This window comes from Nicotiana sylvestris, chromosome 8 (genome assembly GCF_000393655.2).
Source record: "Nicotiana sylvestris chromosome 8, ASM39365v2, whole genome shotgun sequence".
Classification (NCBI taxonomy): domain Eukaryota; kingdom Viridiplantae; phylum Streptophyta; class Magnoliopsida; order Solanales; family Solanaceae; genus Nicotiana; species Nicotiana sylvestris.
This window is the reverse complement of record NC_091064.1, coordinates 77,579,267-77,651,355: the sequence shown is the minus strand read 5'-3', so window position 1 is coordinate 77,651,355 and position 72,089 is coordinate 77,579,267. Positions and strand designations below refer to the sequence as shown.

Sequence of the window (72,089 nt, the reverse complement as noted above, 5' to 3'; positions counted from 1 at the left end):
AAAGGGGAATCTTGTCATTTTTTTCACACATGATATCACATACAACATTCAATACAAGAACATTCTCTGCTCTCTAACTTAAACATATTCTCCCTTAATTCTATTACTTTTATTGCTTATATTTAATGTGCTTCATTAATTGTTCTTCATTTATTGCTCATTATTGATCATAAAGAGCCTTCATCAAAGCTCTCAAAATTGTTAGTCCTTCATCGATTGTCCATAGCTTTGTACCTAGCTCGACCTCGAGGCCCCGTATAACCAGGCTCGAGGCCCCGATTCTCAACCACTTGGTTTGCCTAAACATACTACTTTCAAATTCTTATCTCATTTTCTAGTCTCATACTTAGCATCTGCTGCCTAACAACTAGCATAAAAATAAATCACGTATTTTTAGAACCACAAAATCAAATTTAATTGTAATTACCATTTTCAAGGTAAATAATCTCCCAGAGTTCGGCTTATGTAATAAACACGGAATTGTGTACCTTGCTCTTCTCGAACTAGTACCCCACTTACCTGTATCTCGAACACTACCAAGTATAGATAAAGTTTTTCATCTACCTTCGGGGTGTGAAGCAAAGATGGGCTCGACAGATATCAGTTTAATTCTTCTAAGGCTTGTTACATTCCGGGGTCCATGCGAAATCCTTTTTCTTTTTGAGGAAGGAAAAGAAACAGTAACTCCGATCCGATGACCTCGAAATGAATCGACTTAGAGCAGCTATTCGACCTGTTAACCTTTGTACGACCTTCACACTATCCACGACCGTGATGTCCTCGATGGCCTTGATCTTATCGGGGTTAATTTCAATGCCCATATTCGACACCATGAAGCCGAGAAACTTACCCGAGCCGACTCCGAAGGCACATTTTTCTGGGTTGAGCTTCATGTTGTATTTTCTCAAGAATTTGAACGTTTCCTGCAAATGAGTCAAATGGTCCTTTGCGCGCAGGGACTTAACCAACATATCATCAATGTAAATTTCCATAGTTTTACCTATTTGTTCTTCAAACATTTTGTTAACTAGGCGTTGGTATGTAGCTCCTGCATTTTTTAGCCAGAAGGGCATTACATTATAACAATAAGTCCCAAATTTTGTAATAAACGAAGTCTTTTCCTGGTCCCCCAGGTTCATCTGAATCTGATTGTAACCAGAGTAGGCGTCGAGAAAAGTTAGGATCTCGTGGCCGGCCGTGGCATCGATCATACTATCCATGTTGGGCAGTGGGAAAGAATATTTCGGACATGCTTTGTTCAAGTCCTTATAATCTACGCACATTCTAAGTTTGTTTCCATTTTTAGGGACTACAACTACATTGGCTAATCAATCGGGGTACTTTACCTCCCGTATAGATCCTATTTTGAGAAGTTTGGTTACCTCGTCCTTTATGAAAGCATGCTTTACCTCGGACTGAGGTCTCCTTTTCTACTTCACCGGTTTGCACCTAGGATCGGTGCTTAGCCAATGCGTGGTGATTTCCGGTGGAATCCCTGTCATATCTAAATTGGACCAAGCAAAGCAATCCATATTATAAATAAGAAATTGAATGAGTTTTTTCTTGAGTTCGGGGGTCAATCCTGTTCCCAGGTATACCTTTTTCTCAGGCATGTATTCGATCAAAATGACCTGCTCCATCTCCTCGATAATTGATTTGGTTGCATCGGATTTTTCGGGAACGATGAAGGTTCGGGGAGTAAGGAAATCCTCATCCTCATCTTCGATTACCTGTTGATCTGATTCCATCGAGGCTGGAGGCGGTGATTGCTATTTGGCCGCCTGTTTACCTCCGATGCTCGATTTCTCCGAGGTCAAAGGCTCTAGTATCGGCACCACTTCCTCGATCGCAAACATCTCTTTTGTAGCATGTTACTCTCCGTAGACTATTTTCACTCCTTCCTCTGTTGGGAACTTCATCATCTGGTGAAGAGTTGAAGGCACTTCCCTCATGTTATGTATCCATGGTCTCCCGAGGAGCGCGTTATACCTCATGTCACGTTCGATGACATGGAATTTCATATCTTGTATGGTCCCGACTATATTTACTAGCAAGATAATTTCTCCCTTTGTTGTTTTGCTTGCCATGTTAAAGCCATTCAAGACCCGAGATGCAGGTATAATTTGATCTTGTAGGCTGAATTGTTCCACGACCCTCGATCTGATTATGTTTGCTGAGCTACCTGGATCCACTAAAACATGTTTAACTTGAATTTTATTCAAAAGGATAGAGATTACCAGGGCGTCATTGTGAGGCTGAGATATGCCTTCTACTTCCTCATCATAGAATGATAAGACGTCCTCGGGCACATAGCTCCGAGTCCGTTTTTCTCTGGTGATTGATACTTTGGTGCGCTTGAACACAGGTCGTTGAGGGACATCGACTCCATTAATGATCATGTGGATTACATGTTGTGGTTCCTCTTGCTCATATTTCCTTGCATCTCTTTCCCTGAAGTGATTCTTAGCTCGATCACTTAGGAATTCTCAAAGGTGGCTCTCGTTGAACAACCGAGCCACTTCTTCCCTTAGCTGTCTGCAATCTTCTATTCTATGACCATGTGTGCGATGATATTTGCACATCAAGTTTGGGTTCCTTTGAGAAGGATCGGTCTGTATTGGCCTGGGCCACATGGTGTCTTTGATTCTCCCAATAGCTGAGACAATCCCTGATGCATCTATGCTGAAGTTGTACTCCGATAATCGAGGGGCCTCGGTGGGGTCGGTATGCTTATCAAATCCATTTTTACTCATGAGTCCCCGAGAACTTTGACTTCGATCGTTTCGCTGATCGCTCCGAGGAGTGTTGCGGCTCGGGTTGTTGTTCCTTCGATCGGCATATGGCTGATACCATTCTTTGTTGAATCTTGATTCCCGATCTGTGTCCCTCGGGGGCTTGGCTTCGAATCTATTAGGATGAACTGAACCTGAGGGGGTTCCCAACTGGTCGTCCTCGACTCTGATTTTTGACTGGCAACGATTGTACACATCCGACCATGTCACAGCTGGATATTCGATCAAGTTCTACTTCGACTGTCGAGACGCGATCGAGCTCCTTTCATTCAGACCCTGCATAAAGGCATGTACTACCCAGTCATCGGAAACCGGGGGTAATTCCATTCATTCCATCTCAAATTGGGACACAAACTCCCTTAGAATCTCATCGTTCCTTTGCTTTATTTTGAAGACGTCCGATTTCCTCATGGCCACCTTAATGGCCCCGACGTGTGCTTTTACAAAGGCATCTGCTAACATAGCAAACGAATCAATAGAGTCAGTAGCTAGGTTGTGATACCAACTCATGGCTCCCTTTGATAGTGTTTCCCCGAATTTTTTCAACAAAACTGACTTGATTTCATTGTCATTCAAATCATTTCCTTTAATCCCACAAGTGTATGAAGTTATGTGCTCGTTAGGGTCGGTTGTCCCGTTATATTTGGGTATATCTAGCATGCGAAACTTCATGGGAATGGGCATCGGAACCGCACTCGGGGGGAACGGTTTTTGTATGAACTTCTTGGCGTCTAGAACTTTCAAAACTGGAGGTGCCCCCGGTATCTCGTCTACCCGGGAGTTATAAGTTTCCACCTTCTTATCATTGCCTTCAATTTTCTTTTCTCCAGACTCGATCCTCTTATTTAGTTCCTCGAGCATTCTTATAATTGTGGGGATCAGTCCCAAAGCCGCTTTCATTGGGCCTTTCTAGTGATGGTTCAGCACGCCGAGTATTCACTGGTTCGGCTGTGTTTGGAATTCTATTCTAACTTTGAAGTTGAGCGATGGCGATTTGCTGAGTTTGCAGCATCTTAAATATTACTTGGAGGCTGACTCCCCCATCTCCCATTCCTTGTGTTCTTTGGTCACCGGATCGGGCTTCCCTGTGAATATTTCCTTCGGGGTCCGCGCCTAGATCTGTATTCAAAGCGATGTGCTAACTAACATCAACAGATTCCACATTTGGCACTTCCCCTGGGTTTATCGGTGGTACACCGACTCCGACGTTGTTGTTTCCCCCAAGACCTTCGTTGTCATGAACAGGTGCGTTCTACATGCTAGACATGTTTAAGCCTAAGAATCAAAGAATCTTGACAAGAAAAAGCGTAAAGATAACGTGTGTAACGAGAATCAGTAAAGAAATAATCATTATTATCTTTAGCCCCACGGTGGATGCCAAATTGTTTACCTCGAAAATACGAGTAACAATTAAACTTGATTAGTGGTTTTAAAGATATGTGATTTAATTCAATACCAATTAATAATCAAGAAATATGAAGTAGAAATGAAAGCTAGAAGTGAATCAAACCAATGTTACTTAACAACATGACATCGAGCTTAATGACCTCAAGATGGCTTAGAGTAGTAAGAACAATTAAATAGGAAAATTAAAGTAAGAACAATAGAGCTAAAGGACAATGCTGATAAATAGTAGGCGAAAAGTAGAGAGTATATTCTTTTCTCAGTGATGATAAGATGATCTTACAAATGATTGGGGTCCCCTTTATATAATAGGGGAGCCCTAAATAAGGAATATTTCTATTTACAGTAAGGAATATTCTTGGTACAACTGTCTAACCGCCTAATACGGAATAGTACAATCATATTCCGGGATTTGCGCCATTACTTAGGGGATGTGGCGGGAATCTAACTCGTTCTGGTACAAATCCACAACGATACTGTGAGCACGTGATTTTTGCCTCACACGAATTACTTCAAAAGAATTCTCAAAATTAGGTCTTTTCTTTAATTATGTGTTATTTTTAGGAATTATTATGTTATTTTCCTGATTGTTTGCATATGGTTGTGTATATGTTTAATTTTATTAACGCATTAAAAAATACAAAAATATAGTATCTACATTTAGGATTTGATTTTACATTTTTTTTTTGAATTAATAATTAGGCGTTTTACAAAAATGAAAAATCAAAAAATAATAACATTTTTTTTGTCAAATTGTGTGATTTTCTTTTAATTTAGTATTTTAATTATGCGTGATAATTATCATTTGGAGTTAATTAGTATTTTTAGATTAATTTTGGTTTTATAACTTAATTTAGGATTTTAATTTTTTAAAAATTAATAAAACAAGAAAAGGAGGGAAATAATTTGAAAAGAAAGAGGAAAGAAATGAGAAATCAAAAGTTTGGGCTATTCTTCAAACCCAAATCTACAGGCCCAAAATATTCTTCAAAACCCAACTAAAACCGGTCCAAACCCGCCCCAATACCTAGCCCATCACCATACTAAACCAAACGACGTCGTTTGGATATGCTTCAATCTGAGCCGTTAAAAATTGTTCATCCAACGGTCTAGAACGCACCCCATCACCCGTATCCGACCCGTTTCATCTGAGACCGATCCGGTCTCTAACTCACTCAAACAACATCGTTCCTATTAAGTAATTGATCCAAGCCGTTGATCTCATTTGATCAAACGGCCTGGATCCAATTCCACCCCAGTATATATATCCAAACAAACCCCTCCCCTCTCTCAGAACCCCCCTCCCCCATCTCGTCTATCGGCTGCCTCACATACCCTAGAGACACCCCGTCTCCCACCGCCATCCGCCCACCGAAAATCGCCTCACGGCGGTTCCGGTGGCCCAAACAACCCCAAATTAACATCATCGATTCTCCTTCATCTTCCCATTTTGAATCCACAACCCGTTACCTTCGAATCGTCTCAGAACTCGTCGAATATTCGATAGAAGTTCGGACCCCTGAACCCTTGCCGACCCAACCGGCCCCAAATTCACATCGTAGAACCACCACAACTCCCTCTTCCTTAATCCATAACCAGTTTCCTTCGAATGGGGCTCGATCTGCTCGAATCTTAAATCCAAGGGTCCGAGCTTTAAAGTCAAACCTAACTCGAGAATTGATGATAATTTTAGAGCCGGTTTCATCACGAAATGATATTAATCACTTGTTTTAACAAAGAACAAGTGACTAACATCATTTGGCGATGAAATCAAAAAGAAGAAAATTTGATACCAAGTTGTCCAGTTGAGCCGCTAAGTTTTCTTGATTATTGTTTCTTTTTTTTTTAATATTTGTTTTACTTCTCTGGTTGTTGGTCCACTAACTCAGTCAGTTTAATTAAATCTTTTTATTAAATTTGTTTGAATTTGTTATTTAATAAGACTAGTTAATTTGGTGTTGATTGTTTTAAAGGTCGAATCACAAATGAGTTCATTCGTTGGTTACTTCTTGCTTGTTTCAATTCTAATCACTCATGTATGGGGTATTTTCTGATTTCTTTTTAATATTAAACCCTTATATAATCAGAAATTGATGTTGTTTAGTTTTGGCTGCTTGATGATTTTGTTTTATAGAATTGTTTGTGCAAGTTTGCAAATAATCAGAATTTTCAGTAGTTCTGATCAAATAAGTAGGATTTCAGAGTATAGCTTGAGTATTGTTTAATAAAAAGGGGTGTTCACCTAACTTAAGAAGATTCTAATAGTGGTAGGGTTAGAAGTGCATTAATTGAGTAAGTGGAATCATTTTAAAATGTTAAAAGGTCATTTTGTGAATCAAAGGGGCATTTCCAGTTGCCTATTTAAGAGATCTTAAGACTGAAAAGGAAAAAACACAAAAATAGATACAGAAAGAGAGCTTGAGAGATCCAAAAAAAACAGAGGAAATTTTAATAGTTAGAAGTCCTGAAAAGTCCTAAACGACTGAAAACTCTAGAAAAACATTGTTTCATGAGTTCTTCTGGTGACTTCTGAAGCTTTCCTAAGTGCTAAAACGATTTCTGGCTGGCTGACAGTTGAAATGAATTAAAATCGAGTCTGGTTGAGGTTTTTTGGTTCATTACTTGGACTGAAATTGTGTTTCTGGACTGTTTTACTCCACTTTCTGGGTTCGGAATTGGGTTTAAATTGCTGTTGATTGCTGGTCTGTGGTTGTTATTGTCGCTTCATTTCCATCTTCCTTTTTCCATTTCCAGGTACTTTCCTGCACCTCATGGATATATGAGATTAGAAGAATTTGAAATCATGTTGCTGGGCCACAGCTGGTGTCATGTCGATTTGCCTTTTACGTATTATATTCTAGCTATAGTTCCCTTATCGATTCCTAGCATATATAACCATTTGTCATATAATTCTTAGGTGTTGCAATTTTTTCCTTAAAGTTCATTTGTAAATAAGCAGAACATTCTTATTAGTCAAGCTGATATGAGTGGTTTAAGGTTTCGTCTGTATGTATGGATGGTAGGGATTTAGTATAGTGCCAGTAGAATAAGCATGCTCAATATCAGTTTTATTTCGAGAAATAAATGTTTTTTGTTGAGTATTCTGTTTGAACACATTGAGCTTCACTCTTCCATTTCGGAATTCATTTGGCTAAGTTCAAGTTGTATTATTGCTATCAAGGCATTTCGCTTACTTACTTATTAGGAATCTCTAAAGTGTATAGATTTTCATACGGATAGGATTTGTTTTGGCCCTGAATCGTACTTTGTGAATCCTATTGCCCAAATTGGTTTGAGTATCTTAAATATGAAATATTGTTTAATTCGTACTGTTTAAGGATCCTATTGTTCTTGTTATTTGTTTACTTAAGAGATTTGTTTGGATAGGTTCGATCAATTCAATTCTAGAAGGAATAATCTCCTCTTATCATTCTTAATGTGGTATTTTTATTTGGTTGATTTATAAAAATCTTTTTGCTGACAGCTATATGAGTTGAGGCTCTTCAAAAACTGTATATGATTGGGTGTTAGTTTAAATTATCTGTGACATTGTGTTTAATTTCTTTCTTTTGCAAATTACATAGATTGGTTATTTTATATCCCTCTACCGTTAATAAGTTAAGATAATTATTAAACCAAAAAGAATGAAATAGCCTTGAGATGGAAAAGTATTTATTACACTGTAAGATTGCTTATTGTACAGATAAATATTTTATAAGTGATTTGGCATCTCTTGATAATATTAGGGAAAGAGTAAGGGGAAGGATGTACATCTAAGGATTGACTACTTATATTTGCCTTAGTTTTGTAGTGTAACGGACAAATGCTCTTTAATTAATCAACGTGCACAAGTCATTAGGCTATTTTTCTAATTCTGCAAAAAATCCAAATGAACTTGGCTTTGTAACGAAGATATTTGAACCTCTACTGTCTAATTCCATAAGCTTTTGACTTTATGCAAAATCCAATTGCATTGGAATAAATAACTCATCATACATCGTAATTTCTTTAGGCGCACTTAATAATAAACCATTGTAATTATGTATACGTTCGCGTAATATAATTGCGAATTTAACAAAAAAAAGGGACTCGAGGGATGCGTTCGCGCAACCTCAATCAAATTTTCTTAAATAAACAAACGAAGCGTTATTAATTGTGGACACGTTCGCGTGACATGATTTTTGACGCGCCAAAGGAAAAGAGTATACGTACGCGTAACTTAATTCTTTAATTACGAATAAATCAAGTGATTTAAATGCGGAAAAAAGATAATTGCACATAGGTTCTAAAATAGGTAATTGGACATTTTAAGTCAAGTATAAATTGCTAAGCGACCGTGCTAGAACCACGGAACCCGGGAATGCCTAACATCTTCTCCCGGGTTAACAGAATTCCTTACTTAGAATTTCTGGTTCGCAGACTTCAAAAAGAAAGTCGAAATTTCCTCGATTCGGGATTTAAAATTAACCGGTGACTTGGGATACCATAATTTATTCCAAGTGGCGACGCTGATAAAAATAAATAAATAATCCCATTTCGAATAATGTCACTTTAATTGGAAAAAATTCCCTTATATTATCTTTCGGGGTGGTAAAATGGAGGTGTGACAGCTTTGGCGACTCAGCTGGGGACAAGAACCCAGAATTTCTGGTTCAGGGTTCAAGAATTCGAGCTTACAGTAACTGTTATATTTGGCTTTATTATTTTTTCATGTTTGTGCTTAATGTGCGAAATATTGCTTTTTACCGCTTTGATATTATCTGAACTATATATAAACTATTACGAAACCCTTCTTCTTTCTGAGTCTTCTGAATTTATGGTGCACACGTGCGCGTGGCCCACCTTTCTATTAGAGGTCATACCAAATAGAACGAAGTTGGTCCAAGTAACTAGGCCAGGTAGACTCTCGTGCTCCCGGTACGTTACCCCCACTTCGGCTCGAGCTGTCCGCTTGGGAAAGCCAAGTCTAGAACAGTATACCCCAGGTTTTACACTTAGAATAACTCAGTTTCATGCGGGATCCCTAGTAGGAATGTTTGTTTGCATCATGTGCATTTGACTTCGGAGACTCAACATAGGGGTTGGGTCTGTCTAGGGCAGGTGTACCCTGAAATGAAAAGACCATCCTGATGCATCTTACTTGTGCATTCATTTGTTTCGGATTTGCATGTTGACCAGCTTATAGGAAAAGTTAGAAAAGGAAAATTAAGGTGAGGACCGAGAAAGAAAATTGGTTGTTTTTCGAAAAAAAACAATTTCCAAAATATTTTGAAATTCTTTCAAAATTTTGGAAAAACAATAAAAGGAAATTTTGTGTTTCTTTTAAAAATAGTTTTATTATTACGAACTACGTAAGTTTGATTCTCGCCGGATGTGAGATACGTAGGCAACCCACATCGGCCCCAGCGATTTTAAAAAAAAAAAAAGAGAAATAGAAAATAAATAAATAAAACTGTGGGTACATAAATGTCGTTGTGTTGTCATAAGTAAGGCGATGCCATTCTTGTCCAAAATATGCCGAATGTCCCCAAAAGGGCGTCGGAAGGATGTTTTTGCAAGAACAGCCGCCTTTGGTCGTTTTTTTTTAAAAATAATATAAATAAATAAATAAAAAAATTGTTGGTTAGCAAACACAGCCTTTAAATCTTCTTCATCGAAGTGTTTTTTTTATGATTTGTTTTTTCAAAATGAGTCTTGATTTTTGTTTTTAAAATTAAAATCACTAGCAGGTACAAAATGAGCACCATCCAAAACCCACCGTTCACAGATGTGGATGAGTTTCTATTTCGGCTTTAAATGTGGTGGTATGAATTAGGAGGAGATGGTCAGAATTGGGTCATTAAGTATTTGGGAGCTCTCACAGATATTATGAAAGTTAAACCACACGATGATTTGATTACGACACTAGTGACTTTTTGGGACCCTGTTCACAATGTCTTTCGCTTCTCTGATTTCAAGCTTACTCCCACATTAGAAGAAATAGCTGGATATTCCGGTTTTGACGGAGATTTGAGAAACCAGAATCTTATATTCCCAAAGGCTCCCTCAGTACACCGATTCTTTGGTCTTCTGAATATCAGTAATCAAATCAGAAAAAGCAACGTTGTCAAAGGGTGTTGTTCTTTCAACTTCCTATATTCAAGGTTCGGAAAGCCGGATGGATTTGAAATTCATGAAAAGGGCCTTACTAACAAACAAAACAAAGACACCTGACAGATTCACCGTCGCTTCGCTTTCATGGTGGCTTTTCTGGGAATCATGGTCTTCCCAAACAAAGAGCGGATGATTGATATTCGCATAGCCAGAGTCGTACAAGTCCTCACTACCAAAGAACATCACACTCTTGCCCCGATCATTTTCTCAGACATTTATCGGGCGTTGACTTTGTGTAAATCCGGGGCAAAATTCTTCGAAGGGTGCAATATTTTGTTGCAAATGTGGTTGACTGAACATCTCCGACATCACCCCAAGTTCATGCAGTATGGTCCGAGCAAGGACAATTTTATTGATAGTTATGAAGAAAGAATAAAAGATTATAAATCTCCAAAAGGGGTGGAAGCCTGGATATCCCATTTAAGATCTTTAATGGCAAGTCAAATTGAGTGGACTTTGGGATGGCTCCCGGTAAGAGAGGTGATACACATGTCAACCTTAAAGAGTTATTTGCTGATGTTGGGTTTAAGAAGTGTCCAGCCGTATGCGCCACAGAGAGTTCTAAGACAGCTAAGGAGATACCAAGTGGTGCCTGATGATGAAGATTTGAGTGTGCAAGTGATTGAGCTACACCCCGAAGCCACTCTCCCTGAGGCTTTAATCCAGCGGATTTGGAATAGTTCTCGATACTTGAAAGATGATACCCAAGTTCCAGATCCTGCGAAAGGTGAGATAAATCCGGGTTATGCTAGGTGGTTTGAGAAAAGATCCCGTGTGGATGATGCACCAGAACCTGATCCTAGAAGGCCCATAAAAAGACCGCATGTTCAAGCCTTTGATGACAAAATCCAAGAACGGTTGGCTTGGGGTGAAAAGGAAAAGGGGTACAAAGCAACTATTCATGCCTTAGAAGAAAGCCTGAGGAACCTCAATTTGGAGAAAGACTTACAAGCACAAGAAGCAGAAGGTGAAAAGAAGAGTCTGATTAGCGAGAATAAAACTCTCCGCGCTCAGTTTCAACAGATGAAGAAAGCCTCTGAAGCGCCAGTGAGAAGTTGGAAAGATCAGAAAATCATTGCCAATCTGATGGAAAAAATGCAAGATTATGACTCCATCTTGACAAAGACTGAAAAGGCGTTAGACAAAGCTAAGGAAAAAATCATACAATTAAATGAGGAGGCCAAATCTAGTAAGGAACGCCAAGTAATGAGATGTGAAGAAGAAATGGCTCAATTCAAGAGAGAGAAGGACCATTGGATACATTCAGAAGCTCAACTCCATGCACAGTTGGAAGAAATGAGAAGGTACAATAGAGAACATCAGCACACAGATATTGATAGGGAGAGAGCACAGGCAAGACTCGATCAAGCCAGACTTCGGGCTCAATTGGAGTCGGCTTTAGATCGCGAAGGCCACATAAGATATATAGCCACCACTCTCCAACAGCAGTTACAAAACCAAGACAAGAATCTCCAGGACTTCATAGCACAAATCCATGATTTGGCTGTTTACACCTCTCAAAGTTATGTGAACCGCCAAGGGATGGATTATGAGAGGTTTCTAGAGCATAACCTACTTTTGCTCGTCATCTTGCAATGGAGTTAGAGAGGATGTACCGTACACTAGGAGGTCAGCCGGGTCAAGCCCCACTGTGAGCAGATGTTCCAGTGATTAAAAGCAAAAGATTGTGGAGTGAAGCGTGGTCATAGTTGTTGGAACTTTTCATATAATAGTTATGTTTTAGTTTAAGTCCATTTTGAGTCTTTTAAACCATTTTTTTTTAAAGTATTGTCCAAATGTAATATCATTTCTGTCTTTGTACTATTTTGTTTGTTAAAATAAATAAAAGTAATAATAATTGTTTCCGCCAGAACTACGCTCGGTCTGATTCATGCGAGGTCATGATACGTAGGCAATCTCCATAGGATTCGACCACAACCAAAAGAAAATAATAAAATGAATAAAGGGGGGGGGGAAATAAAAGATAGGCGTGAGTAACAATAAAAGGGAAAGGTCAGGAAAAGCTGGGATGACACAAGCAATCGAGCAAATGCATGGTAGAAATGACTAATTACCTTGGTGCATTGCATCCCTATGTGTGGTTGTTTATTTGTTAAAACTCTAATCACTAACAAGTTTGGTTGTTGTTAATCAGAATTCAAGCAGTTAGTACACCTAAGCATACTGGCAACCCACCCCTACCAAACCAGATCCAAAGGAGAAATAATCATGTCTATCCCAGATGTAGACACCAGTGTCATTGAAGGAAAAGAGTTGGACGTTAACGCCATAAAAGAAGAGATGTACAAATTAAAACAACAAATGGCCGAAATGTATCAAGCCAGGGCTAAAGGACAACCGCCATCCGCCTACCCGGCTAACCCTACCTTCACTCCACCACCGTCTCAAACTCAGGATCATCCTGCTACCGATCTATCCCCGAGCTTTCCCATTTACCAACACTACCGGGGCACCACTTCTCATACACCACAATCTCCACCCCCTAAACCGATTCCATACCCCCCTCCACCAGTAACTTCTGTCTTCGTAGCATATCCACTAGCTACACTCCACAAATCTCCTAGCGAGCCTATGTTCCAGGCCCAGGACAACCAATACTACCCCTCGGAGCCACTTTCAAAGCTCCAAAAACCATTTCCTATACTCCTCACTTTGACCTCCCGATAGAAGCTGATAAACCAGTCAAAAATACCGAACAGGAGGAGATGTTCAGGAAAGTTAAAAGCTTAGAACAATCATTCAGAGACATGCAGGGGTTGGGAGGGCAAGTCAGCATGGCCTATAAGGACCTATGTCTGTTCCCGAATGTGCAATTACCGGCAGGTTTCAAGATGCCCAAGTTCGATCTATACAACGGGCACGGCGATCCAGTAGCCCACTTGAGGGGTTTTTGTAGCAAGATGAGGGGAGTTGGAGGAAAAGATGAATTGTTAATGGCTTACTTCAGTCAGAGTTTGAGTGGATCAGCATTGGAATGGTATACCCGCCAAGACCATGGGAGATGATACACATGGGATGATCTGGCGCAAGCATTTGCTTGTCACTTCCAATACAATCTTGAGATCAATCCAGATCGACTGTCCTTGACTAAACTTGAGAATAAGCACAGTGAAAGCTTCAGAGAATATGGTTTCAGATGGAGGGAGCAAGCAGCAAGAGTAGATCCCCGAATGAAGGAAAGTGAGATGGTAGATTACTTCCTACAGGCTTTGGAACCTACTTACTATGGCCATTTGGTCTCAACTGTGGGAAAGTCATTCAACGAAGTAGTAAAGATGGGGGCAAGGTAGAAGAAGGCCTCAAGTTGAATAAAATCATGAGCTATTCGGCTATCAAAGCGACTACTCAAGCTATTCAGGGCGGCATAGGAGGGATTGGGAAGAAGAAAAGAGAGGAAGCAGCAATGGTTGATTCAGGAACTTGGTCCGGATCCAGAGGTTCACCTTACCACTAAAATCAACCTCGACCCCACCAACAAACTTATCACCACAATCCACCCCAACACTACTATCCCCCACCAGAACCTTATTTTTCCGTCCACCATGCACAAGCATACAACCAACCTCCTGCCCACACTCAATGGCGTTCTCCTGTCCTACCAAATACTTATCCACATCCACGAGCCTACCAAAACACTCCCGGACCAAGTTTCAGGCCTAGTCAAGCATTTAAGGGTGAAAGGTTGCAGAAAAAGAAAACATTTACTCCGTTGGGAGAATCATACACTAGTCTATTCCACAGGCTAAAACAGCTAGATATGCTAAGGCCGATACAGTCCAAACTGCCAAATCCTCCTCCAAAGAATCTTGACTATACTGTCAGCTGTGAGTATTGTTCTGGTACTCCGGGTCATGATACAGAAAAGTGCTGGCACTTGAAAAGTGTTGGCACTTGAAAAGTGCGATACAGGAGCTTATTGATACCAATAGAATTGAAGTTCAAGCTCCTGAAGCACCCAATATCAACAGGAATCTGATGTCATCCCATCAGGAGGCAAATATGATCAAAATAGTGCATGCGGAGGGAGAACCCAAGAAGCCATCACAGACCGTCATGATGATTCGGTCTAGTGGAGTCAAGACAGATGAACAATCAGCAGATGAGAAGTTGGTGCTCAAGCAGAGCAAAAAGAGTGTTGAGCCATCTGTGGCAATTGAGAAGGGGTCTTTAAGCAAAGTTGCAACGAAACAGGAAGGGGTGAAGGTGATTGTACCGGGAGCGGCCAGCAAACCCATCATAATCGTGGAAGCCCGCACAGATTGGGTTATTATCAAGCCAGTAACCCAGTTACCAATAATCAACAGCAAGGCTATTCCATGGAATTACGAACGGGTAACGGTGATGTACAAAGGGAAGGAAGTCAAAGAAGAAATCTGTGAAGTACAGGGTTTGACTCGCTCGGGAAGGTGTTTTACTCCCGAGGAGTTAAAAAGAGCTAAAGATAATCCAGCGCTAGTAAAAAAACCGTAACTGAAGAAGAAGCAGAAGAATTCTTGAGAAAGATGAAGTTACAAGACTACTCTATCGTGGAACAATTAAGAAAGACGCCTGCTCAAATCTCCCTATTGTCATTATTAATCCATTAGGATGAGCACCGTCAAGCTTTAATGAAGATCTTGAATGAGACGCACGTTCCCGATAAGATCTCCGTGAATCACTTGGAAAAATAGCCAACAAAATCTTCGAAGCAAACAGAGTCACGTTTTCTGATGATGAAATGCCTGTACAAGGTACTGAGCACAACAGAGCTCTTTACCTCACATTAAAATGTGAGAACTCTGTGGTGTCCCGGGCATTGGTTGACAGCGGGTCAAGCGCAAACATTTGTCCTCTCTCCACTCTAAGCAAGTTGAAAATAGAAGATGAGAGGATCCATAAGAACAGTATTTGCGTGCGGGGATTTGACGGCGGAGGAAAAGATTCAGTTGGGGACATAGTGCTGGAACTGACGATAGGGCCAGTTGAGTTCACAATGGAGTTTCAGGTGCTGGATATAGTTGTTTCCTATAATTTACTATTGGGTCGACCATGGATCCACGCCGCAAAAGCAGTCCCATCAATACTACACCAGGTAGTCAAATTTGAATGGGATAGACAAGAAATAGTTGTGCATGGGGAAGACAGTTTATGTGCTCGCAGCAATGCCATTGTACCAGTCATTGAAGTGGAAGATGACCAGGGACCATGGATCTACCAGGTTTCTGACACGATGTTGGTAGAGAAAGTTTCGGAGGGGAAATACATTCCAAATCCAAAGATAACCGCTGCATCAGTCATGGTAGCCTATGAGATGTTGAAGAATGGTTTTGTACTCGGTAAAGATTTGGGCTCATCTTTGCAAGGCATCATACAGCCGGTGTCTCTTCCCGAAAACTTGGGAATATTTGGTTTGGGATTCAAGCCCACTGCCGCAGACATAAGAAAGGCCAGAAAGCTAAAACAGAAGGCATGGGTCCTTTCAAAGTCAGTCCCACATCTTTCCAAATCATTTGTCAATTCCGGTACCAGAAGTCGCCCAATAACAGCAATTCCCAGTTCTGTGACTGATCCTGACAAGGAGTTAATTGAAAGATTTGAGAAGTTGTTCGACAGTGTGAACATGGTGGAAATTAGAGAGGGTTCTAGCAACATGGAAGTGCAATTTGTCGGGCCAAAAAAAAAAGCTTAACAATTGGAAGGCTACTCATCTCCCCACTCGGAAGGAGTCTTGGTAGTTTATTTTGAGTTTTCTTCAGTTTGTCTGGGTTATTCCAGGGTTGTAATCCAGATTTTTTAATCTTTCAGTCTGTTTGAAGTGTGCAAACCTTGTTATCTTTCATCATTTAATGAAATACGATTTCCCTTCTTTATCATTCCTGATAGGTTTTCTTTTGTTTTTCTTTTCTTTTATGTACAGTTCTTTTTACTCTGGATCTAATGACATGACATGCATGAGGAATCCTCAACCCAGTCTTAAAAATCAATCTGATTCCGAAATAATAGTTCAAGAAGTAGATTGTGACTACGAATCAGAATATGATTAAGATGAAGCCTTCGAAGAGATCAGTAAGGAGTTAATTCACTTCGAAGAAAAACCCAAACCCAACCTAAATGAAACAGAAACCGTCAATTTAGGGGACACAGATAATGTCAGAGAGACTAAAATAAGTGTCCATCTCGAGCCAAAGATCCGGGAAGAGTTAATCAAAGCACTCATAGAATACAAAGATGTTTTTGCATGGTCGTATGCCGACATACCGGGTTTGAGCACTGATTTAGTGGTCCACAAATTGCCCACTGATCCAGCGTTTCCTCCCGTCAAGCAAAAGTTGAGGAAATTCAAAACTGATATGAGTGTAAAGATTAAAGAAGAAATCACCAAGCAGTTGGATGCAAAGGTTATTCGGGTCACTCGATATCCTGTTTGGTTGGCTAATGTCGTACTTGTGCCAAAGAAGGACAGCAAGATCAGAGTATGCGTCGATTACCCCAATCTCAACAAAGCAAGTCCGAAGGATAACTTCCCACTACCCAATATCCACATTTTGATCGATAATTGTGCCAAGCATGAGATTGGATCTTTTGTGGATTGTTATGCAGGGTATCATCAGATTCTAATGGATGAAGAAGATGCAGAAAAGACGGCATTCATCACACTATGGGGAACTTACTGCTACCGGGTAATGCCATTTGGTTTGAAGAACGTTGGGGAAACTTACATGAGAGCGATGACTATTGTGTTTCATGATATGATACACAAGGAGATTGAGGTATACGTGGATGATGTGATCATAAAATCAAAGCATCAGACCGACCACGTTGGGGATTTGAGGAAATTCTTCCTAAGACTTCGTAGGTACAACCTCAAGCTTAACCCTGCCAAGTGCGCATTTGGTGTTCCATCTGGAAAGCTGTTGGGATTCATAGTCAGTCGGCGAGGCATCGAGTTAGACCCATCAAAGATCAAAGCCATCCAAGAATTGCCACCTCCGAGGAACAAGACCGAAGTGATGAGTCTGTTAGGGAGGTTGAGCTACATCAGTAGGTTTATTGCTCAGCTCACAACAACTTGTGAGCCTATTTTCAAATTGCTGAAGAAGGATGTTGCGGTCAAATGGACTAATGAGTGTCGAGAAGCATTTGATAAGATAAAAGTATATTTGTCAAACCCACCCGTGTTGGTTCCTCCAGAACCAGGGAGACCTTTGATTCTTTACTTGACAGTCTTGGAAAATTCATTTGGCCGTGTACTAGGGCAGCATGACATTACCGGCAGAAAGGAACAGTCTATCTACTATCTTAGCAAGAAGTTCACGGCTTATGAGGTTAAGTACACTCATCTGGAAAGGACATGTTGCGCCCTAACTTGGGTGGCTCAGAAATTGAAACATTATTTGTCATCCTACACTACTTACCTCATTTCGCGCTTGGATCCGTTGAAGTATATCTTTCAAAAGCCTATGCCGACAGGGAGACTTGCGAAGTGGCAGATATTGCTCACAGAGTTTGACATCATCTATGTGACTCGGACTGCGATGAAAGCCCAAGCATTGGCCAATCATTTAGCCGAAAACCTAGTCGATGAAGATTACGAGCCATTGAGAACTTATTTTCCCGATGAAGAAGTGATGCATATTGATGAACTGGAGCAAATTGAAAAACCAGGCTGGAAACTTTTCTTTGATGGGGCTGCCAACATGAAAGAAGTCGGAATAGGAGCTGTGCTTATTTCTGAAACAAGGCATCACTATCCTGTTACGGCTCAGCTTCGGTTTTATTGCACCAATAATATGGTTGAGTATGAAGCCTGTATTTTGGGTTTAAGGCTAGCTGCAGACATGGATATCCAGGAAGTCTTGGTCTTGGGAGACTCAGATCTTCTGGTACATCAAATTCAAGGAGAATGGGAAACGCGAGATTTGAAGCTCATACCGTACCGACAATGTTTGCATGATCTTTGTCAACGGTTTCGATCAGTGGAGTTCAAGCATATTCCAAGGGTCCATAATGAGGTCGCCGATGCTTTGGCTACCCTGGAATCAATGTTGCACCATCCGGACAAAGCTTACGTCGATCCTCTGCATATTCAAGTCCGAGATCAGCATGCTTACTGTAACATGATTGAAGAAGAACTTGATGGCAAACCATGGTTCCACGATATTAAGGAGTACATCAGAATGGGGATATATCCAGTGCAAGCTACAGGGGATCAAAAGAGAACAATTCGACGGTTGGCAAATGGATTCTTCTTAAGTGGAGGAGTTTTGTATAAGAGAACACCAGACCTTGGATTATTAAGATGCATAGATACTAGACAAGATACGGCTGTCATGTCCGAAGTACATTCGGGAGTCTGCGGACCACATATGAGCGGATATGTGTTGGCAAAGAAAATTCTCCGAGCAGGCTATTATTGGCTTACCATGGAGCGAGATTGTATCAATTTTGTGCGCAAATGTCATCAGTGCCAGATACACGGAGATTTGATTCATTCTCCACCATCGGAATTGCACACAATGTCGGCACCATGGCCCTTCGTTGCTTGGGGCATGGATGTCATTGGACCAATTGAGCCAGCAGCATCCAACGGGCACAGGTTCATTCTGGTAGCCATTGATTATTTCACCAAGTGGGTTGAGGCCAAAACTTTCAAATCGGTGACCAAGAAAGCAGTGGTCGATTTTGTTCACTCAAATATCATCTGTCGATTCGAAATCCCAAAGGTGATCATCACATATAATGGTGCTAATCTTAACAGTAACTTGATGGAAGAGGTATGTCAACAGTTTAAGATTACACATCGCAATTCTACCCTATATCGTCCCAAGGCGAATGGAGCAGTCGAGGCAGCCAACAAAAACATAAAGAAGATACTTCGGAAAATGGTATAAGGTTCGAGGCAATGGCACTATTTCGAAGATTGAAATGATGAAGGCAATTCGTTCTTCTATCTAAACATTTTACCCTTTGTTCCCCCTTTTTTTATCTTTATTTATTTCTTTCATACCCCTCTTTTGGAATCAATAACGAAAAAGAGAGAGTAGAAAAGAAAAAGAGAAAAGAAAAAAGTATAACAACAAGGAAATTCATGGTGTGAACTACGTTTGACCTGATTCCTATTAAGGATACATAGGCAGCCTCACGGCTCGGTCATAGTAAAATAAAATATCAAAAGATCCCCAAGCAAGAAACTGGGGCAGAAGTTGTACTTGTAATAAGAAATGTGATTCCAAAAGTTGTAATTTTAACCCATTTTGAAGTTGTTTTGGGCCCGTTTTATACCCTTTTCCTTCCAAACATATCCAAGAACCCACATTGTTGCCCAAAGAAAGACCTCCCGATCAGTCTTCGAGAGATGCCAAGTCGAGCAATGTAAAGAGAATTCATATCAAGGGCAACACTCTGGTTTAAGCAAGAAAAATCAAAAAATGAGAGAGTCTTATTGGTGAAAACCCTCATGGGCACCATAAGGCGACGAAAGCCGAGAGAAAATAAAATGAGAGAGTCTTATTGGTGAAAACCTTCGTGGGCACCATAAGGCGACAAGGAATTGAGGAACAAACAAATGAGAGAGGTTTGTCGGTGAAAACCCTTCAGGGCACTGCAAGTTGAACAAGGTCCGTAAGTTGGCGGAAAGTAAAATTGGGTTGTGGAAATCTTGGAGCACAAAATAAAACAATTGGAAAGGAGATTGGTTAAATAGACTGGGTTGATTAATCCAAAATGCATACCATGATCATTGGTGCCAGTGAATCCACTCAGATAAGTTTCTTTTCCTACCTCCAACAGTCGTCCAAATTTGGATTCTCTTCTTTATTCTTAATTCTCAAAATCATTGCATTTCATTGTTGTTAATTTTACTCCTCTAAAGCTCTTCCAAGCTTAGACCATGTTCAAGGCAGTCAGAATGAAGCAAAGCCTCGCAAAGGAAAACCACCTTCAGCAAGAATGCCACAACTAACCACCACGCTTTAAACTGACAAGATTTTCTTTGATTTGAAACAGGGGCAAAGATGGCATTTGTTTTAGAAAATCATCCGTAAGGAGAACAAGTACCAGAAATTTTTTCTTTTTGTTATGTCTATTTTGTTGAAGTCAGGTGCCCATCTGAAGAACAGGGAAGAACAACACAGATTTTAAGGAACAACAGTTGAAGATTCAGTAATCAGGCGTCCACCTGGAGAACAAGAAACAACAGTTAAAGTATCAGCAATCAGGCGTCCACCTGGAGAACAAGGAACAACAGATAAAGTACTAGCAATCAGGCGTCCACCTGGAGAACAAGGAACAACAGTTGAAGTTTCAGCAATCAGGCGCCCACCTGGAGAGCAAGGGAATACATTTCAGGTTCAGCAATCAGGAGCCCACCTAGATAACAAGGGAATACATTTCGAGTCTCAGTAATCAGGAGCCCTCCCCCGCAGACACAGCGTTACCCTGCCATCATTCACAAGATCCACTATACTCCAAGATAAAATAAACAAGTACTACCACAAAACCAACGACAAACTAAATGCAAGGAATATAGTCTAAACTAAACGACACACAAGCAAGTAAAACTACTAAAGTCTATAATAGAAAAGATAATAGAAGGAAACAGATTGTACTAAGATGAGAACGACGGAACCTGAATTGTAGATGGAATGCCAAATCGACTAAAACCTGGTAGAAGGTCTCTCCAACTGCCGTGGCAACCACTCCCTCGGACCCCATTGATTCCCATAAATGTTGCAGTTCTCTTTGTCATCATGTATTCGCAAGAGCAATTTCCGAAAGTAAAGAATTTTTTGTTTTAGATATCTAGTTTTGGAGGATGTGTGGATGGAAAGGATAAGCGTGAACAGCACCAAAACTTATAAACTCTGTCGGGTCACACTTCTGGGAGACACATGAGGTCTTCCAATGGAATGACTATCTGGTGGGAGTATCTCCAAGAGGAACAAGAGATTTCATGGTGTTCCAGATGGTTACTGCAGCCTAGTGTTTGAAAAAGTGATCGCTTCGTCGCTTTAAGCGCGAAGCGACTAGGCATCGCTTTTCCCAGCCTGAGGCGACTCGACCATGTGAAGCGTGTGCTTCAGTTGAAGAAGCGACGAAGTGACAGAAGCGACGCAGTGATCGCTTAGTTTGGGTCTGTTTTTTTATTATACAAAACAGACCCCTAAGACCAAAATTGACCATTTCTTCTTCTCTCTTCTTCGATCGACAAAACCTAGGGTTCTGCTATTTTTTTCTTCTTCTCCTTTCTTCAGTTGAAGAAGACTCGACCACTGCTGACCAGTGACCATTGAAGAAGACTCGACCATGTAATTTTCTTCTTCTCCTTTCTTCTTCTCATTTTTTTCTTTCTTCTTGTTCCCGTCCAGATTCTGCTATTTTTTTCTTTCTTTTTTCTTCTTTCTTCCTTCTTCTATTTCCTTTATCTCTGAAGTCTGACCATTGACCGCACAGCGCTGGTTTGATTTTTTTTCCCCTTTTATTCTTCTTATTTATTAATTTTAATATGTATTTTAGTTTATAAAATTAATTATTATTTATATATGTTGTATTTTTCAGTTTGTTTGATTTTTTTAGTGTATATTTCAGTATATAAAATTAATTATTATATATATGTTATATTTTCAGTTTATTTGATTAGTTTTATATGTATTTCATTTTAGAAAATTCATTATTGTTATTATTATTATATATATGTTATATTTTAGTTTATTTGATTTTTTTAATGTGTATTTCAGCTTATAAAATTATTTATTATATATATTATGTGTATTTTCAGTTTATTTGATTATGTATTTTCTTATATCTTAATAGGGATTTCAAAATGTCTCAAAGTTCAAAAAATAAAGACTCGGCTTGGCGATATGGCAATAGAGTTAATGAGAAGAATACAAATGTTGTATGCAAGTTTTGTAACAAGATTACAACAGGTGGAATTTATCGCTTTAAATTCCATCTTATTGGTGGCACTAGAAAAGTCACAAGTTGTCCGAAATGCCCACCGGAGGTGAGGGATGAAACAAAGAATTTTGTTGAGAAGAAAGAGCAAAAAAATCAAATGAGTCATCAACAATTGGTGACCAATCTTGGTGATGATGATAATATTGATGAATTGTCACTTCCAACAAAACAGGGAAGAGATGCAATCTCTTCAATCCATGGATCATCAACGGGTACGAGTAGGACTAAAGGTCCTATAGATTGCTATTTCCCAAAGAAGTCAGAAGCAAAGAGCGGCGGAAAAGATGTAAAAAAGGTTGCTAAGGACATTTTGAGGGATCGTGCAGTTAGAGCTTTTGCACGATGGGTCTATGATGCTGGGCTCCCCTTCAATTGTGTCAACTATGATACTTTGGGAGATTTTATTGAGGTCGTTGGTCAATACGGACCTGGAATGAAGTCTCCCACTTATCATGAAATCAGAGGTCCTTATCGAAATAAGGAAGTGGAGGAGACTAATAAAATTGTCGAGGAACATAAAGTTGTGAAGAACAAGTATGGTTGCTCCATTATGATGGATAAGTGGACGGCAAAAATTGGGAAAATGATTATTAATGTGTTGATGAATTTTTCCGGGGGAAGTTTGTTTCTTGAGTCCATTGATGCTAGCGACGCATCCACTGGCCACATCAAAATGTTCACCTTGTTTCAGAACACCATTGAAAAAATTGACCCAAGCAAAGTTGTTCAAGTGGTCACTAATAATGCGAGTGAAAATGTGAAAGCGGGTGGCATGATTGAAAGAGCGTACAAGAATGTCTATTGGACTCCATGTGCGGCTCATTGTATCAACTTAATGTTCGGGGACATTTTCAAGGAAAAATCCTTCTCTACGGTTTTTAGCCAGGGCGTTAAGGTACATTCTTATATTTTTCAGCGGCTCTTGTTATTGAATATGATTAGAAGATTCACCGGAAAAAATAATTTGGTGAAACCGGGCAAGACAAGGTTCGCCACTGCTTTCTTGACTTTGCGTAGTATCCACTTGCAAAAAGCCAATTTGAGAAAGTTCAGAGGAATGGAGCAAGAGTAAATTTGCAAAGGAAAGTGCGCGGAAAGATGTTGCACGCATTATTCTTTCTTATTCTTTTTAGAATAATGTCCTTCATGCTCTTAAAATTGGTGGCCCTTTGGTTAAAGTACTCTGTTAGGTGGATGGGGTGCAAAAACCACCAATGGGCTACCTCTATGAAGCTATGGATAGGGCGAAGGAGGCTATTCAAGCATCATTCACTGATGAGCAGAAATATGCAAAGGTCTTTCAGATCATTGATGCAAGATGGAATGAGCAACTTCATAGACCTTTGTATGCAGTTGGACCTATTCTAAACCCGTCACTCTTTTATGATCAGCATGAAAATAATTCACTTGCTAGAGAAGTGTGGATAGGATTCCATGAGGTTCTTATCAAGTTGACCCCAGATGAAGACTTGCAAGAAATGGTAGTAGATCAGATTGCTATTTACAAGGCACCTAAAGGACTTTTTAAGCTCCGACTTGCTATTAAACCAAGAAAGACGAAGTCGCCAGGTGACCAAGTGTTTCTATATTTTATAGCTCTAACTTTGATGTATTTTTTATATTTATTAACTTTTGAACATTTTTTTTACTTCTATAGTTGAGTGGTGGGACCAATATGGTGTAAAGACTCCGGATTTACAAACTTTCGCCATCAAAGTTCTAAGTTTAACTTGTATCTCATCCGGATGTGAAAGGAACTGGAGCGCTTTTGAACATGTGAGAAATAAAAAGAATTATTTCGTGTTTTGAGATAAAGTAAATTATATCTCAATTGTCCCAACTCCTACTAATTAGTTGACATATCTTGTTTGCAGATTCATACAAAGAAGAGGAATCGACTAACCTTGAAGCGCCTCCATAATCTAGTTTCCATAAAATAAAATAGAGCATTGAGGCATCGCTACAACCACCGCAATCTAATTGATCCAATTCTTTTGGACAATATTAATGAGGCTAATGAGTGGCTAACCATAGTCCCCGAAAATTGTGAAGATGAAGAAGTATTTGAAGGCGACTCTAATTTCACTTGGGGTGATGTTGCGGTTGGTAGTGGAGTTGGGGAGAATCCTTATGGTTTAAGGGGGAATACTTCAAGTTCAAGCTCGATTAGGAAGTTTAAAAGCGTGGCTACTACAAGTCGATCCATATCCCTAATTGATGAAGATGAAAGTGATCATGAAGAGGAAGAGGAGGGGGAAGAAGAAGATGACGAGCAATATGAAGATAACAGAGGAATTCAAGATTTTGACAATCTTGAAGAAGAACAAGAAGAGTAGAAGAATAAGATGTTGATTCTAGTAATTTAGTAGCTTTGATTTTGCTTGTCCTATGGTTTGTGGAGGATTTGGTGGTACCTAATACCTACTTTTAAGTTTTTAAGTTGAAGTTTTTGATTATTTATAATTTTATATTGTGTCTTTGCAAGGTTTACATTATGTTTTTTAAGAATTGTGCTTCACTTTAATAAAGTGTGCGCTTTGCTTTTGAAGCGAGGCGAGCCTTTATCGCTTTTTTGCGCTTCTCGCTCTTAAAAACGTGCAGCTTCTATGTTTTCACTTTTCACTAATGTACTTTTGATTTTCTTCATTTTCTTTTTCTTCTGAGGTTAATATTGTCAATCCATAATATTTAAGGGGGAGATGAGATAAACAGCCAAAATTTTACCAGGTACAAACACAATGAGGTAAAAAAATTGAACATGTGGACAACTAAACTTTGTTAAGCTCACCTGCCAAAAATGAAGCTCAAGTGTCACATCACATGACAGGACCAACAAAATGGGCATTCTGAAAAGTCAAAAAACAAACTGAATTAACTTATGCATGAGCATGTAAACCCCCCCCCCCCCCAAAAAAAAAAAAAGCATTAGCGCCTCAATAAAGCAATCACAAATAACCTGTTATCTCATTCAAAATAAGTAATACGTCAACAAAAGTGTGCTTTCAGAATAGAAACACAACCTTCAGAGTTCTGTTCAGCATGTCTACATGCAAATTTACTAGTGCAAAGAGAAATAAATGCCTATTTATGGGGGTTGGGCAGAGGGGGGGGGGAGAGAGAGAAACATAAGAGCCTGAATCAACCTAAGTTACTGTCAAGATCAAACTTCTCAATGTTTTCTCCGGAAAACATAATTCATCAAATGTTCCACATAAGCTCAAATATGTGTGCGGGTGAGAGAGGGGACTCTGGAAGAAAGCTATTTAAGAAAACAGAAAGAGAAGAAAAACTCTCTAACACACACTGACTATCCCGATAATTTGTTCCACATCCAAAAGGGCAGCCTGGTGCACAAGACATCCCATGTTCACGCAGGATTCGGGGAAGGGTCGCACCCGAAGGGGTGTGATGTAGACAGCCTCCCGAAAGCAAGCATTAGTGGCTGCTTACAAGGTTCAAAAGACAACTTTACCGTTGCTCTAAGGCTCCCCTTCAATTATCATTCAAGACCATTTCTGAGGTGAAAACCAAAGCTAGTTATCATATTTTAAAAAGCAGCAGCCTAAAGATTACAAAATAAGCACAAGTTGCAAATTGTGATCTTTTAAATCATTTAAAGAATATTGAGAAACTCCTCCCTTCAAAGAAAACCTATTTTGGTCTTCAAATGACCTTAACCACATTTCTTAACATAAACAAATTAGAGTCGCTACAAAAGTATTTTACTCCAAAAGATGTCTGCTACTATACGGAAAAGCTTCAAAATATAACTATTATAACTGAAAAGCAATAAGTGATGACTCCCTATAAACAGTATTGTCAAAGGAGCGCTTAAAGCGCGCTTAAGCCCTGAATCGAGGCTCAAAACACGTTGAGCGCTTCGCCTCGCTTTGTGGGCGCTTTAGTGTCGCATCAAAGCTCTAAGGCATATTTTTCCTTGCCAATGAGTGTAATCTTGAAAAGGCGACCTTAAACAATTGATATTTCACTTTATCGTGAACATTTTTTTAATTTCTTTGTCCATATATTTGTTATTCATGCTTATAATGATTAGTCTTGGAGACTTCATGCATATTTTTACTTTTTCTCCTGTTGCGCTTTTTTTCATTAAAGCCCACGCTTTATTTGTGCTTCACGCTTAAAGCTCCAACGGACCTTAGAGCTTTTTTGTGTTTTTCGCCTTTGATAACTCTGCCTATAAATGTGAATAACTATAGTAATGCAGATAATGACCATTAACATACATGTCCTATCAATGCAACAAAAACATAAAAGGATATAAAATTCACTATGCAAGATTATTTCTTGGTAAGGAAATCAAAATACCTGAGCAAAAAATCAGTTAGCATTGTTACTCATGTTCTAAAGAGTTAATCAACGAAAGATTTCCATTTAGAACCCTCTGCAAACTTTCTAACACATTTTGCATTCGTTTCAGATAAAGGGCTTTTGGCATTTCTATAGAAGGCCAGCAGCTCATCCTAACATTCTCCGGATGACAATTTATAAAGTGCTCCGCGAACCGCTTCTCTGTCATCCTCAATGCTGTGAAAACCGCAGGAACCTTGAACTGGGGGAGAAGCCCCATATCTTCTATCGTTTCCCCTAAAAGAAATCGTGGTTTAATAACGGTATCCAAATTCAAGAACAGCAAACTCGGTTTGTGAAGTACTACACTGGCAGATAGCTTCATAGTGCCTATTACAAAATCCATATTCCTTTTCACTTTATCAATGGAAAGCGTGCTCACGAGTGGTGATCTTCCAAAAAGCTGGAAAACCTCATCTTCCATTAACCCGTATTGCACCAAATTAGCCACCTTTTCACGGATAGTTTCAACCCGCGAAACAAGAATCAGTGAAACCACATACTTATACATCCGGGAACCCTTTTCCACCTTCGTTCTACGAATTAAATCAAGCTTCTCATCTCCTACAGAATTTCTTGAAATCATTTCAGGGCGAACCAGTAACATAGATACTAAGTCACTTCTACTAAGACCAAAATTTTCATAGATTCTAATCACAGGCCTAATTTTGTCGTCTAAATTATAAGTAAGCAATGACGGATTTCTCCTAACAGCTTTAAGAAATACCTCATTTGACCCAAACAAAGTTGTCAAAAATTGAAGGCGTTGCCAGCAACCTTCGATTCGACTGCGTAAGAGAGCAGGACGGTATGTTATAATCTTTGTAAGGTGGGAAGATGTAATGCCCAAGTCAGTGACTGTCTGGAGCTTTGATTGGAGAAGGGTCTGTGACATTCTGCGGGAAGATGGGAGGCTCTTGAAAATCTTGGAGATATCATTTTCTGTGAAACCCCATTGTTTGAAGACGTCAGATATCTCCTCTTCCAGGGTTTCAGCCTCTGTGACAAAGAATCTACTGGGGTTTAAGCCAAGGTGCTTCAGAGCGGAGATCTTCAAGTGCTGAGATGGGAAGAGTGGGAAATGCAAACGAATAAAGACCATCGGTGTCGCCGGCGTAGTGAACCAAAAAGAAAAAACACCAAATGGTCCTTAATGTATGAAAAAGTGGACACTTTTAATCCACAACCCTAAATACACTATTAAATTTGACATATTGCTCACCTACACCTCATGCAAGAAGAAAAATAAAGAGATTTTTTAAGCTCCTAGCGACTGTTGTTCGATTCAAACGACTGGGTGGGTTGTGTGCATATCCCTATTGATGTTGATGCCAAAAGCACCTGAATTTTCACTCAAATACACGAATTGCATAGAGTTAAAGAGAACAGAATTAAGATATCTGAAAACTGGAAGAGCTAAAATTGGGAGTAGTCAAAAGTATCATTTCTACACTAACAACAACAAAAAACACATTTTAATACGATGAGTCGGTAATGTGTACGCACACTTTACCCTATATTGTGGAGGTAAAGAGGTTATTTTCAATAGACCCCCTGCTCAGAAAAAGCATAGTCACAGCATAGTAAAACAAATACACTACAGGAAAAGCCATGGGAAAAAAGCAGTAACAAAAAGTAGTAACAATACCATGATAATAAGATAACGAAGCAAAATACACAACCGGTAGTAATAGAGATCTAAGTGTAAGAGAATCCGTGATTAATAATGATACTACAAGTATTAAAAGGAAAAGCTTGACTACCTACTAACCTTCTACCATAATTCTCGACATCCATACTCTCTTATCAAGGGTCATGTCCTCGGTAAGCTGCAAATATGTCATGTCCTGCCTTATCACCTCTCCCCAATACTTCTTTCACCTACCTCTACCTCTCCTTAAACCCACCATGTCCAACCTTTTACACCTTCTCACTGGGGTATGTAGGCACCTCTTTTTCACATGCCCGAACCATCTTAGCATCGCTTAACTTATCTTGTCCACCATGGAAGCAACTCTCACCTTGTTTGTAATATCCTCATTCCTAATCGTATCTCTCCTAGTATGCGGTTGATTTATATGTTTATTTTTTCTTCTTTTATTTGTCTATGATTCAGCAATCCCAAAGTTTCTTTTTAATCCGATCAAATAAGGAAAAAATCTTTTTTTTTTCATACTCTTTCATAAAATAAATATTGTTAAGAACTCTCCTGCATGAAAACAAAAAAGTTTATGACGTTGAACTGAACTTCCGATAGATAAGAGAAAATCGAAAATACCCCTTATCTCATACTACTCTATCGATACAGAATCTAATGTTTTGAAGAAGAAAAAAACAATACAAAAATTTCTCTCATACATCCATCTCAGCATCCTCATTTCTGTTACTTTCAACCCTTAGACATGCGAGTTCTTGATTGCCAATACTCTGTGCCATGGAACATAGATAGCGTAACAACCACTCTATAGAATTTACTTTTAAGTCTTGATGGCACATTCTTATCATACAAGACACCAGATGCGAGCCTCCATTTTATCCATCCCGCGCCAACAAGATGTGGAACATCTAATCTCCCAATTACCTTGAATCTTTTTACCTAAGATACTTAAAACTTCCTCTCTTAGGAATGACTTGTGCATCAAGCCTCACTTCCACTTTAGTTTCATGAGTCATGTTACTAAACTTGCACTCAAAGTATTCTATCTTAGTCTTTCTCAACCTGAAACTCTTAGACTCCAGGGTTTATCTCCAAACCTTCATTCTAGTGTTAACACCGCCTCGTATCTCGTCAATTAGTACTATGTCATCTATAAATAGCATGCACCAAGGCACCTCCCCTTGAATGTGTCGCATCAATTCATCCATCACCAATGCTAATAAGAACGGGCTAAAAGCTCATTCGTGGTGTAACCTTATCACGATTGAAAAGTGGTCCGAGTCTCACCACTGTCCTTACCTAGATTGTGGTTCCATCGTACATGTCTTTAATCACTCTAGTGTATTCTACAGGTACACCTCTGGCCTCTAAATATTTCCATAAAACCTATCTTGGGATTTATCATATACTTTTTTCTAGATCAATGAATACCATATGTAAGTCCCTTTTCATGTCCATGTACTGCTCCACTAGTCTCCTCACAAGGTGGATGGCTTACATAACCGGCACTCCAGCATGTAACAAAAGTGGTTCTCTAAAATAAACTCATTTCTTCTATCCTTCATATCCACCATGCTCTCTCAAACTTTCTTAGTGTGGTTAAGAAGCTTGATACTCTTATAATTATTCCAATTTTGAGTATCTCATTTGTTATTGTACAACGTGACCATCATACTTTGCCTCTATTTTTCGGCCATCTTTCTTGTCCTAAAATAACATTAAACAACCTAGTTAGCCACTTAAAACTTGCCTTGCCCGTGCTCTTCCAAAATTCTATCAGGATCTTATAAGCATTTCCCTCACAAACCTACTCATTCTTTTGTTACATCCCGTACTTTTGTACGTTGGACTTGTCGTAAGTTATAACTTTAAGGACAAGATTATTTTTAAGGTTATAAGTGATTATGCTAAGTTTAGAAAGTATTGAGGAAGTGTCGTAAGGATTAGAGGCTAACAAATCGAAGAGAATAAGTTTCTCATTGTAATACCTCGTGCTTTTGGGCTATGGCTTGAGCCGCTCGACGTATGTAAGTAGACCCGAGCTACGAAAATTTTTGGTCATATTCAAGTATGCAAATAAAGAGCACAGTGTATAAAAAGATGAAGTCCCGAAATAATGTAGGACTTAAGAGCGTGACGGTGGTGGTTGGGGATAATATTTAGTGTGTATAATGAGGCTATGAACTAGAATTATACACATGATAGTGATAATGAGTTTATGAAGTGTGTCTAAAATAATTATTATTTAAGTGAAATTAGATCAAGAAATTAATTATGTGTGTAGCTGATTAATTAAGGGAGGGTAATGGAGTTAAATTAATTACATTAAACTGTTGGATAAAGTAGTGACTGGAAAGACCTTTTCCACATGGCATCTTGGGAAGATGTGCATGTATGACTCATAACTTTTACTAATTGGTGGCATTATTTGGCAGGGGTATATTTATTAAAAAGGTGATGTGTGTGTGGACCCCACAATCCATTATACATAATTTATCATAATAATTCTCATTTTGGATGAAACTTATTATTCCAATTTACCCCCAAATTAGCTCCTCCTTCTCTCTCTCTTTATATATATATATATATATATATATATATATATATATATATATATATATATATACACGCAAGTTGGGTCTCGAAAGTTCGTAAATATTGCGGGATCATCGTTCTTCTTCTTGTTCTTGGTGTGGATATGATTTTGGACTAAATCAAACTAGGATTGAGTGTTGTTGAATCCAAATGAGGTAAGAATTCTCCTCTCTTTTATATATTTAAATTCGTCTAGGTCATAGCTAAATTGTGGGATGAGAAATATAGAGTTAATAGCGAAAAATTATATTTTGACATTATTGTTGTTGTTATTGTATCGACTGTTTGGTAATTTTCTAGGTTTTGTTGTGGCTGAAAATTATTTGAGTAACGTGAGTATATTTTTGTTGTTGTAATTGATATGTGTTTTGAAGGAAAGAAAAAATTGGAGAAGTGTGTTTGATAATCGTAGCCGAGTTTGCCGCTTGTTGTATCATTGTTTGGATTGTAAAACTTGTTATAGGAGTTACTGCTTATGTTGTTGTGTTACCTTGCCTATGATAGTCTTGAGGGAATGATAAGAACATGGGAAATGTTGTTTGTTTCGTTATTGGAGAGGTTACCTTCCATTATGCGATTAAGAGAATATCTCGCATGCTTGACGATAGTATCATTCTTGTTATCGTATAGGTCGTGAAGCGGATATGAGTAGAGCTCTTGAGCCAGTGCTAAATCTTTTCTTCTCTTGGTATGTTTTAAGATAAAATGAAATATAAACGAACGTTATTCCAAAATAACTCCACTCTTAGTAAGCAGGGACACCCAAGTCATTCACTTCCTCATGATGTTGTTCAAGTACATTATGTATCAAATTCTAAGTCTTGTTGATGCTTATGGTGATGATGTTAGTATTCATAATATAATCGAAGATGTAACGATATTACATCACTCCTAAGGAAGTTCTAAAAATCTTAAAAGGTTCTCTAAGACTATTACATTTTTGTGAGAATAAAAATTGATGTTATGCATACATATAAAGCACGTATAAATACTTGGCTATTGTACTCCTATCTTACCATAGACTACGGTCGGTTGGGCATTTATGCATCTTCATTTACCACCGAGCTACGGTCGGTTGGGCAGGCACTTATTTACCATCGAGCTATGGCTGGTTGGGCATTCACGCATCTTCATTTATCCTTGAGCTAGGGCCGGTTGGGCAAACACGTATTTACCACCAAGCTACGGCCGGTTGGGCAGGCACGTATTTACCATCGAGCTACAGCCAATTGGGGAGTTATGCATTTACCACCGAGCTACAGCTGGTCGGGCAGTTACTACTAATCAACTAGGCAGTTAACATCATGATAATGATGTAGTCAGAACTATGACATTTTGTTTGTGTGTGTGTAAAATATGATACATGTTACGGCCCTCAGCGGCAAGTCAAAGATTATAGGTTGACTCTTATCCCTCCCAGTGATAGTATCTTACTGTTATGTCTTATTTTTGCCTTATATACTCGGTACATTCTTCGTACTGACGTTCGTTTGCCTGGGGGCATTGTGTTTCATGTCACGCAAGTGTATATAGATGAGGCAAGGATCCTCCATTGTAGGCTATCTCCGACCTTCATTTTGTCGGGGTTGTTCTTATCCCCCGATTGGAAACCATAAAACTGAGGAATTTACCCGAATCGACCCTGAATGTGCACTTCTCCGGGTTTAGCTTCATGTCGTATTTCTGATCACGCCCAACTAAGCCTTATAAAAAGGACAAAGTGGTCGCTGCAGATATATTCCGGTTAACAAGTCCGGAGTCGGATCTCACAGGGAATTAACCTATCATTCACAGCTATTGGACTCACAGAAATTCACGTATTCAATCATCAGAGATATTTAAGTAACAGATTGGATGTTTACTAACTAAATATTATGTAAAAATGCAGTAATTAAGAACTAACTATGAACGGTTTGTAAACAAGAATTGGAATGATCTAAGGTTCTAATTCCCCCTATTGTCGGAATCCTTTCCGCTACGTTTGCTATAAATTGCCTAAGTCTTCTCTATCGATCATGAGCACTATGAATGTCGTAACTCTCTCTTGACTAATTACAACAATATACTAGACATATTCTTCCGAATTAAGCTAGCTAGCTTTAAGTACAGCTCACTTAGATCGCACCCAAGGTTTCGTTATCCCTAATTTCACCTTTAAACCCTTCGTATTGATCCCTCATATACGTTAGGAGTGATGATGTTCAACAACTACTTAAATATGAACTCTCTTCTGAGTAATTCACACTAAATAGGAATAGTTAATTGAGGCCCTTCAATCAACAACAATAAACATATAGTTGAACAAATAGAGAGAATACTATGGCGAATCTATATTAACGTAACGAGAAAATCGTCCTTCAACAGGTTCCATCAAAACCCTAGATTATGTGTTTAGCTACTCATACTCATAGTACAAATATCCAAAGTAATTTGCATAATTAAATTACAAAGCAAGGATAAAGAAATGTAGAAATCAATGATTCCAACTCCCAAGTAGTGTTCCACGAGCTATTCTTGCCTCCGGTTGCAAAAATCCTTCAAAGTGGCATTTTTGAGTCTATTTGTATGTTTGGGACAAGCCCTAAATGTGTAGGTCAACTCCCAGTCAAGCCGGAAAATAATTAAAACCTTTAAAACTCGGACTGGGCCTGGCCTTAGGCATGGCGTCGCCTGAATAACGCCAGCCTCAGCCTGGCTTTAAGCTGGTGTCGCCAGGCTAACGCCTAGCTAGGCCTGACTTTAAGCTGGCTTCACTAGGCTAACGCCTAGTTGGGCCTGGCTTTAAGCTGGACTCGCCAGGCTAAAGCCTGGTTGAGATGGCTTTTGCCCGGCTTCTCCTTTTCACCGTTTTCGAGCGCACTTTCAACGTTTAAGCATCCCTTTATCTCTACTTTCATTTCCGATGCACCTACACATAAAATAGACTCTATTACGCCCAAACAAAGTGTAATTCAACATTAAAGCATGTAAAATTCAAGGCATATAATGTGCATATTAAATATTTGCTCATCCTCAAGCAATCAAGCTACACTTATGGACACAGCCTATTAAGCAATTCCCTTAACTTATTATACCAAGAATCTTTAAAATAGTTTAAGCACAAAGGCGTGACATCCTCGCCTCAATAATCGACTCACAAATACCATGCTTTATTCACAATTCACTTACTTACTCTAACATGGAGGTCAACAATATTACCTTTCCTTTATGAATCATATGCCCTCACCCAATCAAAGAGTGTAGTTCCACATACCATGAATTTTAATAACGTAGGAACTCAAGATAGGAAAAATTCACTTGCTCTCAGAAATAACATTCATATGCCCCAAATGACGTACCATAAGCTTGCCCTTAGTGTAATACTTCACTAATCGAGTTCATTCAGTCTAAGATCAAGTAGAACTTTCATTGGTTATAATGTAGGATGCGGGTCGGGTAGGATACATTTGGATATAAGTGACTACACCTCCCTTAAGCACTTTAATACAAATACTTCAACCTTCAATCCCCTACTTATGTCAAACCAAGATTCCACCTTAACTTCACTATATTTCACCCCCTACTTATTTAAGCACTAATACATCAAAAGCCACCAACATCAGGAATTATATTTTTTTTTCTCCCATTTTTTTTCCATACACTACTATATATCTACATATTTTTTCTTTCTTTCTTTTCTCCTTTTTTCTTCTTTTTCTATACAAATGACTTTTATTGATACATTTTTTTCATCCAGTGCACCTTTCTCCTTATTTCATTGTTCCACTCAAAAGCCAACCCACCACCCCACACTTTAACTTTTCCATAATTTATCACAATTCAAGTGCTCACGAGAGGTGACAAGGTTCAAATATATGGTCTATTCAAACAACGGGTATGGCTTATAATGTGGTTACCAAAGAAACATGATTATAGGCCAAAATGAGTTAACTACGATACATAACATTTATGTGGGTACTTTATATATATCCGGCTTAATAAAGAACTACCTATATCACTTCTCAGACTGAAAAAGACTACTATTTCGCTTTGCACACACACGAGGCAAGTTCTAGACATCAAACGCAATGCACAGAATATATGCAAACCTCACAGACATGGCACATAACTCATTCAGAATTGGTTCCATCACGACACTTCGGTCAAAGCAGTTAAGAAAATTTAAGGATCCACGATTTAAGGTATTTATCCTAGAATCAAAAATTGAGCCTAAGTGTCTCAACCAGAGTATTGATTATTCTCAAGGCATCACAAAGCTCAGAGATATTGCTTCGATTAAGTGCTTAGCCACGTGATTCCTACTCCTAAAAATTAAAACTATCTACACCCGGTTCAACTAAAAACCCTTGGAAAAGAACCGCGGCCCAAAGAAAAACCAACTTGGAATTACTACACTACCTAAACAAAATCTTTTTGGTATTTTCTTTAGACTTACTTCCTTCAAAAAAACTGTCTAGGAGATCCATCGTCGGGAAGAGTCCAACATATTTATGTTTTTTTTTAAATTTCTGCCTAAAAATAACTAACACAAAAAACACACTAATAATAAAAACAAAACAAGACAAATTCTAACAATTTCTAAAAATAAAAACAATCTAACAACTAACAAGAAAACACAAAATAGTAAAACACGAAATTCTAACAAGCTAACAACTAACAAAAATAAAAACAAGCTAACAACTACTAATAGCTACAAGTTCTCACCCTACACTTAAATCATGTATTGTCCTCGGTGCATGCACAATTAGACAAGACACGAAATAAAAAGAGTAGGGTGCAAGAAAACTCCCTGGTCAAGAAGCGTCGTCATCCTCTGACGCTCTCCACTCTTCATCATGTTCGTCCTCTTCATCATCACCATCTCCCTCACCATTTGACTGCATTGGATCAGCCTCAGACTTCTTCGGTATGTTGACATCCTCATTAGGGGGGAGTTTATATCCCTCTCCTACACCAACCAGCTGCTGAGCATGAGCATTGAGCGGGTATCGCTGCTCCAAATCGGTCCTCTCCTCAGATGTGGCCGGGCGACCCCCTATCCACAACTGCAAATCCATCATCCCATAAAGATGGGCCATGAAACTGTCATCACGCACATTGCGCTCAGCACGTGTCAGTGTCCCAGCCTCGTCTTTCAGCCGGAGATTAGTGATGTCTGTTGATACCCAATTTTGCCCTCATATATTTTAAATATGCATAAATATTTTCACACTATTGCACATGCATTATTATTAGATTTACAAACATGCACAAGTGTTTTTACAATTTTTTTCTATAATTTTAAAGGCTTTAAATCAATTTATTTATGCATTTTAATTATCCTCATATTATTTTTATGATGATTTAATCATCTAAATTTATCATTTATGCCCATATAGTACTTAATTATTTTAATTGTATTTTTATAATTACATTTGCATTTTTAAGGCTAGAATTGCACATTTTGCAATAATAGCCCATATATATGCATAATTATATTATCTATACAGAAAATGACTTTTTATATTTTTATAATTTTAAGTAATTATTTTAAATCATTTCATGCACAAATGAAATTTTTTATTATTTATTACTTATTTTTATAAATTATTTTATTGATTTAATTGGGTATTTAAAATCTAGCCCTAAAACCCCAATTTCTGACCTAGCCTAACCCAATTACCCCAGCCCAATACATTAACCAGCCCAATACCCCATACTCGTCCAACCCAGACCCAAACCCGTCCAAATTAACTCGCCCGACCATAATCTAATCCTAGCCGTTGATCTCAGAAGATCAACGGCTTCCAATCACCCACACCCTTTTAATTAACCAACACCCCTAATCCTAATTCATTTTACACCACCCTCCGTCATTGAATCCTCTCGTCTCTTTCTCACCTCTCAAACCCTAGCCCGTCGTCACTATTCTCCTATGATTCCTATCCAGAAATAGAATCATTCTTTGATTCCTTACCATATCTGGTCTTACCTCTTTACCAGCTACTCGTTTTTTATATTACTTAATCAGCTTGCCTCAAATGGCAAGTTAATATCAAGAGATACGAACTAGATCTGGTTTAAAATCTCTTAAATTTTGGTTGTTTCCATCTGTGTTCATCCTAACCTCTGTAAGTATGAATATTTTCTTATCTTTCAGTTAGGGTTTCAGATTTTGATTTGGACCAGATTTGGTCTGATTTTTGTTTATATTATGATTATTCTCCATCTATATGCTCTATTACTCACAAATCCGTCTATTTTAGTTGAATATTTTTACTTACCCTAAAACTAGGGTTTAAGATCTTTCCAGATCTAAAATGATTTTTTTATTTTTTCCAGTATTTTTTCTTTAATGTTTCTGTATATCTATCTCTGTATTTATAATTTCTTTCACTTACCCTAATTATTTCCGTCTATATGTCTTTGTGCATTTTTATTAAAGCTCTTTTGTATTTCTGCCTATTTTTACGTACATTAAATTTAGGGTTGTCATTATTTGGTATTTTTCCTCTAATGTTTCTGTCTATCTGCCTCTATTAACCTTTAACTCTTGCCGTTAACTGGTTGACTAATTTTACGCACCCCAAATTAGGGTTTTGAAATCTTTACTAAGATTTCAGCCTTTCCTCTCCTGTATGGTTCTGATATTTCCTTATCTCGTTCGATTTACCTATTCTCATTATGTCTTTACCTTATTTGTTCTGGTACTTGATTATTGATTGATTCTATATAGTATTGTCCCTAATTTAAGCAATAATGGCCTAACTATATGCTGCTAATTGATTGAACTACGACTTTGATTGATTTTAGAGTTATTCTCATTCCTTATTTGTGTAAGACTGATTCATTACCTTGTTTATCTACCTAGTTGAGTACTATTTAAACCCCTCTCCCTTTTCCCCTTAAGACAAGACTTGAACTCTCTGATTCTCACTAAAAAGCTTAAGCTCTCTCTTGCTCTCTTGTTCTGATTTCTGTGCTAAGTGTCTCTTGATTTTTGTCAGCTGAAAGCCAAGGCCAAAATTATTCTAGAACTTCATTACTGTGGTATACTTACTTGCTTTCTCACTTAACTGGTATGCCCTAACCTTTGCAAATTTCGTTCTCTATGCTTTGCTTGACTAGCTTGTTTTAATTCTCAGCATGATTCTATCCTTCATCTGATTGTGTGATTCCATTTAGTAACATTGTTAACCTATGACTAATTGGTTTCGAATAATATGAATCTTCTCATGAGTTAGCCTAAGGTTCAATCTGTTTCATGCATTGTTGTTAATTCTGCACCTATTTTGAACTTTGCACATTGCAAAAATGTAATTAGTTAGCTTGTTGCTTAACTCATGTGTCATGTTTGTTTAAATCAAATGTTTCTGCCTAATTGTTGTTGTGATTAAACCATAACTAATTTTAATATCAGCATAGGTATTTAGCTTAACTAGACTTCAACTTATTTGAATTGTGTGTTTAAGCATGAATTCTGTATGTTTACTTGGTGCAGTTCTGCGTGCATTTCTATGTTTTGAATCCTGTTTCTTTTGAAATCCAACTATCTTTTAAAACCTGGACCTTCTCTCTTTATATACTCTTAGTCGTTTAGGTTCTCAACCACCTCAGTGTGAGCACTGCCTAGGGTCCTTGAGACTCTTTTGAACTCTGACACACTAGGGGGCTGGTTTTTCAATCTTTTATGAACTCTTTTTTGAATGTGTGATTCTGGTGTGAGCATTGGCCGGGGTCCCTGAGGCTTTTTGGGAACTTTGACACACTGGAAGCCTGGTTTTAATGTGTTGTGGATGAGTCATTGCTATGCTTCAAAGCTGTTATGTGGGAAGGCATGGTTCCCAAGTTCATTTGGGCCCATGAAGGCTCCCTATAGTGTAGATATTACCATTTTATAACTCATTTGTCTATTCTGGTCTGTAATAACTATGTAATAAGAGATTTGGTGATATTTAGTAAAGCTTCTTATATCTTTTGTTAAAACTAGGTAGAAATCCTGCCTATAGGATTTAATTATGATGATTGAATTGTGTGAGTACTATACTGTGCTCAGAAATCCTACCTATAGGACTTTCATGATCATCTTGATTCTGTATTTTACATTTGCATACTAGAGATCCTGCTTATAGGACTTCATTCAATTCTGCACATTAGAAGTCTTGTTCATAGGACTTATACATATTTTTAACAAATGTACATTAGCAGTCATGCCTATCGTACCATGTTGTTTGAGATAACCGTCCTTCCTGGCAATTTGTTTAATCTCTACTCATACACAGTTAATAGATATCATGCCTATAAGGTTTAAATTAATAGATATCATGCCTATAGGGTTTAAATCAATCCGATAATAGAAATCATGCCTATATGACTAAAATCAATTTCAAACCTAGAAATCATGCTTATATGGTTTAAATCAATAGATATCATGCCTACAAGGTTTATGCCAATTAAGCAATTAGAAAGCATGCCTGTAGGAAATAAAAATCTATCATTACGAGTTAAAATCAGTGTTACACCCAAAAACCATGTCTATAGGTATGTAATTGATAAGCTTGTAGAAATCATGCGTATAGGATCCTATTGATCGATTCTTAATTCAACCGCTATTGTCAATCACTTAGACAACGTATCTGTAGGACTTGATAATGATTCTGGGTTTATAATTGTGACACGTTACTGCCTGATGTGCCTAGATTCATGCTGAATAAAATTAGTAGGCAAACAAATAGGTCTTAATGCTAGCCTTAATAAAACTTCCTCTACACTCTATTTTTCTCACATAGATATCCTGCCTATAGGATTCCAAAGTTAACGAAGCTTGCTGATTCAATTGTGTGCTTTTGTTGCCTGTGTGTGGAGGTTAATGTGAGCCCATACTTGTTCTTTATCTGAAAGTCCTACTTGTTTTGTTTGTCGCCTAGATTTCACATTTTTAAGTAACATAGGGTGGTCTAGAGGTATCCCAAATAGAGGTCCTAATACCTCCAGGGCCACAGGTAAGGGACGAGTAGTGCACGCATAAGGAACGAGCTAGAAACTACTAGAACGCTTAAGTAACAACTTACAGATAATAATTGGGTAGTAAGGCGATGATAGTCCGTGCGCTAATGCTATGAGTAACACCCCGACTTGAGGGAGTTACAAAGTATTGCATGGAATGATCCTATAGGCTAAAAAACGTAGGACCACCCCCTATACCCCTGTTTAAAACAAATTGAATATTGTATTTGTCCAAATTATTTTCTCCCCTTTTTAGTTTAATTCGCTTAATTTAAGTTTGGCCGGGACCCACCGTTGTGGACCTCGAGGGGTGCCTAAAACCTTCCCCTCAAGGTAATTCGAGCCCTTACCCGATCTCTGGTGATGTAAATTGGTAGAACATGAGTTATCTGTTCTAGGTGCCCTAGTGCACCTTAATCCGTTAGGTGGTGACTCTTCCAATTCCAATTCCTTACCCATCTCAAAAAAGAGTTGTCCCAGAAATGTCGAAACCCGATTTCGCGAGAAAAAGAGAGCTTGACAGCATGTCGACTCTGCTGAGGATATCTTTGGGCTCTTACCATAACGAACCTATTTGTGAATTAGTCTTTAAGCATGTCTTTATTATTCCATTAATACTTGCATACCCTTTCCCTTCCCCACTCTATGTGAATTAATTTGCCTATCTTCATTCATTTATGATTTCTCTTCCCTTTTTATCACTTTTTACTGTGGAAACTGACTTGTCTCCTTGTTTTTCTTTCTTAAATGTCTTTACAATTATTAAATACCGCATTTTATCATTATTCATTTTGCAAATACTTAGTAACATGTTATTTTCTTTTGCATAACTTCATGCTCAACATCATATCCCACTCGTGTGTACTAATACTATAGCGGCGCTTAATGAGTGTCCGCGATCTTCCTAAAATCACCCTTTAAATTTGGAAAGGCTTATCTGCGGTAAAACTAGTCGATCAGCGGTGCAGTCGACGGTTCCGTGCCTTTCCCTTTCAAGTTGTCCGCTTGAGGGTACCAGTCTAGACTTCTATAGAAACCTTACTCTGATAATGACTGTACATGTATCATGATCAAATCTAGCCTGGGTTAATATGTTGTCCGCATAATAACCCTCTAAGAAAGACTTGTCCAAAGTCCATCGGGATTTCCATAATCCTAATGAGCGCAACCACGATATGTGCCTCATTTGGAGAGATAAATGCCTACATGCTAATCATTAATGTGTAAGTAGACGAATCCGAAGGGGGGCAAGGGTCTAACTCTGTTTATTTTTCCAGAAAATGAGGCAGGAAGTCCCCAGGTTTGGCATGGTCCAAAGTATACCACTATTGTTGTTAGATTGGTGGGAAAACCTTTCGCCAAGCGACAAAAATCACGTGAAAAGGGTTCTTGGAAATTTACCTTCCTTATTGGACATCTAACCAAACAACATGCTGATCGAGGCTGCTACTATATTCTGGGACGGAGAAAGAGCTATATTCCATTTAGGCAACATAGAAATGACTTCTCTTTTGGAGGAAAAAAGAGGATTCGCTGGGTTACCATAAGATAGTCCCGACTTACTAGTACCAGAAAACCGCACTACCAGGGGGTTTCTGAAGATGATGGGCTTGAGAAAGAATGATGACTTGGAGTGCCTGAAGAAGTCCTACATACCCTTCGACTTCCTCTATGAACGATATGGACACCACAAATCTTGTCGTATCTTTCATGATGTATTCTCCATCACTTCACTGGGTTGGACTCACCGTAGGGTTTTTGTATTCATCGTCTGCTTTCTGGGTATGATGGTGTTTCCAAGCCAAGGGGACATAATTCACAATAGGTTGGCCATGGTAACAAAGCTTTAATGGAGGGAATTGAGAGACAAACCTATACTATTATTCCGATGATTGTAGCAGACATATACCGGGCTCTGGATCGTTGCAAGAAAGGGTTCAAACATTTTGAGGGTTGCAACTTGCTACTGCAGATTTGGTTGTTAGAACATATTTAGAGGGGTAAATACCGCCAAGAGTTTCTACGGAGACCATGGAACGATCACATAGCTTTCCACCATCCTAGAAGAATGACCTTTATCCGTGACAGATTTGCACAGCTTGAGAATGCTATAGAATGGGCACAGTTTTTCAGCAATTTGATCAGGGACCAGGTTCACTGGATGTTTGAGTGGTTCCCTACTAATGAATTCATCATCAGATCCAGGGATATTCGCATTTGGTGTTGATTGGGTTAAGGGGAATACATCTCTATGTTCCTATCAGGGTCATGAGACAAACCCGTAGAAAAAAAGTCATCTCACGAGTCTCCAAAATGAGTCATTACTGAGTAGATTTTCTCGAGTCTCCAAAATGAGTCATTACTGAGTAGATTTTCAGGATGACGCCATTCCATACAAATGTGAGGCCCAACACATGTGGCATTTGAAGATTATCATGGAAAAGGATACCATCGAGCCAGATCGATATCACGTCGGTCATGTGTACTTCTACCCATCATGATTAGAAGATAACATAGTAGGAATAGTCGAGCCAGGGATTGGTCGAGGAAACAGAGTCATAGATGAGGTTGCTGAAGCACAAGTGAAGTATGAGAGGCTGCACAAAAGAGTCCTTGAGTCGGAGGCCAGGCATTTGGAACAACACAACTTAGACGTGGTGTCAATTAATGAGTGGAAGGAATTAGCTACAAAGTCGACAGAAAGGTTGGAATATTTGGAGCAGGGCCTAATGGAACTGGAAGGGAAGATGAGGAAAATGGTCGAAGATTGTCAAAATGCATAGGGAAATGAAGGAGGACACCTAGAAAAGGCATACCTATTGCTGGACATGCATGACCTAGGGAATATGATTTATGGAGCCAAGAGGGCCAAATATGGGAAAGGTCCCTCTAGGACCAAGTAGATTAGGTTTATCTGTTTTGAGTCATTTTGGAATTCGAATGTAATAAAGCAAATGCAATTAGTAACTCATTTATTTATCGTTGTTTTTAGGTCCGTCTTATTTATTACATTAATGAAATGAAGCATTTATCAGTATTAAATCTCTCCAAATCTACTTGTTTCTAGGCTTACCTCGGGCACAACGAGGTTCCCCAAATTAGGACACGAATTTACATTCCCGCAATACGTGTTTAAATACTGCAAATGCTTTTCAAAATCCTTATTGACTTGTTTACCTTTTGCATTTTTCTTTATTTTGATCATTCCCATCCCCTAAGGTTGGTTCACACATACTGGCATCGTCAATATATCACAGCAGATCTAGAGGCCCTCCACCTCCTCCTCCTCAGTAATTTGAAAGGCAAGGGAAAAGCTAAGATGGATTATATAAGTGGTATCCGGAAAGAAAATGTTGCGCACGTGGAAAATGTTGAAATTTCAGAAGATCGTAGTACTCCGGCCCTAAATGATTTGGTCCAATGGTTGGAACAGAAAATACTGGAATTGCAAGGGGAACTTGAGTAGGTCCGCAACCTAGCAAACCTCTCCCTCACCCTACACGTCCCAGATGTTAACCAACAAAATGCTCAAAACCCAGTACCTCCTTAGAACACACCAAACCAACGTCCACAAAATCCTCCCGCACCCCATCAATACGCAACTCCTCCCCAAAATCCTAATCGTCCACCAATACCCACTCCTCATCAACGCCAACATCCTCCTACCCAATACCCACAAACCACTTACCATACTCCTAAGAATATACCACAACCTATCTCTGATCCGAAAAATTCAACTAATGATCACCACTACATTCCAACCCCTGGCACCCACCAAAATAATCCCATATACGTGGAAACCTTACCTCACTCTACTCAGCCAATCTCATACACTCCAGAATATGCCGAGAAGGACCTGCTCATTAAGAACATGGCAGAGGAGCTCAAGAAGCTCACAAGCCGAGTCCAGGGTGTTGAAAGAGGCAAAGGAATTGAAGGTCTGAATTACGAGGATCTATGCATTCAGCCAGACATGGAACTGCCGGAAGGTTACAAACCTCTTAAGTTCGAGATGTTTGATGGAACAAGTGACCCGAAGGTACATTTGAGAATATACTGTAATAAGCTCGTGGGATTTGGGAAAGATGAAAGGATTCGCATGAAGCTATTCATGAGGAGTCTCACTGGGGACGCCCTATCTTGGTATATAAGTCAAAATCCCAAGAAATAGGTCAATTGGGTAAGCATGTCATCGGACTTCATGGACCGATTCAGGTTTAACACAGAGAATGCACTGGATGTCTTCTACATATAGAATCTCAAGAAGAAAAAAACGGAGACATTCCGTGAGTATGCTACTCGTTGGAGGTCAGAAGCTGCAAAAGTCAGGACGACACTAGAGGAAGAGCAGATGAACAAATTCCTCGTCAGGGCCCGGGATCCACAATACTATGAAAGGTTAATGGTTATCGAAAATCACAAATTCTTTGACATCATCAAACTCGGGGAAAGGATTGAAGAAGGGATCAAGAGTGGGATGGTAATCAATTTTGAGGCATTGCAAGCTACGAAAAAACATTAGAATCAGGGGTATATCGAAGAATAAAGAAGTAGGGGAAGTGATGGTGGCCCAAGGTCCAAAATCTCCACTCACTTACCAAACACCTCCACCCACATACCAACCTTACCTCCCAGATATTCTCAACCCGCTACCTCCTATCACGCTTATAACACCCAGCCAGCCTATTACCATTCATCTCCAACCAGTCAAAACTATCAAAAACCCCGACCCAATTTTGATCGTCGGCCGCCCACATAATACACCCCTACTGCTGAACCCATTGACCAGCTATATGAAAGGCTGAAGGTTACCGGATATCTTACCCCTATTACTGTTGTTGCCATGGAAAACTCCTCCCAGTGGGTCAACCCAAACAAAACATGTGCGTACTGTTCCGGCATTAAGGGGCATACTATTGATGAATGCCGCACTCTGAAAGATAAGATTCAAACCCTGATTAATACCAAAGTCATACAAGCAAAGGAAGCCGTGCCAAATGTCCGCAACAATCCTCTCCCAAATCATAGGGGTGAAGGAGTAAATGTGATAGAAACTGATGAAGAATGGGATCATGAGGGGTTGATTGGGCTTATTCGGGAAGGTGATGACCTTAAACCTGCAGTCACATGCACTCCTATTTACAAATACAACCACCAGTCGAAGTAGAAGTAGCCACATCAGTCCCATTTGAAATTGAAGTAACAACACCTACGACTACACCAGCTCCATTTGAAGTAGAAGTATCCATACCTTTCACTGTGACGGTAGCACCCACACCTCCTTTCAAGTCCAACGCCATACCCTGGGATTACATTGCCGAAGTTAGGAAAAAGGTAAAAGAAAAAGATGGAAGAATCTAGTGCCACACAGGGGATGACCAGAACTGGAATGATCTTACACTCAAAAATTTGGGAGGAACAAGCAAGAAAGCTACTACCAGACAACCCATCATTGAAACTGGTCCAGATGATCTCTACAGAAAAGTAGATGCAAGAGAATACTCTGCCGTTGATCATCTGAACAAGACTCTCGCCCAAATATCCATCTTGTCGGTGTTGTAAAATTCTGAGGCGCATAGGAATGCTCTGATGAAGGTGTTGAGTGAAGCTTATGTGCCCAACAACATCACCAGTGGAGAGATGGCCAACATGGTAGGGCAAGTACTGGAAAGCCACAAGATCACCTTCTACGAAGATGAATTACCACCTGAAGGATTAAGTCACAATAGGGCACTACACATCATAGTACAGTTTGAGGATAAATTCATCGCCAGAGTCTTAATAGATGGGAGTTAAAGCCTCAACATTTGTCCATTGACTACTCTGAAAAGGTTGAGTAAGGATTTCCATGAGATACAAGCAGGGAGTGTAAATGTGAAGGCATTTGATGGGTCTCAATGGGCCACAATTGGGGAAATTAACCTTTGTTTACAGATGTGCCCGACTTGATTTGATGTTGAGTTTCAAGTATTAGACATATCTGCTACGTACAATCTTCTACTGGGATGACCTTGGATACATGCCGCTGGAGCTGTGGCGTCTACGTTACACCAGGCCATGAAGTTTGAATGGAACCATGAGGAGGTAATCATTCATGGAGATGGAAGTAATCCCATTTACACCAATCAAACTGTTTCGGTTGTCGAGAATAGAAAAAAACTGGGTGGAGAAACTTATCACCGCATCGAGCGTGTCAATGCAATTGAGAAAGATAAATGGTGGAGTAGCAAGATAGAAAGCATACTGGCATGGTCAGGGTATGAACCCGGCAAAGGGCTTGGGAAGAAACTCCAGGGTATTACCAAACCAATATAGTTGAAATGTCATGGCACAACTTTTGGGCTCGAATATTAGTATACATGGCAAGAATATGATGATTGGTCGCCTCCATGGTATGGTCCCTATTACCCTCTCAAACAGCCAGTGCCGCATCTGAGTCAGACCTTTTATCAGGCTGATACAATATGGGGATCTGCGGAGGAGGAAGCTTTGGCTGGGCTAAGGAACTTGTTTCTAGAAGATGAGGATACAGATTGAAATGTGATAGTTGAGGAGGAGGAGGAAGAAGGCCTTACCATTCAAACCATGGAGAAGGGAGCATTTTTTAGGAACTGGATCGCCACACCATCAAGGGCCAGACGAGTCCCGGGGTAGCATGGCTGCTAATGTTATCTGGAAAAAAATAAGTCTTTTTGAGCATTTAGTTTTTAAAATATCTTTCTTTCAGTATTTTGTTTTGAAAAACATTATTTTGAAGTCATTCAGATGATATTTTGTTTAACATTTTAGCATTTATCAAATATTGTGATGTTTTATTATTGTTATCTTTCATATCTTTCTTCTACAGCATTACTATTTCTTACCTTGATGAACCAAGGACTGTGACATGTAATAAGACAGCGTAACATAAGGATAGTGACTCAGAAGAACAGGATGAGATACCTGAAGAAGTTATCAGAGAAGTTGAGAATTTTGAGAACAAACCTAAGTCCAACCTGGACGAAACTGAGGTAATCAATTTGGGAGATTCTGAAACCATCAAAGAGGCTCGCATAAGTATTCACCTATCACCATCAGAGAAGGAAGACTACACTCATTTCCTGAAAGAATATGAGGATATATTTGCATGGTCATATGATGACATGACCGGCCTGAACACATCCATAGTGGCTCATAAGTTACCTACCAATCCAACGTGTCCGCCGGTGAAGCAGAAACTCAGAATGTTCAAACCAGACATGAGCTTCAAAATCAAGGAAGAAGTCACCAAGCAGATCAAATCCAAAGTCCTCAGGGTAGTTGAATACCCAACTTGGTTAGCCAACATCGTACCGATTCCAAAAAAGGATGGGAAAGTCGGGGTGTGTGGTGAATATCAGGATTTAAATAGAGCAAGTCCCAAGGACGATTTCCCACTGCCAAACATACACATTCTAATTGACAATTGCGCCAAGCATGAACTCTAATCCTTTGTAGATTGCTTCGCAGGTTATTATCAGATTTGGATGGTCGAAGAAGACGTAGAGAAAACAACTTTCATTGCACCATGGGGGTGTACTGCTACAAAATGATGCCATTTGTCCTGAAGAATGCTGGGGCCACCTATATGAGGGCCATGATGACCATATTCCATGATATGATACACAAGGAAATAGAGGTATACATTGACGATGTCATCATCAAATCCAAGAGGGCCACATATCACAAAGCAGACTTGAGGAAGTTCTTTGATAGGCTGCGGAAGTACAATTTAAAACTGAACCCCGTAAAATGTGCATTCGGGGTTCCTGCAGGAATATTGTTGGGATTCGTCATTAGCCGCTGAGGAATCGAGTTGGACCCGTCAAAAGTTAAAGCTATCCAAGAGTTACCACCACCAAAGAGCAAGAAGGGCGTGATGAGCTTCCTGGGATGCCTTAATTACATCAGCCGCTTCATAGCACAATCCACAGTAATATGTGAATCCATCTTCAAAATGTTGAGGATAGATGTTGAAACCAGTTGGACTGAAGATTGTCAAAGGGATTTTGACAAAATTAAGGAATACCTATCCACGCCACCAGTCCTAGTCCAGCCAGAACCTAGGATACCTTTGCTACTCTATCTGTCCATACTAGATAGGGCTTTCGGCTATGTTGTAGGGCAACATGACGAGACAGGAAGAAAGGAGCAAGCCATATATTACTTGAGTAAGAAGTTCACACCTTATGAAGCACGGTACTCTCTACTAGAACGCACTTGCGGTGCTTTGACATGGACAGCTCAAAAATTGAGGCATTACTTTTGTGCCTATACCACTTACCTCATATCAAGAATGGATCCTCTGAAGTACATCTTTCAGAAGCCTATGCCTACCGGGAAGTTGGCCAAATGGCAGATATTGTTGAGTGAGTTCGATATCATCTATGTAACTCAGAAGGCAGTCAAAGAACAAGCGTTGGTAGACCATCTTGCTGAAAATCACGTGGGAGGAGAATACGAAGCACTAAAAACATATTTTCCTAACGATGAAGTGTCATTCGTAAGAGAGGACATTGTTGAAGCCTATGATGGTTGGAGAATGTTCTTCGATGGAGCTGCAAACTTTAAAGGAGTGGGTATTGGAGCGGTCTTGGTGTTAGAGACAGGTCAACATTATCTGGTATCCGCAAAGCTTAGGTTCCCATGTACCAAAAATATGGCAGAATATGAGGCTTGCATCATGGGGCTCAATTTGGCCATCGACATGAATATACAGAAATTGCTGGTAATTGGTGATTCGGATCTTTTGGTACATCAAGTGCGAGGAGAATGGGCTACAAAAAACATCAAGATACTACCCTACTTGTATCATGTGCAAGAATTGATGAAGAGGTTCACGAAGATAGAATTCAAACATGTTCCAAGAGTCCAAAACGAGTTCGCAGACGCACTGGCTACTTTGTCGTCCATGATACATTACCCAGATAAGAATTTCATCGATCCCATTCTAGTAAGGATCCATAGTCAGCCAGCTTATTGTGCCCACGTCGAAGAAGAAACGGATGAAAACCCATGGTTCCATGATATCAAGGAATATTTGGCAAAAGGAGAATACCCAGAGCAGGCAAACCATACTCAGAAACATACACTGCGTAGATTGTCCAATCATTTCTTCCAAAGCGGAGGTATTTTGTATAGGAGAACACCTGATCTAGGAATATTAAGGTGTGTTGATGCCAAAGAGGCTTCTAGATTGCTCGAGGAAATACATGCCGGAACTTGCGCACCACATATAAACGGTTTTGTTCTAGCCAAGAAGATACTCATAGTTGGATATTTTTGGATGACTATGGAAACAGATTGCATCCAGTATGTTTAGAAATGCCACCAATGCTAGATACATGCATTCATGATAAGGGTACGACTAAATGAACTCAATGCAACAAGTGCACCTTGGCATTTTGCCGCCTGGGGAATGGATGTCATCGGTCCGATCGAGCCCACTACTTCAAACGGGCACAAGTTCATTTTAGTGGCCACCAATTACTTCACAAAATGGGCGGAGGCTGCATCTTACAAAGCCGTTACCAAGAAAGTCGTCGCAGATTTCATTAGGGATCGTATTGTTTGTCGGTTTAGGGTTCTCGAGTCCATCATCACTAATAATACCGCCAATCTCAATAGTGATCTGATGAAAGCCATGTGTGAAACCTTCAAAATCAAGCACAAAACTTCCATAGCATACATGCCTCAAATGAACGGAGTCGTGGAAGTTGCCAACAAGAACATCAAGAAGATACTAACGAAAATGGTAGAAAATCACAAGCAATGGCATGAGAAGTTACCATTCGCCTTATTAGGATACCGTACCACAGTCCGCACATCAACTGGGGCAACTCCCTATTTGCTGGTTTATGGTACTAAAGCTATCATTCCCGCTGAGGTAGAAATTCCTTCTTTAAGGATCATACAAGAAGTCGAACTAAGTGATGCAGAAAGGATAAGAAGCCGATATGAGCAACTAGCCCTAATAGATGGAAAAAGAATGAATGTGGTGTGTCATGGTCAGCTTTATCAGAACAAAAATGTCCAGAGCCTTCAACAAAAGGGTCAGACCAAGACAATTCACACCGGGGCAACTGGTACTGAAGCGAATTTTCCCATATCAAGATGAAGCTAAATGAAAGTTTTCACCCAATTGGCAAGGGCCCTTCATGGTTCACAGGGTGCTAACAGGAGGAGCAATCATACTTGCAGAAATGGACGGAGAAGTTTAGCCAAAGCCTATCAATTTAGACGCAGTCAATAGATACTATGTTTGGATTGTTTACATTTCTTCATCTGATGTAACTGAACTACACTTAACCTGATTCCCATTTAAAAGAGGATACAACCCTGTGATTTCGGTGACATCTTAATTAAATCTTCATTTTCCCAGAACCAGAAACTAGGGCAAAATTTTAAGGAGGACCCTCAAAATTCTGGAGCAGGTCCAGCCGACGTCATCATGTGTGAGATAGTCAGAAACCGATAAAGTAACTGGGGAAAACTTTTGAGAAGGATTCTCAAAACTCCAGAACAGATCCAACAAACTTCATTACATGCAGAACGACTGAAGGATCACTTGCTAAACTAGGGCAGAATTTTGAGGAGGACCCTCAAAATTCTAACGCAAATAAAGCCGTAGTGTCTCTAAAAGTGTCGCAGTCGTTAGTTCATCTAATTTACTTGATACTATATACCACTATGTTTTCCAAAATGATTTTATTTTGTCAATAAGTGCATATTTTTTGAAAACTTTATTTATGTGGCAGCCAGGTGTTACCTAGGGTAACTCGAACAGGATCTCTAGAGCAAAGCAAAGCAAAACAAGTAGACAAAGGTACGAACCAACCTCCCCTACAAAACTCACGATTTTTCTTTGAAAGAAGGAACAAGGAATAACCACCAGTACGTGCATCTTAAAATCTTTACCTTCATAACAACCAGGCCGCCAAGCGCAAAATATACCTCCAACTAAGAAATATTCTGCTCCTATTTGCTATTTGTCCATTGCATGAGACTAAGCCCTGTCTCAAATCTTGCATGAGGCTAAGACATGCCTCCATATTTGCATAAGGCTAAGCATTTCCTTCTCTATGCATGAGACTAAGCCCTATCTCAAATCTTGCATGAGGCTAAGCCCTGCCTCCATATTTGCATAAGGCTAAGCATTGCCTTCTCTCTGTATGAGACTAAGACCTGTCTCAAATCTTGCATGCGGCTAAGCTCTGCCTCCATATTTGCATAAGGCTAAGCATTGCCTTCTCTCTGCATGAGACTAAGCCCTGTCTCAAATCTTGCAGGAGGTTAAGCCCTGCTTCCATATTTGCATAAGGCTAAGTATTGCATTCTTTCTGTATGAGATTAAGCCCTGTCTAAAATCTTGCATGAGGTTAAGCCCCACCTCCATATTTGCATAAGGCTAAGCATTGCCTTCTCTCTGCATGAGATTAGGCCCTGTCTCAAATCTTGCATGAGGCTAAGCCTACCTCCATATTTCCATAAGGCTAAGCATTGCCTTCTCTCCGCATGAGACTAAGCCCTGTATCAAATCTTGCATGAGGCTAAGCCTACCTCTATATTTTCATAAGGCTAAGCATTGCCTTCTCTCTGCATGAGACTAAGCCCTCTATCAAATCTTGCATGAGGCTAAGCCCTGCCTCCATATTTGCATAAGTCTTAGCATTGCCTTCTCTCTGTATGAGACTAAGCCCTATCTCAAATCTTCCATGAGGCTAAGCCTTGCCTCCATATTTGCGTAAGGCTAAGCATTGCCTTCTTTCTGCATGAGACTAAGCCATATCTCAAATCTTGCATAAGGCTAAGCCATGCCTCCATATTTGCATAAGTCTAAGCATTGCCTTCTCTCTGTATGAGACTAAGCCCTATCTCAAATCTTGCATGAGGCTAAGCCCTACCTCCCTATTTGCATAAGGCTAAGCATTTCCTTCTCTCTGCATGAGACTAATCCCTGTCTCAAATCTGACATGAGGCTAAGCCCTACCTCCCTATTTATATAAGGCTAAGCACTGCCTTCCCCTGCATGAGACTATGCATTGTCTCCCCAACTGCATAAGGCTAAGCACTGCCTTTCCCTGCATGAGACTAATCATTGTTTCCTCTTTGCACTTGGCTAAGCATTGCCTCCCCAAATTGCGTAAGGCTAAGCTATGCCTTTCCTTGTCTAATGCCGAATTCTACTCTACTTGAAATCTAGAACTATTTTACCTTTTCTAGGACTAAGCTCTATCCCAATCGTGCATAAGACTAAGTTTTGTCTTGTTTCTATCATATGCATCATCATGTCTCTGTCCGAAGGCATCATCCTCATAGCCTGAAGACACCATGTCATGGCCTAAGGATCTCTCAATGGTGCACATCATGGTTCAAAGGCATCATTCTCATGGACCAAGAACATCATTTCATGGCCTGCAAATCCCTTATCTCATGATTCATGGCCCGGGACGTCATGGTCTAAGGACGTCATCCTCACTGTCCAAAGATAACCTTCATGGTCCGAAGGGAATTTGCACCATGTTTAGCAGTAATCTATATACTAGCATGAATCACGTTTTAAAGTTTTGCAGGTAGCTAAGGAGTTAACCATTCCTCAAACAGGAGTAACCTTCGCTATAGTTTTCGCTCATACCATTCATACCCTGCCATTATTTCAAACGAAATCGATTCCCATCAATTACTTAACTTTACTTTATGAATGTTCAGATATCTGCCCTGTGATACATCCGTTACGCTTCAGATTCATATTCATAACTCCGCATAAACCCATCCGATACTATCCCTCCCAAAAGGAACCCTTTCCAAAACATACGATCATTCGTATAACAATTCCAGCGGTTTTATTCACCGTTGGGTTCAGAACTACACACGGCCTGATTCCTGTAAAACCAAGGATATGTAGGCAGCTCAAAGACCAGGGTGCGGCCTATATTTTTCAAAACACCCCATTCGGTCAAAATCGGTCATCATTTCCTTACCCGACAATTCTTTCATCCTTCCCGTCAACAATTTTTCCCTCATCTATTTTAAATATGCATAAATATTTTCAAAATTGTGCACATGCATTATTATTAAATTTACAAACATACACAAGTGTTTTTATAATTTTTTCTATAATTTTAAAGGTTGTAAATCAATTTATTTCTACATTTTAATTATCCCTCATATTATTTTTATGATGATTTAATCATCTAAATTTATCATTTATGCCCATATAGTGCTTAAATATTTTAATTGCATTTTTAAGGCTAGAATTGCATATTTTGCAATAATAGCCCATATATATGCATAATTATATTATCTACATAGAAAATGACTTTTTATATTTTTATAATTTTAAGTAATTATTTTAAATCATTTCATGCACAAATGAATTTTTTTTATTATTTATTACTTATTTTTATAAATTATTTTACTGATTTAATTGGGTATTTAAAATCTAGCCCTAAAAACCCAATTTCGGACCTAGCCTAACCCAATTACCCCAGCCCAATACATTAACCAGCCCAATACCCCATAGTCGTCCAACCCATACCCAAACCAGTCCAAATTAACTCACCCGACCATACCCGTCTATCTGCCTCTATGCAACTTTAACTCTTGCCGTTAATTGGTTGACTAATTTTACTCACCCTAAATTAGGGTTTTGAAATCTTTGCTAAGATTTCAGCCTTTCCTCTCCTGTATGATTTTGATATTTCCTTATCTCGTTCGATTTACCTGTTCTCATTATGTCTTTACCTTATTTGTTCTGTTACTTGATTATTGATTGATTCTATATAGTACTGTCCCTAATTTAAGTAATACTGGCCTGATTATATGTTACTAATTGTTGAACTCCGACTTTGGTTGATTTTAGAGTTATTCCCATTCCTTATTTGTGTAAAACTGATTCATTACTTTGTTTATCTACCTAGTTGAGTACTATTTAAAACCATATCCCTTTTCCCCTTAAGACAACACTCGAACTCTCTGATTCTTACTAAAAAGCTTAAGCTCTCTCTTGCTCTCTTGTTCTGAATTCTGTGCTAAGTGTCTTTTGATTTTAGTCGGCTTAAAGCCAAGGCCAAAATTATTCTGGAACTTCATTTCTGTGGTATACTTACTTGCTTTCTCACTTAACTAGTATGCCCTAACCTTTGTAAATTTCATTCTCTATGTTTTGCTTGACTAGCCTGTTTCAATTCTCAGCATGATTCTGTCCTTCACCTGAGTGTGTGATTCCATTTAGTAACACTGTTAACCTAGGACTAATTGACTTCGAATAATGTGAATCTTCTCATGAGTTAGCCTAAGGTTCAATCTACTTTATGCATTGTCGTTAATTCTGCACCTATTTTGAACTTTGTACATTACAAACATGTAGTTAGTTAGCTTGTTGCTTAACTCATGTGTCATGTTTGTTTAACTCAAATGTTTCTGCCCAATTGCTATTGTGATTAAACCATAATGTTTTGAATACCAGCATAGGTATTTAGCTTAACTAGACTTCAACAACTTATTTGAACTGTGTGTTTAAGCATGAATTCTGTATGTTTCCTTGGTGCAGTTCTGCGTGCATTTCTATGTTTTGAATCCTGTTTCTTTTGAAATCCAACTATCTTTTAAAACCTGGCCCTTCTCTCTTTATATACTCTTAGTCGTTTAGGTTCTCAACCACCTCAGTGTGAGCACTGCCTAGGGTCCTTGAGACTCCTTTGAACTCTGACACACTGGGGGTCTGGTTTTTCAATCTTTTATGAACTCTTTTCTGAATGTGTGATTCTGGTGTGAGCATTGCCCGGGGTCCATGAGGCTCTTTGGGAACTTTGACATACTGGAAGCCTAGTTTTAATGTGTTGTGGATGAATTATTGTTATGCTTTAAAGTTGTTATGTGGGAAGGCCTGGTTCCCAGATTCATTTGGGCTCATGAAGGCTCCCTATAGTGTAGATACTACCATTATGTAATTCATTCGGCTATTTTGGTCTGTAATAACTATGTAATAACAAATTTGGGGATATTTAGTAAAGCTGGGGTTTTTTTCTTATATCTTTTATTAAAACTGGGTAGAAATCCTGCCTATAGGATTTAATTATGCTAATTGAATTGTGTGAGTACTATACTATGTTTAGAAATCCAGCCTATAGGACTTTCGTGATCATATTGATTCTGTATTTTACATTTGCATACTAGAGATCCTGCTTATAAGACTTCGTTCAATTCTGCACATTAGAAATCCTGTTCATAGGACCTATACATGGTTTCAACAAATGTGCATTAGCAATCATGCCTATAGGACCTTGTTGTTTGAGCTAATCGTCCTTCCTGGCAATTTGTTTAATCTCTGCTCATACACAACTAATAGATATAATGCTTATAGGGTTTAAATCAACAGATATCATGCCTATAGGTTTTAAATCAATTCGGCAATAGAAATCAAGCCTATAGGACTAAAATCAATTTCGAACCTAGAAATCATGCTTATAGGGTTTAAATCAATAATTATTATGCCTACAAGGTTTAAGCCAATTCAGCAATTAGAAAGCATGCCTATATGAAATAAAAATCTATCTTTACGAGTTAAAATTAGTGCTACAACCAGAAACCATATCTATAGGTCTGTAATTGATAAGCTTGTAGAAATCATGCCTATAGGATCCTGTTGATCGATTTTGAATTCAACCGCTATTGTCAATCACTTAGGCAACGTATATGTAGGACTTGATAATGATTCTGGGTTTATAATTGTGACACATTACTGCCTGAAGTGCCCAGATTCATGTTGAATAAAATCAGTAGGCAAACAAATAGGTCTTAATGCTAGCCTTAATAAAACTGCCTTTATACTCTGTTTTTCTCACGTAGATATCCTGCCTATAGGATTCCAAAGTTAACGAAGCTTGCTGATTCAATTGCGTGCTTTTGTTGCCTATGTGTGAAGGTCAATGTGAGCCCATACTTGTTCTTTATCTGAAAGTCCTACTTGTTTTGTTTGTTGCCTAGATTTCACATTTTTAAGCAACATAGGTTGGTCTGAGCTATCCCAAATAGAGGTCCTAGTACCTCTAGGGCCACAGGTAAGTGACGGGTAGTGCACGCATAAGGAACAAGATAGAAACTACTAGAACGCTTAAGTAACAACTTAAAGATAGTAATTGGGTAGTAAGGAGATGATAGTCTGTGCGCTAATGCTATGAGTAACACCCCAACCTGAGGGAGTTACAAAGTATTGCATGGAATGATCCTATAGGCTAAAAATCTTAGGACCACTCCCTATAGCCCAGTTTAAAATAAATTGAATATTGTATTTGTCCAAATTTTTTTCTCCCCTTTTTAGACTAATTCGCTTAATTTAAGTTCGGCCGGGACCCACCATTGTGGACCTCGATGGGTGCCTAACACCTTCTCCTCAGGGTAATTTCGAGCCCTTACCCGATCTCTGGTGATATAAATTGGTACAACATGAGTTATCTGTTCTAGGTGCATTCCGTTAGGTGGTGACTCTTCCAATTCCAATTCCTTACCCATCTCAAAAAAAGAGTTGTCCCGAAAATGTTGAAACCCGATTTCGCGAGAAAAAGGGGGCACAATAATGTCTGTTTGCCGGATGAGCTGATCGATAGTGTGGTCAAATTTAGGTTCTTCCTCAACCCTCTCATGATGTAGGAACCGAGTCAGGAAATTAGGAAATGGCATTCGATTAATCTTTTTACTCGTTCTCACTGAAGCCATCTGGTGACGAATTAGGTGACCCATATTCACCATCTGCCCTGTCATAAGGAAATATAGCACACAAGTCCTCACAAGGGTTACAAGTGTGTCATGATTGCACGGTAGGAGACATGCATTTATAACCTTGAGCCACACCTGAGCCTCCGCCTTCATCTTCTTATTAGGGAACCTCTTGAGATGATTCGTTTCCTTGTCCTGAACCCATGCAGCAGTAGAATCAACCCCACAGAGCATGTGCCTCAACTCTCAATAAGTAGGCCTACGAATAAATTGTTCCAGTGGCTCCACAAGAACATTTGGAGCACCTATAAAGTCGCATATGGCCTTAGCTGAAAAATCTATCAAGCGTCCACGGATTGGCGCCAACTCCTCAGTGTCATGTGGGTCAAACCCCGTATAGAATTCACTGACTAAGTTGAGATTGATGTCCCCTGTGTTCTTAAAAACATAGCTTAACCCTAGATTCTGGATGCCTTTCCAAATAGCCGGATACTTCGCTTTCACACTGCATTCCTGGATGGCTCCCTTAGGATGGATATGTTTAGGCCTACAGCGCTTGTACCAATCCCTCGTATACGGAGGTATGCTTCTTATGCCAAGCTTCCATTGGCCTGGGCATGGCAGCTACAAGTGCCACCGCTTGGGCACCAGTCATACTAGAGGAAGCTTCCCCCCATTTCTTTTCTTTGGAGGCGGTGCGAAGGTTGACTTTTCTTTAGCTTGGGTCGTTGAAGTGGCCTTTCCCTATCTTGTGTCTTTTCTGGGAGGCATCTTCGTTCCTGGCATTGGCCAGGCGTCGCCAGCCTAAGGCCTAGCTGACCTTGGCTTTAGCCAGGCGACGCCAGCCTAAGGTCGGGCTGTCCCTGGCATTTTCCTGACTTCGCATGATGTTTAAACCTTGCTCGACTCGCAAACTCACCTGCAAACTTGTTAGTATCTAAAAACAAAAAGAAAAGTTCTAACTACACTAAAAATCAACTACGAATTGGGTTGCCTCCCAACAAGCACCTTAGTTAACTTTGTGGCACGACGAATACAACAGTCCAATGGGTTGCCTCCCATGCAGCGCCTAATTTAACGTCGCGACACGACATTGATAAGTGCATTTAAAGTACGCTAAACATCAGTGGCTCGATCAAATGGGTCACTGACACTACCTTTGCTTCATCCATGCCCACATAATATTTTAATCTGTGCCCATTGACTCTGAACGTGCGAGAGTCATTATCCGCAGCAATCTCTACGGCACCCGTGGGGTGAATTTCAACCATATGAAAAGGCCCTGACCATCATGATTTTAATTTGCTCGGAAATAACCCCAGTCTTGAGTTGTATAGCAATACCGTATCTCCGGATTTAAAACTCCGCTCAATAATATTTCTATCATATATCATCTTCATTCTCTCCTTGTATAATCTTGTGCTCTCAAAAGCGTGATATCGGAACTCATCAAGCTCGTGCAACTCCATTACTCTACTTGTTCCCGTAGCTTCAATATCAAGATTCAACTGTCTCAACGCCCACCAAGCTCTATGCTCCAACTCTACCGGTAAATGACACGCCTTCCCAAACACCAACTTGTATGGCGACATGCCAATTGGAGTTTTGAAAGCAGTTTGATAAGCCCAAAATGCATCATCTAACTTTCTCGCCCAATCTGTTCGACTAGCATTCACAGTCTTAGTCAACACACTCTTTATTTCTCTGTTCGAGACTTCCACTTACCCGCTTATTTGTGGATGATATGGGGTGGCCACCTTGTGGAGTACATCATACTTCTCTAACAACTTCGCGAAGGCTCGATTATAAAAGTGAGTGTCTCCGTCACTGATTATTGCCCTTGCAGTGCCAAATCGGGCAAATATGTTCTTTCTAAAAAAACCAATTACCCCATTTGCATCGTTTGTAGGGAGTGATGCATCTTCCACCCATTTGGACACATAGTCCACAACGACGAGTGTGTATTTGTTCCCATATGAGCTGACTAAAGGCCCCACGAAATCTATGCCCCATAATTCAAACACTTCTACATCCTGAATTGGGTTCATAGGCATCTCATGTCAGCGGAAAATATTCCCAATTCATTGGCATTAATCACACCCTTTATCCATAAGTGTGCATCTTTGAACAATGTTGGCCAGTAGAAGCCCGACTCCAAGATTTTGTAGCTATCCTTACTCCCCCGAAGTGCCCACCATATGATGATGCGTGACATGCCTGCAAAATGGAAGACTGGTCTATCTTGGGGATACATCTCTAGATCATGTTATCAATACAAATCCTGAATAGATAAGGCTCATCCTAATAATACATGCGACAATCACGAAAAAACTTTTTCTTTTGGACAGAGGAAAGGTCATAAGGAACAATACCGCTCGCTAGGTAGTTTGCAATGTCTGCATACCATGGCGCTTCCTCAAGACTCGTGGCTAGTAATTGTTCATCTGGGAAAGTTTCCAGAATCTCTTCTACCTTAACCTTTTTCTCAGCTCCTTCCATCCTAGACAAATGATCAGCTACTTGGTTCTCCGTTCCCTTTCGGCCACAGATTTCCAAATCAAATTCTTGCAGCAGTAGCACCCATCGAATCAGGCGCGGTTTTGAATCCTTCTTCACAATTAGGTACCTAAGAGCAGCATGGTTAGTATAAACAATTACCTTCGAGCCTATCAGGTATGACCTGAATTTGTCAAATGCGAACACCACTGCCAGCATCTCCTTCTCGGTCATAGTGTAATTTAGCTGGGCTCCACTTAGCGTTCTACTTGCGTAGTATATTAGATGCACGATTTTATCTTTGTGCTGCCCCTGAACTGCTCCCATAGCATAGTCACTCGCATCACACATCAGCTCAAATGGTTTCTCCAAGTCAGGGGCAACTATGATAGGTAATGATACCAATCTCTTCTTCAGTTCCTCAAACGCTACCTTGCAGTCATCAGAAAACACGAAAGTGTGATCTTTTTCAAGCAGTTTACACAAGGGGTTAGCAATTTTGGAAAAATATTTTATAAATCTCCTATAGAAGCCGGCGCTCCCAAGGAAACTTCTAATTGCTTTGACGGAAGTGGATGGTGGAAGCTTTTCTATCACATCAACCTTTGCACGATCTACCTTAATGCCCTTACTTGACACTAGGTGCCCCAAGACTATACCTTCCTGTACCATGAAATGGCACTTTTCCCAGTTGGGTACCAGATTCGTCTCGATATACCTCTTCAATACTCTTCTCAAGTTTATAAGGTAGTCATCGAATGAATTCCCCACCACTGAGAAATCATCCATGAAAACATCCATTATTTCCTCTACCATATCCAAGAAGATGGCCATCATGCACTTTTGGAATGTGGCAGGTGCGTTGCGTAGGCCAAACGACAGTCTCCGAAAAGCATAGATTCCATAAGGGCAGATGAACAATGTTTTCTCTCTGTCCTCCGGGGCAATAGAGATCTGATTATACCCCGATTACCCATTCAAAAAGCAAAAGTGGGACCTCCCTGCCAATCTATCTAGCATCTGATCAATGAATGGCAGTGGAAAATGGTCTTTTCTGGTAGCCAAGTTCAACTTCCTGTAATCCAGACAGATTCACCAACCTGTGACTATTCGTGTAGAGATCAATTTGTTCTTCTCATTTTTCACTACCGTCATACCTCCCTTTTTTGGCACACACTGAACTGGGCTAACCTAGTTGCTGTCAGAGATGGGGAATATGATTCCCACATCTAGCCACTTAATCACTTTCTTCTTCACCACTTCTTTCATGTTGGGGTTCAGCCTTCTTTGATGTTCTCTGCAAGGTTTGTGCCCATCTTCCAGTAAAATCTTATGCATACAGAAGGCTGGGCTGATCCCTTTAATGTCTGCAATGGTCCACCCAATTGTAGTCTTGCACTCAGTCAGTACCTGCAAAAGTTGTTTTGTCTACACATCTAACAAACTAGATGAGATAATAACAGGTAAAGTTGAGTTAGGTCCTAAGAATGCATACCTGAGACGAGATGACAATGACTTTAGTTCCAACTTTGGTGGCTCTTCTATCGATGGCTTAGCTGGAGGAGTTTTTCTTTTTTCTAAGTGCAAAGGCTCAAATTCGAGCTTCCTTCTCCAAAAACCTTGACCTTCAAGAGAAAGTACACACTCCGCCAAATCTTCTACATTGGCTTTATCTAAGTTCACGAGACAGGTTGCTAGAGGGTCTTTAGTGTTCAATGCCTCATCTTACTCCTCCAAAACTACATCCACGACATCGTTTGGAGAGCAATTAGCAAATTCACTTGATCACTGCATAGATTTCTGCACGTTGAATGTTATCTCTTCATCATTTAATCTTATTTTGAGCTCTCCAGTTTCACAATCAATTAAAGCTCTCCCAGTGGCCAAGAATGGTCTTCCCAAAATTATGGAAATTTTCTCGTCAACCCGACAGTCAAGAATGACAAAATTTGTTGGGAACACAAACTTCCCAACCTGTACTAATACATCATCAAGAATACCAGAGGGCCTCTTCACTGTCCGGTCAGCCAGTTGTAGTAACATGGACATGGGTCTAACTCGCTCAATGCCTAGCCTTTTGTAGATAGCTAGGGGCATAAGGTTTATGCTTGCCCCCAGATCACACGGTGCCTTAACAAATGCATAGTTGCCTATTGTGCAAGGGATTGTGAAACTTCCTGGGTCAGACAACTTCTCAGCTATGGGTCTCGTCACAGTTGTTGATACCCAATTTTTTTCCTATATATTTTCAATACGCAAAATACCTTCAAAATAACATATATATGCATATATAAGCATATCCAAGGTTTTTATTATTTTTTCCATAATTTTAAGGTTTTAATTATATATTTTTACAATTTTATTTAGTATTTTTAAAGCTAAATTGCACATAATTGCAATATTAGCCCTTTTTAAGGTTTAATTAGGTTTTATATTTATAAAATTGAATCCTGTATTTTTAGATTGTTAATTAGGTATTATAAATCACTTTAGTACTTTCAATTAATTTTCAGAAACTATTTACTATTTTTTATAAATTAAAAAGAGAAAAGTGGCTATTTAACTTGTAGCCAAAATTGGCTTTCAAATCTAGCCCAAATCAAGCCCCAATTCCCCAGACCAATTCCAATTAAAAACCGACCTGAACCCAATTTTAACCCAAGCCCAAATTGGATCCCCACCTGCCCCATTCAATCTGGACCGTTGATCATTCAAATCAACGGTCCCCAGCTCCCCTTCCTAAATTAAACCAAACGACCCCCCAAACCCTCTCATTCGTTCACTCAACCGACTCTCATCTATCTCTCTCTATCTCTGGTTCTCTTTAGAACCTTCCCCCTCCCCTCCTCTCCGATGAACTTCACCTACTTTCTCCGGCCATCTCCTTGCCTGAATCTATGGTGGCCTCACCACCTACCAGCCATATGGCTCCCTCTTGAGCATGTGTCATTGTTTTGAGGCCCTCAAGTGAACCAGAGGCAGTTCACTCACCTCCCATGGTTTCACATGCCATTTTCCGGCCATCCATGTCCGTTCGAGGAGGATCTGTGACTCTTCCGGCTATATCGGTAACTTTTCGAAGTTTTCTCACTTTTTAGGATTCTCTGAAACCCTAGCTTTAAAAACTTTCCAATTTTCTTTCAGATTTATCTTAGATCTGTGTATGTTATGAACTTCTTGGTATTTTCTCAAAGGTTTTTCCGATTTCTTTCAAAGTGACTCTCCGTCTTCAAGATTAGGGTTTTCTTAACCTCTTTTAAAAGACTTCTTCTCTGATTTTCAGTGTTGTCTTATGATTTTACTATGTTTAAACAGTTTGTTTATGTTTTTATTCTACCTGATTCATCGTGTTGAAAACCCTAAGTATTTTGGTTTTATCCGAGGATTTGGAACTATTTTTGTTTGTTTTGTATGTATACTTGTTTCGATTGAGTTCTTTGTGTTTAGATCCTTTCTTTGTCTATCTTAACTGATTCTGAGTTCTCACCGCTTTTAACTCAACTCTGTCAAAACCCTAATTTCTTAAAGATTTTCCTCATTCATTACTGTGGGTTTTAAAGAATTCCTTTACTTGTTTCTGTGTGTTGGCCTGATCTCCTTTGCATGTTGCTATGTGTTAGACTGGTTTCTTCAATTTTGGTTCTATGTGACTACTTGACTTTGTTGATTACCATGCTTCGAGTTGTCCTTAGCCTACTCGTGTCACTTTTGCATGTTTGTGTTCATCTAGTTTGCTTCTTTTTGTCAATATGTTTGACCTTGCATGTCTGATATACCTGTTCATTCTTTTCTATTTATATGTCGAAGTGCAGAATCATGACTCCTTCTTGATTGATCTTGATTTCCTTAAGTTACGATCCGATTGCAAGGTTTTCTTATAAACCCCTGATTTTACTCATTTGTTTAAGTTGATTGATTCCCTTCCTTTTTTTCCCGTGATGTTTCACCCCTGCTGAATCCTTTCCCCAAATTAAGTATATTCTGTACTTAGACTCAATTGTATACTCTATACTTTTACTATCCCTTATATGGTCAAAAATCAATCTTTCTCAAATTGATTTTCTTTCCTTGATTATCCCTGTTAGTATCTGTTTGAGCAGTAATTCCTTGATTAAAGGAAAGTACTTGTATTAATTGGATTCTAATGGTGATTATTTCTATAATTGTGCAAAACCTTTACTTGTTACTTTACTTTCTACTCGTTTTCAAAGCTATAAATACCCTACCCTCTCTTCTCTAAAGACACGAACATATAGTTCAGAACAAACACTTACACACTCAGACTCTCTCTTCTTTCTCTGCTACTTGTGCTACTGCCTGTCTAGCCGGCTAAAAGCCAAGGCTAGACTGTGGAATTCTACTTGTTTTACTTTTCTGCACTTTACCTCTTTAACTGGTATGTCCAAGTTTAATTTTAAAGCTTCAACAACAATATGCTTCTTTTATTGTTTCAGTTTCTATCATTTTTGGTCTACTTCTGCTTGTGGTTCTGTTGTGAAACCTGCAATTAAGTTACATTACCAGTACACTATAATGTCTCCCCTTCCCCTTTTGATTAATGCACTCTCTTATGTGTGTTTCAAGGCATACTTTGTCAATCTCGTATTATGTACTTGCCATCCTATGAATCCCAAGTCCCTATCCCTTTAATGTATTTATGTTCTTTCTAACTAGTTTGTGATTGTGCCAGTATCAGCTATTGTTGTGCATGCCCAAACTAGTCCTAAGACCCTTGATGGGGTTATGTGTTTACAGTCAAATATCTGTGTATCCCAAATCCCTTGACCCCCTTGTGTGACTATTGACTCTATGTGTGATCCCCTCTTAAGGTGTTTGAGTTTTGTTTGCTACTACAAATGCCTCCAATCATCTCTGTTACTGATTTCTTTTAAAATGGACTTGTCAGTCCAGTTTTTAAACAAACTCTTTTCAAACTATGTTAAGCACTCTCACGTATATTCTTAGGCTACTAGGTTCTGCCCCTTTTATGTGAGCCTTGCTTTGGGACCCTTGAACTCCCTCTAAACCTGGACACATAAGAGCTAGCCCGTCCACACTGCACTTATTCTTGGTCATGCAATCTATGTGTAAGCACTGCCCGGGATCCCTTGAGGTCCTTAGGGAACTCAGACACACCCAGATATGAGAAAGGTTATGGAACAATATTGGCATTTGAGGTGGTTTATTACATAACTCAGAGAGTAAGTCAGAATCAGGCTTCCTATAGTTGTAACTTCTTATTTTACATTTCTCATGTAATTCAATCACATGGTCTGTAATAATTTGTAAACAAGTATTGGGATTGGCTTGTAAAAGAGGTGGGGTAAATATGCATGCCATAATTTGTTAAGAGTAGAAAACATGTTATTAGGTTTATATTCCTAATTGTGCAATAGAAACCATGCTTAGGATTCATACGATGCATTACAAATAATGTTCTTAGGACTAATGTTTCTTGCTTCCGCACCTCATTCATTGATCCATGCTCCATGTCTATGCACTTAGAAATCCTGCTCTTAGGGAATTCTGCAATCTTGCCATACGCATTTAGAAATCTTGCTCTAGGAATTCTGCATTTTAGATACCATGTTTTAGGATCTTATTTGCACTTACACTTAGTGTAAATTACTGATTATAAAAGAGGTAAAAACATCTTAATACTTGATTATCCCATTTAAAATAATTGGTAATAATGTCTGCATTTGACTAGAAAAACATGCTCTTAGGGTAAATTTATCTCCAAACTATCTTAATGACTTGGAATAACTACTGTGTATTGCTTTAATCCTAGGCAAGCCTTAGGTAACTGCTTAAATAAAAACCTGAAACTACCTTTGCCTAATTATCAATTGTTAAAATCAGTAGGTAAACCTGATTTAGACTTCTTTTCTGAGTCATGTAATAAATCTGGTTCTGATGTTATCCCTTAAACACCCTGCTTTAGAATTCTGAATTCAGACCTTAACTGCGTATAGGTCATGCTGTCTATGTACATTACTTGTGGAGGTATAACTGAGCTTTCTACTTGTTTCTGTGTTTTCCCTTTTAAATGCAGTCCTACCTGTTTTGTATGTTGCCTTGGTATTTTGCCTTTAAACCTGAGGGTCTGCCTAGAACCCCCCCTAATAGGATAGAAGTCCTAAATTCCTTCGGGACTGATAGGAAGGGACGGGTAATAGCAAGCAATAGTGGTCGAGACCAACCCTCGCTTTAATTACCTTCATGGGGTGGGAAGGGTAGATATGGATATGATGGACAGTGCGCTAATACCACGCGTATCCCCTCTTCTGAGGAGTGTCATACCAGGTATTTCATTGATGTGATCCATATTACAAACAAATCTAGGACACCCCCTTTACATTCATAAGCATGCTTTAGATTGTAACTCTTTCAAAATTTCCCCTTTCAATAATTGTTTTCAAACGCTTGTGTAAAATCCCCTATTATTTGAGCTCTACTTGTCCATTTGCTAATTGCACAAATTCACAAAACCTGTCTGGCCGGGAACCACACTAGTGGATCCTGAGGGGTGCCTAACACCTTCCCTTAGGATAATTTCAAGCCCTTACCCTATTTTTGGTTATCAAACGTAGTTGTAGATGAACCTTATAGGTTCCCTAACGCACCTTAAAATCATTAGGTGGCGATTCTTCAAAAATGCAAACCTCGTTCCCAAAAGGAATGAGTTGTCTCATACCCAAAATGTCATGAACCCGATTTCCGCGGAAGGGGAAAAAAGGGGGCGCGACAACATCAACACTTCAGGTATGAGTTAGTGTAACCGTGGCCAAGTCTTGAAAGTTGAACTTGCGGGACATCAAGTTCTTCATCATTTTCGCATAACCATGCATCTCTTTTAAAGCATCAATCAATAGAATGTTTACCTGAATTTGCTTCAACATCTCCAAGAATTTCTTGTACTGCTCATCTTTCTTATACTTGGCCAATCTCTGTAGGAATGGTGCTGGAAGTCGCTTCTTCCCTGTGATTTGATTTTTTTTTCTTGTTTTGAGGCCTTAGGCACTACTTTTACTATCGGTTCCGGTGCAACCTCAGTCTCTTTCACAACCTCTTTTTCTTTGTTAGCGTTCTCTTGAGCATGCTATACCGTTACCTTAATTAACCTTGTTGAATCATCTATGTCAATGGGTACTGGCACCAGTGTCTCAGTAGGTCTGCTTTCGCGAGCAATTTCTTGCTCCAAATCTAGGTCTCTACCATTTTGGAGACTCACTGCCATAAGCTGCTTCGGGACCTGCTCTTTTGGATTGATTTGTGTTTCTGCAGGTAATGTCCCGTGGGGACGATTATTTAAAGACATCGAAATCTAGACTAATTGGATCTCAATATTCTTTATCGCTGATTCATGTGAGTCCACTCTGTCAGTTAGTTTTCCAGTGGACCCAATGATTTGTTGCATCATTCGCTCAAGTTTAGCAAACCCATCTTCGTGTCTCATAGTCTTTGTTGTTGCAATTGTTGATAAGTTTGCTGCTGATTTTGCTTGTTAGAACCCTGTTGCCTTTGGTAAAGCACCACTTGACCCTGTGGTCGCATAGCCCCAAGGTTATTGATGTTGTTGTACTGCTGCTTAGCTGGCCTATATTGTTAATTTTGCTGACCCCAATTCTAACCACCTTGCCTCTGTCCCCCATAGTTGGCCACATAATTCATGTTCTCCTGATATTGTTGGTTATCACCTTACGCACTCCACGAACAGACATATGATTAAATAATGCATTATGTACATAAGCCCCCATTATTTGCATCAACTATGTGTACCTACTGCTTCTAGCCTGATTCATCAACCTTTTTGGTGAGGATGCTCATTTGTGTCACTATAGTGGCCATATTTCAGCTATGGAGTTAGTTGGGTCTAAAGCCAATAAGTGAACTACATTAGTGATTGGAACGTTTCTTGTCGTTCATCTTGAGTTTTGTGCCATCTTTTCCAGTAGGATCTTGCTTTCTCTGAATGTTTTGCTAAAAAATGCTCCACCTACTGAAGAATCAACATTGGCTTTCAAGCTATCGCCAAACCCATGTAAAACCTCTGCCCCATAATTTGCTTCGAAATACCATGATGTGGACATGTAACTAGCAGACCCTTGAACCTCTCCCACGTTTCTTGTAATGTCTCTGTTGGTTTATGTCTGAAGCTCAATATCTCATCAATTTGTTGAGCAGTCTTGTTGGGTGGCTGAAATTTGTTCAAAAATTGCTTGACTAATTCCTCCCAAGTAGTGATGGAGTTTATGGGGAGTAAATTAAGCCAAGTCTGAGCCGCTCTCGTCATTGAGAATGGAAACAACAACAGTCATATTGCTTCCATTATCGCGTTATGTTGCCTCTACGTGGCATAGATTGATAGGAAATTCTTTAGATGTTGTTGAGGATCTTCAATGTATGACCCCGAGAACAGTCCCTTGTTCTGCAGCAATGTAGCATGTTATTTGTGATTTAGAATGATTCTGCTTGTATCTGAGGGACTACAATTGCAGTTGCTAAGTTGTCAGTGGTGGGTTGTGCCCAATCATACAATGCTGCTTCTGGCACAAGCGGCACCACACCTTCATTGTTTGGGTCATCCTCATTATTTCTGTTGTTTACTTCATCTCCCATGTCTGGTTCAATTTGTTCTATTGAATTCTATTGTAGTTTGCCTTTCTTGTTTGCACGATACAATACCTTGAAAACTTTCTCAGGATCTGATAATGCTTCAAATAATTCACTAGTTCTTGAGGAGTTTCTAGGCATGCACCTGACCCAAGACTACAAATGTTAGATTTTCAATGTATTCAGTTTAAATTGAAGAAAATTGACTACACTAAGAATTTTTGCACTTTTTTAAATTGCAATTAATAACACCGTTAATTCTCCGACAATGGTGCCAAAATTTGATCACGCCCAAATATACTTTATTAAAAGGACAAAGTGGTCACTACAAATATATTCCGGTTAACAAGTCCGGAGTCGAATCCCACATGGAATTAACCTATCAATCACAACTATTGGACTCACAAAAATTCAAGTATTCAATCTTCGGAGATATTTAATTAACAGATTGGATGTTTACTAACTAAATATTATGTGATAAAAATGCAGTAATTAAGAACTAACTATGGATGGTTTGTGAACAAGAATTGGAATGATCTAAGGTTCTGATTTCTCCTATTGTCGGAATCCTTTCTACTACATTTGCTATAAATTTGCCTAAGTCTTCTCTATCGATCATGAGCACTTTGACTATCGTAACTCACTCCCGAGTAATTACAACAATATACTAGACATATTCTCCCGAATTACGCTAGCTAGCTTTAAGTACAACTCACTTAGATCGCACCCAAGGTTATGTTATCCCTAATCTTACCTTTAAACCCTTCGTATTGATCCCTCATATACGTTAGGAGTGATGATGTTCAACAAGTACCTAAATATGAACTCTCTCCCGAGTAATTCACACTAAATAGGAACAGTTAATTGAGGGCCCCTCAATCAACAACAATAAGCATATAGTTGAAAAAATAGAGAGAATACTATGGCAAATCTATATTAACGTAATGAGAAAATCATCCTTCAACAGGTTCTATCAAAACCCTAGATTATGAGTTTAGCTACTCATACTCATAGTACAAATATCCAAAGTAATTTGAATAATTAAATTACAGAGTAAGGATAAAGAGATGTAGAAATCAATGATTCAAACTCCCAAGTAGTGTTCCACGAGCTATTCTTGCCTCCGATTGCAAAAGTCCTTTAAAGTGGCATTTTTGCAAAAGTCTATTTATATGTTTGGGACAAGCCCTAAACGTGTAGGTCAACTTCTAGTCAAGCCGAGAAACAAATAAAACCTTCAAAACTCGGACTGGGCCTGACCTTAATCCTGGCGTCGCCTGGATAATGCCAACCTTGGCCTGGCTTTAAGATGGCATCGCCAGGCTAACGCCTGGTTGGGCCTGGCTTTAAGTTGGTCTCTCCAGGCTAAAGCGTGGTCGAGTTGGCTTTTGCTCGGCTTCTCCTTTTCACCATTCTTGAGCGCACTTTCGATGTTTAAGCATCCCTTTAGCTCTACTTTAATTTCTGATGCACCTACATATAAAATAGGCTCCATTACGCTCAAACAAAGTGTAATTCAATATTAAAGCATGTAAAACGGAAGGTATATAATGTGCAAAACCATGAATTATAGCCACACATCAATTTCATTAGTATGTCGAAGGTTTCCTACAAATGTTTCAAATGGTCCTCTACTTGCAGGGACTTGGCCAACAGATCGTCAATATAAACTTCCATTAATTTCCCTATTTGTTCCTCGAAAATCCAATTTACTAGGCGTTGGTAGGTGGAACCGGTGTTCTTTAACCCAAACGGCATCATGTTATAACAGTAGGTGCTGAATTTGGTTATGAAAGAAGTGTTTTCTTGATCATCCTGGTCCATTTGAATTTGGTTGTACCCGAGCAGGCGTCGATAAAGCTGAGTATCTCGTTCCTGGCTGGTGCTTCGATCATTCGATCGATGTTAGGCAAAGGGAAAGAATCCTTAGGGCATGCTTTGTTCGGGTCTTTATAATTTATAAATATCCTTAGTTTATTTCCCTTTTTAGGCACTCCCACTACGTTAGCTAACCAATCTATGCATTTAACTTCCCGGATGGATCCTATTTTTAGAAGCTTGGATAACTCATCCTTGATGAATGCGTGTTTGATCTCGGAATGTGGACTTTTGTTCTGCTTAACCGGATAGAACTTTGGGTCCAAACTCAGCTTGTGAGTGGTTACCTTCGGTGGGATTCCTGTCATGTCAAGATGGGACCAAGCAAAACAATCGATGTTAGCTTTAAGAAAATCAATAAGTTTTTTCCTGAGCTCGGGGATTAACCCTATGCCCATGTATACCTCTCGATCTGGTAGGTGCTCGATTAATATGACTTGCTCCAACTCTTCAACCATCTATTTTGTAGTGTCGATGTCATCAGGAGATATGAAGGATATCGAGATGCCGTAATCATCCTCCTCGTCTGCTCTTTGTTCCTCATGTTTCTTGGGTTCGGTTGAGGCCGATATCAACTACTTTGTCAATAGCAAACATCTCCTTTGCAGCCAGCTATTCTCCATAGACCGTCTTGACTCCCCTGGTGTGGGAAATTTCAACACCTGGTGGAAGGTCGAGGGTACCGCCCTCATGTTGTTAATACATGGTCCTCCAAATAGAGCATTATACCTCATGTCCCCTCGATCACATAAAAGTTTCTTTCTTTGATTGTCCCGGTGGTGTTTACTAGCAGGGTTATCTCTCTTTTAGTGGTTTCACATTCCATTTAAATTCGTTCAACACCTAGACGTTGGTACGATTTGGTCCTGTAACCCCAATTATTCTACGACCCTTGATCTGATTATGTTGGCCGATCTACCTGTATCAATTAGCACACCTTTAACTCGAGATTTATTGATAAGTACGAATATTATTAGTGCATCATTGTGAGGTTGCACGATGCCCTTGGCATCTTCAATGCTGACAAAATGTCTCCATCCAAAACATAATCCTGGGTACATCTTTCCCTTGTGATAAATACTTTAGTGCGTTTTATCATTGGCCCTTGGGGGACATCGACTCCTCCGATGATCATGTTGATCACGTGCTGAGGCTTCTATTGTTCGAAATGTTTGTTGGCGTCCCTGTTCCTAAAGTGGTTTTGGCTCGATCACTCGGGAATTCTTGGAGGTGCCCGTTGTTAAATAATCGGGCAACATATTCTCTTAACTATCGGCAATCTTTGGTCATGTGACCATGAGTGTCGTGATATTTACACATCAAATTGGGATCTCTCTAGGTAGGATCGGACTGCAAAGGTCGGGCTACTTGGTCTCTTTAATGTTTCCTATGGCTAACACGATGCTGGAAGTGTCCATGTTGAAGTTGTATTCTGACAATCTCGGTGCTTCCTTGCTCCTCAGCGGCCTATCGAACCCATGGTTGCTCATTAGTCCTCGGCTACCAGGCCCTAGATCGTTTCTCTTCTCGTTCCCTGCAGGATGATGCCCGAATTCACTCCTCTTCAGGCCACTTGTACTTTTTGTGGACATCGGCCCAGGTTACCACCAGGTACTCCACAAAATTTTGTTTTAGCTATTGAGAGGCCAAGGAACTTTAGGGGTGGAGCCCCTGAGTGATATCCACTCCTCTTCCGTCCACTTATATTTATTGTGGACATCAGCCCAGGTTACCACCGGGTACTCCACAAAATTTTGTTTTAGCTATTGAGAGGCCAAGGAACTTTAGGGGTTGAGCCCCTGAGTGAATGCCTGAACGTCCCAATCATCTGCAATCGGAGGTAGGTCCATCCGTTCCATCTGGAACCTTGACACGAACTCCCTGAGCATCTCGTTGTCCTTCTATTTGACCTTGAAAAGGTCTAACTTCCTGGTCTCAACCTTGATGGCCTCGGCATGGGCTTTTACGAAAGCATCTGCAAGCATAACAAACAAACAACGGGATTTGGGGGCAAGTTGTGATACCATATCATTGCTACCAGGAGCATCAGGCTCTACTGAGGGACCTGCCAGGAATCCATTTTTAGCAGCCAACTAAAGATCATGGGCCTTAGCAATTTCTACATCAAAATCAATGATACTAGTTTTGGCCTCCTCCAAGATTTTTCTCCTCATATTGTACGTGGCGTAATTTTTCTCAACAACGAGGGAAGCCACTCAGAGCTTAAGTTCTTCTTTGAGTTGAGTCACCTCGGCAGAAAGATTTTTCCCGGGTGGACCTAATAGACCTGAGACTAATATCAAGATCACGGATAGTAGAACTGAAAATTCTATTGTGCTCAAGGGTCTTCTTATACTTCTCCTCCAACCGGGCATATTTTCCCCCACAACAGCAAGCTCTTCAGACTTGGAATTCAATGTTGCCTCTAAGTTGGTCAATCTTTCAGCAGAGGT

At 39.5% G+C, this 72,089-nt stretch overlaps 3 protein-coding genes and 1 non-coding gene across 4 annotated transcripts; 3 read left to right on the top strand and 1 right to left on the bottom strand.

Moving 5' to 3' along the window:
- Positions 1-20,644: 20,644 nt before the first annotated feature.
- LOC104223743 (transcription termination factor MTERF6, chloroplastic/mitochondrial) lies at positions 20,645-27,777 on the bottom strand. The gene is made up of 3 exons (XM_009775243.2): positions 26,634-27,777; positions 25,096-25,153; positions 20,645-20,670 (listed from the first exon to the last, which is right to left on the bottom strand). The coding sequence occupies exon 1, from the start codon at positions 27,775-27,777 to the stop codon at positions 26,659-26,661; it is 1,119 nt and encodes a 372-aa protein (XP_009773545.1). The 3' UTR covers positions 20,645-20,670; positions 25,096-25,153; positions 26,634-26,658.
- LOC138875247 (uncharacterized) lies at positions 22,171-24,643 on the top strand. Its single transcript, XM_070154071.1, has 5 exons — positions 22,171-23,202; positions 23,325-23,393; positions 23,498-23,876; positions 23,965-24,039; positions 24,342-24,643. Exons 1-5 carry the CDS (start codon positions 22,171-22,173, stop codon positions 24,641-24,643), a joined length of 1,857 nt encoding a protein of 618 aa, XP_070010172.1.
- A 21,904-nt stretch (positions 27,778-49,681) lies between the features above and the next one.
- Positions 49,682-50,047, top strand: LOC138875246 (uncharacterized). The gene has a single exon (XM_070154070.1). It carries the CDS (start codon positions 49,682-49,684, stop codon positions 50,045-50,047), a length of 366 nt encoding a protein of 121 aa, XP_070010171.1.
- Positions 50,048-67,217: 17,170 nt separating this feature from the next.
- LOC138876628 (small nucleolar RNA R71) lies at positions 67,218-67,324 on the top strand. The gene has a single exon (XR_011401972.1). It is a non-coding gene; the product is annotated as a small nucleolar RNA R71 (small nucleolar RNA).
- Positions 67,325-72,089: the final 4,765 nt, after the last annotated feature.

Bases quoted from the DNA above. Each gene is read 5' to 3' on its own strand.
- LOC138875247 (XM_070154071.1), top strand. From the start codon at position 22,171: ATGTCTCAAAGTTCAAAAAATAAAGACTCGGCTTGGCGATATGGCAAT. The intron at 23,877-23,964 runs GTGACCAAGTGT...TTACTTCTATAG, and splicing joins AAGAAAGACGAAGTCGCCAG to TTGAGTGGTGGGACCAATAT. The intron at 24,040-24,341 runs GTATCTCATCCG...GGCTAACCATAG, and splicing joins CAAAGTTCTAAGTTTAACTT to TCCCCGAAAATTGTGAAGAT.
- LOC104223743 (XM_009775243.2), bottom strand. From the start codon at position 27,777: ATGGTCTTTATTCGTTTGCATTTCCCACTCTTCCCATCTCAGCACTTG.
- LOC138875246 (XM_070154070.1), top strand. From the start codon at position 49,682: ATGGTAGAAAATCACAAGCAATGGCATGAGAAGTTACCATTCGCCTTA.